This window comes from Phacochoerus africanus, chromosome 3, assembly GCF_016906955.1.
Source record: "Phacochoerus africanus isolate WHEZ1 chromosome 3, ROS_Pafr_v1, whole genome shotgun sequence".
Lineage (NCBI taxonomy): Eukaryota > Metazoa > Chordata > Mammalia > Artiodactyla > Suidae > Phacochoerus > Phacochoerus africanus.
In genome coordinates, this window is record NC_062546.1 from 5,145,346 (window position 1) to 5,214,070 (window position 68,725).

General features: G+C 55.8%; 2 protein-coding genes and 1 long non-coding RNA gene across 8 annotated transcripts; 1 reads left to right on the top strand and 2 right to left on the bottom strand.

The window, feature by feature from the left end:
• The first annotated feature begins 10,947 nt into the window (after positions 1 to 10,947).
• ZBP1 (Z-DNA binding protein 1) lies at positions 10,948 to 24,136 on the top strand. Of its 4 annotated transcripts, none has more exons than XM_047770797.1 (8): positions 10,948 to 11,219; positions 13,458 to 13,656; positions 14,577 to 14,657; positions 15,066 to 15,239; positions 16,446 to 16,607; positions 17,946 to 18,149; positions 19,139 to 19,375; positions 21,133 to 24,136. In XM_047770797.1, the coding sequence occupies exons 1-8, from the start codon at positions 11,214 to 11,216 to the stop codon at positions 21,279 to 21,281; spliced, it is 1,212 nt and encodes a 403-aa protein (XP_047626753.1). In that variant the 5' UTR covers positions 10,948 to 11,213; the 3' UTR covers positions 21,282 to 24,136. The 4 variants fall into 4 exon arrangements, with proteins under 4 accessions (XP_047626753.1, XP_047626749.1, XP_047626752.1 ...); XM_047770793.1 differs by having other exon boundaries at positions 10,949 to 11,219; positions 13,435 to 13,656; XM_047770796.1 differs by having other exon boundaries at positions 10,949 to 11,219; positions 13,435 to 13,656; positions 16,449 to 16,607.
• Positions 24,137 to 39,621: 15,485 nt separating this feature from the next.
• Positions 39,622 to 47,011, bottom strand: LOC125122451 (uncharacterized). Of its 2 annotated transcripts, XR_007133821.1 has the most exons (4): positions 46,930 to 47,011; positions 42,114 to 42,257; positions 41,197 to 41,339; positions 39,622 to 40,155 (listed from the first exon to the last, which is right to left on the bottom strand). It is a non-coding gene; the product is annotated as an uncharacterized LOC125122451 (long non-coding RNA). The 2 variants fall into 2 exon arrangements; XR_007133820.1 differs by lacking the exon at positions 42,114 to 42,257.
• A 9,482-nt stretch (positions 47,012 to 56,493) lies between these two features.
• PCK1 (phosphoenolpyruvate carboxykinase 1) lies at positions 56,494 to 62,412 on the bottom strand. Of its 2 annotated transcripts, none has more exons than XM_047770799.1 (10): positions 62,257 to 62,412; positions 61,812 to 62,075; positions 61,137 to 61,318; positions 60,502 to 60,705; positions 59,949 to 60,136; positions 59,554 to 59,716; positions 58,916 to 59,140; positions 58,697 to 58,828; positions 58,233 to 58,328; positions 56,494 to 57,475 (listed from the first exon to the last, which is right to left on the bottom strand). In XM_047770799.1, exons 2-10 carry the CDS (start codon positions 62,033 to 62,035, stop codon positions 57,021 to 57,023), a joined length of 1,869 nt encoding a protein of 622 aa, XP_047626755.1. In that variant the 5' UTR covers positions 62,036 to 62,075; positions 62,257 to 62,412; the 3' UTR covers positions 56,494 to 57,020. The 2 variants fall into 2 exon arrangements, with proteins under 2 accessions (XP_047626755.1, XP_047626754.1); XM_047770798.1 differs by having other exon boundaries at positions 62,253 to 62,412.
• Between the last annotated feature and the right edge of the window lie 6,313 nt (positions 62,413 to 68,725).

Genomic DNA, 68,725 nt, shown 5'->3' on the forward strand with positions numbered 1-68,725 from the left:
CAACGGGGATTCCCTGTTCTCCACGCTGGCCTCTGGCCACCTGGCAGAAGCCCCTTGTCATTCACCAGATTGCTCCCCTGGACCCCATTTCCCTCTGCCCCCTGCAGCCCCCCTGCCTGGGGGAGTGGAGGGTCCTTCCTAAACCCCCTAATTATCTTGTGTCCCCCCTGCACTGGCCTGGTGACACCCCGCCTCCTGACTCCCTCCTCCCCCGCGGGGGTCAGCCCCACATCCGGCGGGCCTTAGAGTCTTCCACAGCTCCTGTGCCTCAGGAAGAAGCCCAGACGCCTCACCCAGGTGCCCAGGAGACACACTGTCTATTCTCCTGCTGATACTTGACACTCCAGCAAAAACCATCCTGCCGGCCCTCCCTGTGCGTCTGGAGCTCTTCCCCAGGCCTGTGACTGTGTCGCCGCTGCTTAGAGGCCCCTCCTCCAACCCCTGCCCTGTCCTGACCAGGCAGTAAGACCCAACTCAGACAGCACCTCCTCCAGGAAGCCTTCCAGTGTGCCTCAGCCTGAGCTAGCTGCCCTCCCCTGTGCTTCTCTGTGTCCTTCTACTGACAGCATGTAGTGTTCATGGCTCGCCCCCAACCCCCACTTCCAGCCCCAGGGGACTAAGCTGCTTGAGGTCAGAGCCAAGGTCATACACACTGTCTATGCAGGATAAATACACACTCCCAGGAAGGAGGCACCTCCCGACAACCTTCATTCTCCCAGCACCCCCATTCTACAGACATGGAAACCGAGGCGCAGAGAGATCAGCTGCCCCCTGCCCGCCACCCCATGTCACCAGACTGCCAGAGCTAGGACGCTCTATCCCACCACCCCACACCGTCTCCTCATCCAGCGCCCCCAGACTCTCTCCATGCAGTCAGATGGCAGCATCAGAATGGAAACAGGCCTGGCTGACCAGGGCACACTCCCATGCCACACCTCAGGGTCCCGGGGCCACATGAGCGTGGGTTCTGACCCAGCTCTGCACCTGGCTGGCTGGGCGCCTTCTGCAGCCCACCAGAGTGCTGGTATCCTCCAGGGGGGAAACGGGCCTGGGAGGTGAGACCTGGTCCTTGCTGACAGCGCCTCTGGGATCAGCGCGCCGCCAACCCTTAGCGTCTCTAACAGGTGGGGGGTGCGTTTGTTTTCCATTGTGTATATTGGATGTTTTTATCAAAGTAAAAGAGCAGGTCTAAGGCAACAGCGCCCCCCCCCCTCATCTTCTCCAGGCCCGCAGCCTGGCCCTCGGGGGCAACAGCTGCTCTCATTCCTGTGCATTTGGGGAGGGACCGCTTCACCCCAACCCTGGAGTCCACCTCTAATCCGCGCTTTGAGACATTACTGCCCAACTTCCTGCTGGGACGGGAAAGCCTGTAGTACGTTGACACGCCTCTTTGCTGCCCACTAAAGACATGTTCTTACTTGGGGGTCCTCTCCGGTTGTCTTGGTGACATCAAGTCCTGTGAGTCTCCCCTCTATCTGCGTGCCCTCTGAGGCGACAGTGTCTCGGGCCCCCCTGGGCAAGTTGAGGTGGTGGCACGTTGCCCTGGGCCTGCCCTTCCACTTGCCCCGCCCCCTCCCTCCTTTCACACCCGTCCTAAGTTCTCTCCATTTCTACTTCCAACTTATCAAGACCAGGAACATTCCAGTAGCATAATTCGGTCCTCTGTGCTTTATCTGTAAGGAGATCTCGAAGTGAAATTCAGTCACAGCTCAGGGCAATGCCGGATCCTTAACCCACTGAGTGAGGCCAGGGGCCATCCTCATGGATGCTCGTGGGGTTCATTACCGCTGAGCCACGATGGAAACTCCCACATATATTTTAAAATGGAATCATACTCTAGCTTTATAAATATCTTTCCTTAATACACCGTGACCCCTTTCCTTACCCGTAAATATCATCCTATGGCCCATGTTTTTCCTCGCATCAGAGCGTTCCACTGTACAGGTTTCTAATTTGCTCAATGGATCCTCTTTGGTTGGACATCTGGGTTGTTTATAATTCCTTCACCTTTATAGGCCATCCTATGGTGACGAGCTCCTGCATACATCTTTGTACACGGACGATATTCTCTTGCTTGGATAAAAGAAAGGAATTGGTCATATTAATGCTGTTACAGGTACACAGAATGGCCCCGACAAGGGTGACAAGGCAGAGGTCACACGCCAAGCACGTGGCAGAAAGAGTCTCCCTCTCTCTCCCCTCTTTCCAAAATGCTTTTTTCTATCCTTATTTGTCCACCACGTGACCTTGAATCAGTCCACCCAATATTTTAGTTTCCTCTCTGATGAACGTGTACGTTTCCATTAATTCTTCATGTAATAAGTGACCCAAAGCAACAGACCGGCTTCAGCAGAAGCACGAATCATTGACTCTTGGACCTGAGGAGCACCTGGCTCGGAGCGGGGCTAGACCACACGCTCCCAGGTCCAGGTGTGCCCGCCCCCGTGCTAGGAAGGCGTTTGTCTCCATTCCAACTGCTCATCCCTACAGACTTGCTTTTCAGCCAGATTCTCCTCTCGGGGCCACCTGCTCTCCTGGTTCATTTCCTGACAGCTCTAAATCAAGTGGGAGAAAACGAGTCCGCCGTCTCCGATCGCAAGTCCCAGAGTGGAATCCCACTGGGCTGGCTTAGGGCACATACCCGTCCCGGAGCCAATCACGGCAGAGCCGCAAGAAGGGAGGGCTCCGATTGGCCTGGTTTGGGTCACGTGCCCTCCTCCGGACCTGGGGGTGGGGCCAGCTTCCTCCCATCCATGTGGATTGCGAAGGGGAAAGGTGGTTTTCTAAAAGAAAATCGGAGTGGTGGTGTCAGCAGGAGGTTGGACGGCCGACATCTGCCAGGTGCCGTTACAATGGACAAGTAAACGCATTAATAATCAAAAAAGGAAGCTTTTGATGAACACAGCAACGGCGTGGCCGTGTTCAGTCCACGTTGCCGCCTTTGCACCGAGCTGGGGAAGGCAGCAGTGTCTGAACCAGCCCTGCCATCTTGATTACTTCAAGTTGGTTTAGAGTTGATATTTATTGAAATTATTTCAGCATGTGTGTCTGGCTTCCTGTCTCAGTCGCAGGCGTAGACGGAACGTTCAGAGTGAGAAAGAATGTGTGAGCCAACGGGGGAGACAGAACACACAGGAAGGCTGTGCCAAATCAGCGTTGCATTTTCTTTAACACTTTGTACAGTTGTCCTGAAGTAAAAGAACTGTTTCTAAAAATAAAACAAAATATTATATAAAAGCTTCACAATCAAACGCTTTGGAACAAATGATGGGCTTAAATGTGCAAATAAAGTTTTAAAATGAATATCCATCCGTGTGTGTGTGTGTGTGTGTGTCCATGTGTGCACGTGAGCTGCCACGATTTGCCCCTCCCCCTCCCCCAGGTCCCCTCCACTCTCCCCTCCTCGCCATTTGTGCCCCCTCCTTGCCCTGACTGATGACCCTGAAAAGCAGAGGGTTGAAATCATGATGTTCAGCTTATTAAAAGGCTTTTATTGAGCTCAAAATAATTAAATTTGTCTTTAAAAGCATCTAACTCGATTGAGTGAGCAAATGTAAAAATGAATTTTTAAAATTCATGGAGCTAGACTCCTGCCTGCCTGCTCTTTACAGGCGTGGGCAAATCCGGGGGAAGCTGCAAAGGATGGGGTCAGGGCCCTGGATGTGATCCTTTGATCTGGATTCGAAATCCACCCCCTGGCTGTTTCCAGCTGGTCACCCCCTAGGGGCCTCAGTTCCCAAGAGGAGTAACTTGGGCAGAGAACTGGAAGCAATGCTACTGTGCCCCTGTCCCCAGACTCTTTCTGCTTCTGCCCACTCGGGTCCAACTTCCCGCCGCAGCACCTATGTCCAGCTGCCTGGGACTGTCTCTGGCTTCCAGAAGCTTCTCTGCCCACCATACAGCAGGCCAGTCATGCTGGGGGGATAGACACCATGAGGGAGAGCCTCCTCCAGCGATGGAGGGAAGCCAAGCACCTCAGCTCCCTCGCCCTCCGTGGGGAACCCCAAGAAGATGCTCTCCATGTTCCTCTCACTCCCAGCCACACTGATGCCCCGGGAGCACCAGGTCACGTGCTGGATGGCACGCCCTCCATCAGGGACCACCCTTCCCTGGCCCTCCCTGCCTGCCCTCTCAGGTGCCTTAGGTGTGCTTCTGGGGTGCCCAGCCTCAGACTGCAAACTGTAAAGTGGTGGTGAGTGACCTGAGGTCGGAGCACCTTAGAGAGCTCCCCATGAGGAAGACAGAGGGGCTCGTGCATGTGTGTGTGTGTGTGTGTGTGTGTGTGTGTGTGCAGGGCTGGGTGTGCCTGCCTGTGTGTGTGGACATACAGTCACCCAGTCTTTTCTTCACCCCCATATAGCCCAACTATTTCAACACAGAATCATTTTAAAAGTGGTTAACGAGAACAAAATCTCAAATATTGAACTCTTTTCTACTGCCTCGTCAGGTTGCTGAGCCTCTGAGGACTCAGGACCGCGCTGCTTGCGTGGGCACTGATAGGCAGCAAGGGTTCAGGGCAACCCACAAATTCATATGTTGAAACCCTACCCGGCGACCGACGTGATGGTGTTAGGAGGTGGGGCCCTTGGGAGGTGATTAGGATCAAACGACGTTATGAGGGTGGAGCTCCCGAGATGGGATTGGCGCCCTTATAAGAGTCATGAGAGACCTTTTGCTCCCCCGCATCCCCACCAGGTGAGGACACAGAGAGAACACAGCATCTATGGACAAGGAAGTGCCTCTCACCAGACACGGAATCTGCCAGCACCATGACCTTGAACTTCCAGTCCCAGAATGGAGAGTCAGATCTTTGTTGTTTAAACCACTTGGTTGGGAGTTCCCATTGTGGCTCCGCCGGTTAAGGACCCAGTTGTCTCCTTGAGGATGCAGGTTCCATCCCTGTCCTTGCTCCGTGGGTTAAGGATCCAGCATTGCCACGAGCTGTGGCATAGCTTGCAGCTCAGATGCAGCACCGCTGTGGCAGTGGTATAGCCTCAGCTACAGCTCTGATTTGACCCCTGGCCTGGAAATTTCTCTATACCACAGGTGGCCATAAAAAGAAAAAGATAATGACAAACCACTTGTTCTATGGTATTTTTGTTATAGCAGCTAAGCTAAGATGGGCATACTCAAAGAAACTTTAGAAACAATGGTCAACTTTTTTCCATGACAGATCTAATATGTCCTACGAGACAGTGCTGAGTTGTCCAGCTTAGAAAGCACCATTTCTTATCCCAGGACGTGTGACCCCATACCTGTTCGTAGCAGTAGAAGTAATTGCTAAGAGCTTGGATTCTCCAGTCTGATAGCCTGGCTTAACCCCCCTCGGTTCTACCCTCAATTCCACCCACTAGCCCATGACCTTGACCGGGTGACTTAGTCATCTTTCTGAACCTCAGTTTTCTTATCTGTAAAATGCAGATTTAACAGTTTTATTGCTAGAAAAATTGAATAAAATAAAACACCGGAAATAGGGTCCATACTAAGCTCATTAGGTCTGCTAAGAGATGTCTTTCGGAGGTCCCGTCATGGCTCAGCAGTTAACCATCCCAACTGGGGTCCATGAGGACGGAGGTTCAATCCCTGGCCTCGCTCAGAATCTGGCGTTGCCGTGAGCTGTGGTGTGGGTCAAAGATGCGGCTGGGATCCTGCGTTGCTATGGCTGTGGTGTAGGCCGGCGGCTATAGCTCCAATTAGACCCTTAGCCTGGGAACCTCCACATGCCTCGGGTGTGGCCCTACAGACCAAAAAACAAACAAACAAACAAACAAAAAGTCTTTGGGTCAAATTTTAGGGTATGATACCCATTTAGCATGAAAAGAAGCTCTGAATGAGCACATCGACCTGTTCTGCGGCTGCCCCATCCCACACTTGGCAACGCCCCGGCCACACCTCACCCTGGGCTCCGTTGCCTAAAGAGAAGGGCCCTCAGATGTGTCTCTCTGCATGTCATTGTTTTCTAAAAAATTCATGATGTACAATGTGTTAATTTTCCCTGTTTCCCCATTTTGAGCTTCTAGGTAGAGAAGCCTTTGCATCTCAGGCCTGAGGATGTTTTGAGAGCCTTTGAAAACGTTAGCACTCCAAAAATGGCGAGAAGAAAAACCTTGGAAAATCAGAAGCAATACTTTGTGTGTGTGTGTGTGTGTCTTTTTAGGGCTGCCCCTGTGACATGTAGAGGTTCCCAGGCTAGGGGTCTAATCGGAGCTGGAGCCGGCAGCCTACACCACAGCCACAGCCACACCAGATCTGAGCCCTGTCTGTGACCTACACCATAGCTCATGGCACCGCCGGCTCCTTCACCCACTGAGCAAGGCCAGGGATCAAACCCACAACCTCATGGTTCCTAGTCGGATTCGTCTCCACTGCGCCACGACGGGAACTCCAGAAGCAATAAATGTTTAATTAAACATCTAGAAAACCTAACACGATGTCAAGTGCATTCATTGTTCCCTTTCATCATCATAAAAATTTCATTATACTTCATTACATTTGAAACAAATTTATAGGTGAATTTGCTCCTTATTTTGCAAGAATTTCTAAGAAGACTGGACCCTCAGTGGAGGAATTGTGGCCAATTGTAACTAAATTAATTTCTTGTAAACAAAGAATTTTAGAAGCAGCATTATCCAAAACTCTTTTGATTGTAAAAATCACAGTTAGAGGTGAATTCATTTCATTCTCTTTTGGGGGGAGGTGGGAAGGGCTTTCCAAAAGAGTTAGGGGAATGAAGGGAGTGAAAAAGCCTGGTGCTGGCCCCACCGCTCTCCCCTCACCCACCTCCGGCACCCCAGGCAGCCTCTCTGAATCCCCAACTCCCCCTGGGTGAAAAGCTTCCAGTGGTTCTTCCTTAGCCCCCAGGGCAAAAGCTCAGGTTTCAGTCACAGCCTTCAGTGCCCGGAGCCCTGCCCATCCCGCTGACATATGTGCCCCCTTGCCCAGCTCCTCATTTGCAGGCCAGCACTGCTGGGAGTGGGGGGCACCCAGGACTCAGCCCAAGCCACCTGCCAATCCCTCAGTTGGGTGGCGTGACCTTTTCTGTAGCTGGAAAGCGACAGTGGAGCCAGAAATCAGCAAGGGAGGCCTCCCCCAGCCCTACCCCAGGCTCCAGCACCTAGCCTGGGATGATGAAGGCACAGGAATTATTCAGTGCAAGACCAGATGAATAAACGCTGTGTCACCTCAGAGAGAGACCAGGCAGGGGGGGGCGGGCATACAATGAAGATACAACAGGTCCCTTTTACTGAGCACAAGCTACGCACTCCATGCTCTCCTAAGGACCTTACATGATCTTGTGGAAGCTTTGCAACAACCCCAGGGTGGAGCTGCTGTGATGCCCTTTTTCAAAAGGAGAAACCAAGGCTCAGAAAGAGCAATGACAGGCTTGAGGCACAGAGCTACAAGGTTCGGGCACCAGAATCGGAGCCCCAGGTCTGTCTGACTCCATGGGACCCAGGTGACCCGAGAAGGCCCACGGAGCTCTGTCCTGCGGGGCAGTGAACAGAGGAGCCAGGGCAGACAACTTGGGGGCAGACGCATGTGCAGGCTGCCTTCCCGCAGCCCCTGGCCGGGCCTTCTTTCCTGGCCCTCCTCTGATAGTCCTGTGATCTTGTACCATCCCTCTCTCTCTGCCGCCTCTGGTTCTCTGACCTTTGCCCCTGGCCAGAGACACATTATTATCCCCATTTGCTGCCTTCAGACCTTTCCCCTCCCTCCCTCTGGGGTGAATTCACAGAGAAAGCGCGGTAATAACAACCAGGCTGCCGGGGTAGAAAGGAGACCGGGCTTTGCCAACACAATGAGCAGTAAAAATATCTCTCTTTTTAAAGAGAGAGAGAGAAATTTAAAGACTCGAGATTGGTAACATGTAATTATCATCTGGTTTGGGCGGAGAGTTCTAATAGTTTCCAGAAAAACACAGGCCATGAAAAGGGAGTGAGCTTTCCAAGGCAAAAAAGGGCTTTGGGCTCCAGTGGCGCCATCTTGGAGCTCCTTATGGCCCTGGAGGTCCTTCCCAGGCAGAGTGGTGTCCCTGACTCCCTTCCTCTCCCCTTGTGTCGTCCGCCCTGGACCAGAGGCTCTGAGAGTACAGAAACTGCCTTTGACTGCAACCTCAGACCTGCCCAGTACATAGGCTCTAATGCATGGTCATCCCTAAAGGCATAGTGGAAGTTTCCTTGTCCCTTTCCTGGGGAGAAAGATAGAGCCTTGCAATGGTAGGGACAGCTAGGTACTCTCTGACGTCTGTTGTCCCCAGTTGGCAAGTAATAGAACCCCGGATTTTAGCCAGGTATGTGGTGACCCAGAATAAAGATCTTCATTCCCAGCCTCCCTTGCTGGACCATGAGAATGATGAAATGTCAGTGGAATGTTTCCACGACTTGTGAGTGTTCTTAAAGGAGAGATATCTCCCTTGCCTCCTTTCTGCTATAAGGAATGCAGTCATGATGGCTGGAGCTTGAGCAGCCATCTTAGAACATAAGGCCCACCTGGGAATGAAGGCCACAGATGGCAGAGCAACAAGATAGAAAGGGCCTGGCTCTCAATACTGTGGTGCCGTGCATCAAACCTGGACTGCCTACCAGGCTGTTATAGGAGAAAGAAAGAAGTGTCTGTATCCTTTAAGCCACTGTATTTCAGTTAAAAATAATCCTTATAGTCAAAATCATATTAGAAGTCTCTTAAATTCAGAAGAGGAAATACAAGATAATTCAAACTTTAAAAGTGAGAATCCCACTCAGTGTAGTGGGGTGCCCACTGTAGGTTTACGGCTCCCGTGAATTCCTGACATGCCACGGAATGCTATGGAAGGCAAAACCCACCTGCATTAAATTGCTTCTCTGCTCTCTCTCTCTTCCCCAGCGTCTATATTTTGGAGTTATGGAGACCCATCAGACACAGGTTCAATCCCTGGCATTTTCTAAATGATGCACATTTTGTGAATACCTAAGTGTCAGATAGATGGGCTTTTTCTTATTTATTATCTCTGCATTATAATTAAAGAAGCTGCAGCTCAGAGATGCGGTGGCACACAGCTTGGAAGGAGCAGGGCTGCAGCTCAGACCTGCCCTGGAGAAGAAAGCTTCGTCCAGGAGGCACCTGCCAGTGACACTTGGCTTCCCCTGTGCAGCGGATGCTGTGGCAGACTCATCGTGAGCCTCAGAGAGCCAGTGTGGAGGCCCCATGTAGCTTGGGCGGCACAGGGGTCGTGGAGATACAGAGGGACGGGGCACAGGGGAAGGGGAAAGGGCCATCCAAACATGTCCAGGTGGACACAGGCCAAAGGAAAGCTGACGCTCGGATCAAGCTGGAGTCCCTCAGCCTGACTTGCAAGCCACCAGGCCCCTGGGTTAAGGCCTAGGTTGGGGCGTCACACTAAGGGGTCAGCAGCACACAAGGAAGCTTGAGGAGGAGAGGCCAGGAGGAATGAGGAGAGGTGGGGGCAGGACCAGATGGAGTCAGGGTTTTCCTACCATTTGGGACAGGTGAGAGGCCCCCTAACTCAGAGGGACCAGGCAAAGGGGACGCAGGCCCAGATTGGTGAGCGGGCGCCACCTGGTGGCCAGTCTTGGCATGGCGGCTCCCAGTAGCCTGCAGGGGCCCAGCCGGAGCCCCCAGCGGAGGGTGCCTCGACATTTCAACTGCACTCTCCCAATTATTCCGCATTTAAAACTAATATTGTCAATTCACATAGAGACATATGTTTCTCCTGTTTGCTTATTTTAAAAGAGTAAGGGAATTCCTGTCATGGCGCAGAGGAAACGAATCCGACTATTATCCATGAAGACGCAGGTTCGATCCCTGGCCTTGCTCAGTGGGTCAAGGATCTGCTGTTGCCGTGAGCTGTGGTGTAGGTTGCAGACATGGCTTGGATCCCTTGTTGCTGTGGCTGTGGCTGTGGCTGGCAGCTGTAGCTCCAATTTGACCCCTTCCATATGCTGTGGCTGCGGCCCAAAAAGAGCAAAAAAAAAAAAAAGGAACAAAAGCCTCACTGTGGTTTTTATTGACTTGTCCAACACTCCGCCTTGGGTTCGAATAAAGTCACCTGGGACCTTCAGCCCCACCTCCTGAGACTGGGATTTTTTTGTTCTGAGGAGGGCCAGGCATTGGGTTTTTTCCCTGCTTGCTTTACAAAGACAGCTTTGAGACAAGCCTCTGGGACCCCTTCCATGGATATACTTGTCCTGAATGCCTCCCTTTGTGGAAATGCTGGGGATAGTGTCCCCCTGGGTGCCCCACCCTGGCGCCCCCTCCTTCCCTCTACAGCTGGGACCCCGATTCCAGGGGCTTCTGGGGACGAGTCCCTGATCCGGTGGGCTGCCTCACCTTGAGCAAGTGGCTCAGTTTCCTCTCTGAGAAAAGAGACCAGTATCAGCCCCTACCCCCCGCCGATGAGTCAGGGGCACACGGGATCGCAGAGCATGTAGAAGGGACTCAGGAAAGAGGGCTGGAGTTGTGCTTCCCCCCCCTTTTTTTGGTGAAACTGTTAACTTCTTTTCTCTTATTTTTTATTAAAAAAATTTTTTTAAATAGTGATTTTTATTTTCTCTATTATAGTTGGTTTACAGGGTTCTGTCAATTTTCTACTGAACAGCAAACTGACCTAGTCTCTCGCGCACGCGCGCACACACACACACACACACACACACACATTCTTTTTCTCACATTATCCCCCATCAAGCTCCATCACAAGTGACTAGATATAGTTCCCAGTGCCACACAGCAGGATCTCATTGCTTAGGGCTGCCGTTATGACATATACAAAGGTGATCAGGGCACCCCCCCCAGGTGTCTTGGTGGGCTGTGGGGGTCACGGTGGGAGCCCTCGGCCCCAGAGGAAGGTCTGGCCTTGCCCAGCTCAGCAACTCCCCACGGGCATCTAGTTGCAGCCCTAACTCTGTCTTGCTCCGTTCTACTTTCAGTTTTGTTTCTTTTGAATACCACACAGACAAGTTTCATTTTCTTCATGCCCTGAATCTGCTCATTCAGTGACGAGGCCTGTTTCCGGGCACGTGAACAGCTCACATCTGGCGAGTGAAGCTGGAACATCCTCACAGCTGCCAGCAGCCCCAGGCTGGGTCACAAAACGACACTCAACCTCGGCCAGACCCACCTTCTCAAGGCCATGGAGTCGGAGCAGGCCACTGTCCCCAAGGCTCCCAGGCTCCCAGCGGCTGCTGCCGACGTGGCCGAGACCCCTGCCGACCCAGAGGATGCAGGTACCTTCTAAGGAACAGGGGACATTCCTGGGTGGAACTTGCACTTTGTCCTGGTTCCTTTTCTCGGCCGATCACAGCCCTGATAGCAAAGCAGGAGCGAGAAAGAGGGAGAGAGGGCATTGGGTCTGACTCAGAGCCTCCATCTGCCCCAGGCAGCTTGCAACACGCTTGGTGTGCATGTTGCAAGGACCCCCGGGGCAAGCCTGATGGCCGTTCCGTCTTCCACCTGTGATCCCTGAGGCTCTGCTGGTGAAACAACCCCACTGAGCCTGGGACCCGGGCCGCTGTCCTCACCCTCGGTTTGGAGGAAGAACAGAAGTTGTTTGGACGGGTGGCCCCGGGCTTGTGCGTGGCTGCATCCTGCTCCTTCTCTCCTGGGATAACTTTGCTTCAGGCAGCGCTCAGTGACAGCCAGCTGTTATTGAGCCATTGCTGTGCTCTAGGCCACCCCCCCCACACACACACACAACAAAAGCTCGTGGGCTGTGACCTGAGGGGCTTTTTGTTTGTTCGTTTGTGTTTTGTGATCATGAGCTCATTTAATCCTCACCAGGAGTTCCCGTCGTGGCTCAGTGGTTAGCGAATCCGACTAGGAACCAGGAGGTTGAGGGTTCGATCCCTGGCCTTGTTCAGTGGGTTAAGGATCCGGCGTTGCTGTGAGCTGTGGTGTAGGTTGCAGACACAGCTAGGATCCAGCGTTGCTGTGGCTCTGGTGTAGGCCGGTGGCTCCAGCTCCGATTCGACCCCTACCTAGCCTGGGAACCTCTCTATGCCGTGGGTGTGGCCCTAGAAAAGGCAAAAAAACAAAACAAACAAACAAACAAAAAAATCCTTACTGCAATCTTTCATGGAGCTGCACGTTTCACTGTTTCCCAGATGGGGAAACGGGACCCAGAGAGGTCACACGGCTAGCAGGTGACAGAACTGGGGCTCAAACCCAGGAAAAGAGAGCAAGCCAGGGAGGGCGGCTGACCGGGTGTGGCCCAGGGGCCCCGGCTGTTCCCCAAGGTCCTGTCATACTTTCCGAGGGGACCTGCCGGTACCTGTCAGGGGCACTTCGTGACCAAATTTAACTTCCTCCGCTGGGGGCTTTCCACGGGTTCCTTGCTTCGTCCATTTCACAGCTTCCGGTTCCCCAGCTGGGAGAGCGAGCCAAGGAGGCCAGCCCAGCCTTCTTGGCATGGTTTCCCCTTTAGGGTCAGGTGACTGGAGGAGGAGCCAGGGGGAGACGCCCACCAGGGGCAGCTTTTCAAGAATCAAGCTCTTTCCAAGGCTGGGCAAAACCGCAGTGGTTTGGATTGGATCCCAGCTGCGGGGTAGGGCTTGGCATGTGAAGGGGCGGGGAACCCAGGTGTTCTGCTTGCCCGTCACCTGTGCCCAGCAAGGATGCAAACATTCCACCCACAAGGGCAGGCCACAGCGCCCAGCCCAGTATCTGCAAGTGAATTGCCCCTTTCCCCACAATACTGCCCACTAGGAACCCAGGAAAAGCCCAGAAGGTGTGGGATCAGGTTGCCGAGGCTGGGTCTTTCCTAGGGCTTGCCTTGCCTTTGTCTCAGTTCTGTCTTTGTAAGAAGTATTTTGGGGGGGCGGGAGGGGCGTGTCCCCATGGCATATGGAGGTTCCCGGGCCAGGGGTTGAATCTGACCCACAGCCACAGCCACAGCCACCTCCACAGCAGATCCTTAACCCACTGATTGAGGCCAGGGATCGAACCCGCGTCCCCATGGATACTAGTCGGGTTTGTTACTGCTGGGCCATCAGGGGACCTCCAGAAAGAGCTGTTTCCAAATGTTCATTGGGTTTCGGGTGCGGAGGAATTGTGACGCCTCTCACGTGGAGGGTGAGCCTGAGCGGAGGAGGATGGGCCATCGGAGGACGCCAGGGCGGGCCTCCCCCCCCCCCCCCCGCCACCCCCTCCTCCCATGGTCCAGCCCCCACCTCTTGCATCCCAGCACCTCCACTCCCCTCTGCTCCAAGGACGTCCAGGGCTGGGGTGCCCACCTGCCCTCAGTGCTCCCCTGGCCGCTAGGCTGTCTGGCCCCAGTGCCAAGGTCATGTCTGACCAGCACGTGGGCCCCTCCCTGAACAGAGGTGTCTGCTCAGACCCCTGCCCTGGACGCCCCCTTCCCGGGCCTCCCACTCAGGCTGGGAGCTCAGTTCTCTAAACTTGGGTGGGGGCTCGCCTCTCTCCCTGCCCCTGTCTCCCTCCCAGACCTTGAGCAGAGGATCCTGCAGGTGCTGAGGGATGCCGGCTCCCCCGTGAGGACTGCCCAGCTGGTCATCAAATGCCAGGTGCCCAAGAAGAAACTCAACCAAGTCCTCCACCAGATGAAGAAGGAGTCCAGGGGAGGGCTCACCCTCGTGGGCCCTGCGACGTGGTGCCTGGGCGATGCTGGGACCGACGGGACCAGAGAAGTGGTGCTGGCAGAGCAGGGTAACCTGCCGTCCCGGAGTGGGGGAGGGGAGGGATGGGCCCCTGCACAAGCCGTCCTGGCAGTAGCCCAGCACGGCTGGGGGCGGGTTTCCAACACAGGGTTCCAACATAGGCTCTGCCCTCGGAGGCACTCCATGTCCCCTCCCTGTGTCTTGGTTTCTTTTTCTGGCCAACGGAGATAACAGCAGGGCTGCCATTTAGGACTTTGAGAGGATTTGATACGAAGTGCTGAGCCTTGGAGTTCCCACTGTGGCTCAGCGGTAATGAATGTGACTGGTATCCATAAGGACGAGGGTTCGATCCTTGGTCTTGCTTAGTGGGTTAAGGATCCAGTATGGCCACAAGCTGCAATGTAGGTCACAGACGAGACTCAGATCCAGTGTTGCTGTGACTGTGGCTGGCAGCCGCAGCTCCAATTTGTACCCTGGCCTGGGATCCTCTGTATGCCGCAGGTGCAGCCCTAAAAAGCAAAAAAAAAAAAAAAAAAAAAAAAAGCTCTGACCCTAGTGCCAGCACATAGTAGGCAATCAGCAAACATTAATAATAGTAAGAAAGACAATAACAATGGTGTGAAAATAATAGAACAGATCTGCTTCTCTAGTTCTGCAGCCCATGGGCCAAAAGTGCTGACACAGGTCAAGTACTTGCAAAGGGCCAGCGTGCTGCCTGGGTGCCACCAGCCTGCAACAGCCCCGGGGGAGCAGACACTGTCTGCTCCCAGCTTCCCAGAGAAGATGCTGAGCAGGGAAGCCACACAGCTGCCAGGGCCAGGGCCGGGGGGAAGCTGGTTTAACTCTAGAATCTGAGTTTCAGGTGTTGTGCACTGGGGCCGCCTCCGGAGCAGCCCCCTTTGCCTGGCAGTGCCCCCACCCCCACTCCCGTTCCTCCAGGCGCCCCCTGACTCGTCTTTCTTTCTTCAGCAGAGAGGCCCCGGCAAGACGCAGTTGCGATTCCAAGGACGCCTGGCCCAAGGACGCCTGGCCCTGAGCTCAGCGAGCGGCGTGAGCACCCTTACTGCCACTCCGGTTCCCCCGACCCCCACCTGTCCTTGGCCTCTTGAGATGCTGAGTGTTCAGGGCTCGAGCCTCCCCTACTGGTTTCCCACAAAGCGCTCGGAGGCAAGATGCAGTCTTTTCCGAAGAAGCAGCCGCATGGCTACGCGGTCATTGGCCTGATGGGCAGTGGGCATTTATCCTGCACCTCCTGTGTCCCAGGCACCGTGTGGGGCCCCTGAGGAGCCTCCGCCACCCCCAGCACCACCTCTGGGGACATCACTACTGTAGCCTTTGTCCAGATGAGGAAAATGGGCACAGAGGGGCTGGGTCTGTCCGAGGTCACACATCTGGGGAGCGGGGGAATGGATTCAAACTCCGGGGTCCCCCTTGACCGTGTGCCCTCCTGCCTCCCAGAGACGGAGATCTACGGGCTTCTGAAAGCCCAGGGGCCCCACAAGGCCCTGCACATCGCCCAGGCCCTGGGGATGAAGACGGCGAAGGAAGTCAACCGCGACCTGTATGCCATGAGGAATATGCACCTCCTGACCCTGGACCAGAAGTCAAACGCCTGGGGGGTTTATCAGCCAGGTAGGCCCTTACCTGCCGCCCACACCTGGACGGGCCAGAGGGGCAGAGCTGCGAAGAGAAACCGTAAGACCCAGCACTTGGCCCTTGCTGGGCTCCTGCCCACCAGCCCTTTGCCGGCTCCACCTCATCATCCACCCCCCCGGGCAGCTTGCTGTGGTCTTGGTGACCGGTCACTCCGAAGGGGGTTCCAGGAGGGAAGGGCATGCTGGCGGAGGAATCAGGGTCGGGGGCTTCCTGGAGGCGTGGCCCCCTCCTAAGTATCAGCCCCAGGGTGCAGGCCTCCACCTGAGGGTGCTGACCGTTTCCTGAAAGCGCTTTGCCCAACTCGGAGTTGAAAGTTGCTGGAAGAGAAGGCCCAGCTGGGCTCAGAGTCCCAGGACCAACTTCCCACTAGACGCAGCAGTGTCAGGGCCCAGAGCCCGCAGTGCTTTTAGGGGAATCACAAAAGTGTTCTAATTTCTCTTAAAATCCGCAGACCAATGAATGGCTAATAATGACTCTGGCCGATGATATTTCTTTTTATCCCATTGCAGTCGTAGAATGTAATGCGAAATTTTGTTGTGTTTTGTCGTTTTTGTTTTTTTTTTTAATGGAGGAAAGGGCTCACAAAGGCCCAGGAGCTGAGGCCCTGCGAAGGTGGGCATGTGGCCCCATCTGTGGAGCCCGCGTGGGGCTGACACACCTGCACGTTGTGGCCCTGGGGGGGGGGGGCGGGTCTCAGCGTCCTGGGCCTGATGGTAAATGGTCGTGACAAAGCCATATTCTTAAAAATATCAAGCAGAGCTTATCACGTGGCCAGAAACAGCCTGTGGACAGCCACCTTGCAGCTCTCCCTGAAGGGAGAGGGGCCCAGACCGCAGAGGCCTGGGCTGTGGCTGCTTCTCAGTGGGAGGGGCCGAGGGTGGGCGTGCGGTGAGGTTTCCGCCTCCTCCAGGGGTGGCAGAGGACACATGGGTAGGTGGTCTGCAGGACGACGGCCAAGCAAGGCTCTTCTGCTGTACCTGCGGCGGCTGGTGAAATGCCAGCACCTGCGTGCCCCCCCCACCCCCCTGCCCCGGCACGTGTGGGCTCAGAACCCCCAGGTGGGCCCCTGGGAATCTGCTTTTTTAACAAGCTGCCCAGGAGATTTTGGTGCTGCCAACTAGAATTGGGAACTCCTGACCCCTAGAGAAGTATAAATGGATTGAGTGGAATATTATTTTGCAGAAGATTCTAGAAATCAGTCCACCCCGGTTATTTACCAGCAAAATCCAATCAACATGATCTATCAGAAGGGACTGAACAACCGCATTTCCATTGAGAACTCTGAAAACATCCAGATTGGACATGGCAATGTCATCATGAGACACGAGTCCTCTGGGGAAAGCGGTAAGTCCTCCGAGATGCCCAGGAGAAGGGCCCTGCCAGGCACCTGCTCCATCTGGGTGAGGACAGGGAGGAGAGGTCATTCAGCCCTCTAGGGGGCAAGGAGAGCTTTGAGATGTCCAAGGTCCCTGTAGCTTTCCCGCGAATGAGGACAGCTCTCTTTGTGGCTGGATCAAGCCTCTCCTGCTTTCCTTTCATCCCAACATCTTTTGCCTCATTTTCGATGGGACTCGGTATTTCCCCACCGGACACAATTCAATTCACTCTCCATCACTAGGATGTCCCAAGGGGTCATTGCAGCACTTTGCTTGTTCTGAGACACTTTTTTTCCCCACATGTTAACATCTCAGGCCCTATGATGCATCTTCCCAGGTTCGTCCTAGCTTTAATGACCACAGGAAGCCAGTGGAGCCTGCTCCATGCTGGGCACTATGGGGAGAAGGTCACCCATCAGTCCAGCCGTGGGACATGAGTGAGCGCATAGGCCTAAATATTGGAACAATCCCATGACCTCGAGAAAGCCCTTCCCCGCTGCGGGCCTCAGTTTCCCCAGCTGTGAAATGAGGGACTCTGCCCTCCAACCTATGTCAACGTTTCCCCAGCATCAGTCCTCTGAGCATCACCTTCCCAAATCTGGCCATGCCCATGGCTGATTATTTACTTAATGTTGTTCAATGGTTTACCTTTTCATTCCACTCAATTTTTTTTTTGTCTTTTTAGGGCCACACCTTTGGCATATGGAGGTTCCCAGGCTAGGGGTCCAATCGGAGCTGTAGCCGCCAGCCTACACTACAGCCACAGCAACCCCGTATTCGAGCTACCCCACAGCTCACAGCAATGCCGGATCCTTAACCCACTGAGAGAGGCCAGGGAGCGAAGCTGCGTCCTCATGGTTACCAGTCAGATTCGTTAACCACTGAGCCACGACGGGAACTCCTCAAATACATTTTAAAGTAAACTTTTACAGCATTACCTTAGGTTGAAAACCATAAAAATTAATGCTGAGAAAATAAAGCAATATCAGAGGCTCTGAGCACTCGGTGTTCACAGAGTAAGCCCAAAGGATACCTCCCCTGCCAGGCTCAGAGGTGTGAGAACAGCCGGGGGGTAGAGGACTATTTTTAGTACCCCAGGGACACCCCAGGCACCTGCTCTAAAAACCAGGGAGCCCGTGCTAAGCTGTCCCACCTGCTCTCCAATCCAGAGCCTGAAAGAACCACTTCCTGTCGGATGGTGTCCACAAAGAATTCAGAGTCCTGTTGCCTCTGTCCGGCCAGGGCTTACGTGTGGGGGGGGGCAGAGGGTGGGGGTCAGGGGTCATGTTTCTGTGTCCCCTGCCAGGCTCCATGGCTGCCTTCCACCTCCCTCCGACGGTGCCTGCCGACTCCTCAGCCCAGGGACCCCTGGCTGGATCCTGGGGGCCCCAGGACATCTGCATGGAGAAGTCTGTGCTCAGACGGGTACAGATGGGCCATGGCAACGAGATGAGACTTCACAGCTTCCCGGCTGAGGGCCCTGCCCATAGCGCTTGTGGCAGCCCCCCAGGTACCCAGAGAATAGCCCACCAGGCTGCCCCACCCCCACCCCCATCCATGCTAGATGGCACTTGAGCCAGGCCTTGTGGGGAGAGAGGCATGATGGGAAATTCCCCCCCTTCCACCCAGAGGCTGTACTGCAGAGTAGAGCCCATGGCTCTTTCAGAGCTAGCGCTTGGGTTCTCATTCCTCACCTGCCTGGGGAAACCTGACTTTCCTGATCTGTACGATGGGTAGGGTCTGTTTCGTGAGCCAGCTGAAGCGGGGACAAAAGAGACAGCGGATGGGAAAGCAGCTAAGGAGGTGGGGACAGGAACCATCTAGGCGCTGTCCACAGTGACCAGAGGGCCCAGGCTGTGTCCTCCCTGGCACTGGTCATCTGAGACAAGCTGGGGGACACAGACAGCAGAGGCCTCAGAGAGAGAAGGGAGCCAGGGTTTCGAGGGGCCAAGTTTCCAGAAGAGGGGAGGCTGGCGAGGTCAAGGGAGGCCCAGGGGTCCAGCAACCAGGGGCCGGAGGTGACCTGAGCATGGACGACTCTGTTGTGAAGTTTGCCTGGGAAAAGCAGGCACCAGATGGCAGGGGCTGGGGACCGGGCTGGGGCCACATGAAGATTCTAGCCCAGGATGGAGACGGTGTTCCAGAGCTGCCGGGAAGCAGGGATGGGGAGCAGGAGGTGGCGGGAGGGAGTGGTCGAGTCCCAGGGGACAGCCCCAGGGGACCAGGCCTTCTGGGCTGGACTGCAGGAGGCGGGGGGACCCGAACGGGCAGACAGGGGGCCAAGAGCTGGTGGCCCAGGCAGAGGAAGGGCACGTGCAGAGGGACCTCGTGCGGCCACGTCTTGCTGTTGACTGAGCTCAGCGTGGGCCCCTGTGCGGAGGTGCCGGGAGGAGAACCAGCCAGAGGACTTGAGAGCCAGCCTGGGGTCAGGACCCCAGGGCCACCACGAGGCTGCTCACACCCCCCCGCCCGGCATCTCTCCCTTCGGCTGATCCACAGGCTCTGTCTCAGCTACGAGTCCAGAGGCTTCCATTGATATTCAAATCCCCGAGCCAGGACCTCACGCCGCCGAAGGGGTCATGGCCCAGAAGGTCCGAATTCGCTCGTGCTTCCTGGAGGACACGACCGTGGGCAACAGCAACAGGATGAGCGTCAGCCCGGGGACGGCTGGTCCCGGGGGAGTCTCGGGGCCTGAGGAGGGCAGGGCGGACCCCGGGGAGCCAGGAGAGGACCCAGGTGAGCCTGCGGCCGTGGCCCTGCGCCATCTCTCGCCCTTCCTTTCACGCCCTCCTTCAGCAGTCGTGCCCTGGGCTCCCATTTCCCAGCGGAGTCTGGGAGGCAGAGACGTCATAGCAGAAGCAGGGGCTCTAAGCTAGGATGTGCCAGGCCCACCTAGACCCACACTCAGCTCAGAGCCTCTGCTTCCTGTGTGTAAAGGCAGGGTGCTTAGGGAGTCCCTGTTGTGGCTCGGCGGGTTACGAAACTGACTAGTATCCATGAGGACGCGGGTTCGATCCCTGGCCTTGCTCAGTGGGTTAAGGACCCTGTGTGGCTGTGAGCTGTGGTGTAGGTTGCAGACGCAGCTCAGGTCTGGTGTTGCTGTGGCTGTGGTGTAGGCCGGCAGCTGCAGCTCCAAATAGGCCCCTAGCCTGGGAAACTCCATATGCTGCAGGTGCGGCCCTAAAGACACAACAACAACAACAACAACAAAAGAGGGCCCTTAGAACAGCCTGTGGCTGGCAGGTTGTGGTGAGGCTTGGATGAGCTTCCCACATGGCGGGGGCCCCTGGGCTGGTGATGTGGCTCGTGGGACCTAGTGTGACAAGAAAAAGCAAGGCTCCTTGTTCAAAACATGATAAGAATTTCGAGACAGAGACAGCAGAGCAGAAAACCAAGCACAGGCTCCTCTGAATGGGCCTGCGTGTCTACCAGTCCCATGCCCATGAAGCTGGCCCTCCTTGGAAACTTCTGGAACATGATCCCACTTCTCTTCTTAGTCACCCTGTTCCCTGATTCTCCCCCCAAGATAATGCTCTAGCCACCTTATGTTTCTTCCATCTTTCAAGTGTTAGAAGGAAGCAGTCCTTGGAGTTCCCTGGCGGCTCAGTGGGTTAAGGATTTGGGCCTGTCACTGCTGTGGCTCGGGTCACTGCTGTGGTGCCTGTTTGATCCCTGGCCTGGGAATTTTAACATGCTGTGGGGGCAGGAAAGAAAGAAAGAGAGAGAGAGAAAGCAAGAAAGAGAGAGAGAGGTGGAAAGAAAGTAAGACAGAAAGAAGACAGACAAAGAAAGAAGAGAGAGAAAGAAAGATGGAAAGAAGAAGTTCACTCATTCATTCATTGACCCACTCTGGCCCCACTCTGGTCCCCAAATGTTCCCTTTCCTGGAGACACAGCCGTGAGCAAAACAGACAAATACTCCCCACTCAGGGAGATCAGAGTCCAGGCGGCACCCGACAATCGCAGAGCGGTCAAGCCTTTCAAGGTTTTCAAGGCCAAGACTGTAAAAACCAGTACTACCTGGGGCGGTGCACTGGCCGTGACCGGGCAGTCAGAGCAGCTCGGGGGGACGAGGCATTGGAGCTGAGGCCCGTGGGGAAGAAGAGATGGCCAAGTTCAGAGCTGGGAAGAGCATTGCAGGTGGAGGGAACAGCAAATTCAAAGGCCCCGAGTAGGAACAAGGGTGACCTTCAGAATCCCACGCAGGGGCCCTGGGGCTGGAGGCCGTGGATCCCACGGGCAAGACTAGGTGTCTCGGTGCCGGGAAGCCCAGAAGAAAGGCCTGGAACTTATCAGAAGTGAGCTGGGCCGGCCTGGGGGTTTCGAGCAGGGGCCACGAGATTAGTGAGCGATTTAAAGGTCTGCCAGGTCATCTGCCTGGAAGCCCGTGGCCCCAAGCAGTGGCCTCAGTGCCCGTGAGCCACATCGCCTTGGTCACACAGCTGTTCGAGGCGAGGTGGCTCACGCGTTCCTGGGTCCCCATCTCTTCCCCAGACTCTCTCTCTGGAGCTGCCAGATGCAGCAGCCAGGTCCTTCCCGACGGCGGTCAGGCTGCCCCCAGCGACGCTGAGATGCTCACCTCCCAGCTGGAAGCTCTGACTCTCAGAAGCAGGGGTCCCAGAACCACAGAAGACGGCCACTGAGGGGACAGAACAGCCGACAGGGGCCTGGCGGGGTGGCTCAGAGCAGGCAGCCCGCAGGCCGGACTCGCACAGCAAGAGCCGGGTGCTGGTGAGCCCAAGCCCGCTCTCTGCTGCCATAAGTGTCCCTTTTGACCTTGCCTCCTGATACGTGGCCAGTGTGCGTCAGCATTTGGGCTGGGCCTGGCGTGGGGCAGAGGCGGGGCTGCTGGTGGCCAGGAGCAGCCTGGTGGGCAGTCCCCTTGGGCCTCTCGGGGTGTGGAGAGGAAGCACTGACAGCCAGCATGGCCAGGCCACTCTCCCCGACCCTCCATCCAGCAAGGCCACCCACTCTCTGCCTCTCACACACGACCTGACCTCCTCGAGGCCCATCATGGCCGCCTGGCCCCTTTACCACCTGACATTTCTAGAACCTTCCCACCCTGGCCTTGATCTCTTGGGAGTTCTTAGCTGAACTTGCAGGGGGCAAACCCCTTCCCTCCAGGCCCCAGAGAGGTCATGGGTTCAGGTGACCCCAGCTGACCAACCATCAGCTTGAGGGGGCAGAGCCCCCCTCAAAGGGGTGGGTGCAGTGGCATTTCCAGAACCAAGAAGTGTGGTAGGGGTGGAGGTGGTACCTGGGGAGGGATAATGGGAGGAAAGTGGAAAAGGATGCATGAAGGCGACCAATTAGCCAGGCGGGGCCACCTCGGAACGAGACTTCCGGCCCCGCACGCACACTCAGGCTCCTGAAACTCAGTGTCCACACCTCCCAAAGCCTCATGTGGACCTCTCTCGCTGCACTGAGCCTCCTCCGCTGGACCGCGTCGTGCAATGCCCAGGAGCCGTGTCCCCCGGGGCTAGTGTCTACCTTGGAGGACGAGGGCCTGGCTCATGACAGGGCCTCAGGAAAGAACGTCATTGCACAAATTCTTAACTGGCGGGGTCTTGAGGCGCATGCTATGATGTGTTGAGAAGTGCCTGGACCAGCAGGCAGCACTTAGAGGGTGTCCCTTAAAGGGGAGTCCCGAGTCATTGCTTGAGCTCCTGGATCCAGTTGTTCCTGAACCTATCTCTGCTTCTGTCCACTAGATGAGTCTTGGGTCCCCTTAGCGTGGAAGTCAGGTCTGATCTTGGTTTCCTGGTGCAGCATGTCCTCCTTGCTTCTGCCACTCCCTTTCCTTAGCTGGATGCTACTCAGCCTGCAGGACACAGCTGAGACATGACCTTGTCTAGGAAGGCTTCCCCTGCACCTAGCACAGCCTGCGTCTCTTCTCCGCTCCTGAGGGCTCCTGTGCTTCCCATCACACCCATGCCTCACTGCCCTGTTATTCATCTGTCTCTGTATTCATCAACAAATATTTGGTTGCAGATGACAGAAAGCTGGGGCCTGATTCAGCACAAAAGGGGATGTATTGGCTTGTATAATATGGACAAGTTCAAGCATAAATCCTGCTTCAGGAATGTCTGCATCCAGGAGCTCAGACAATGTCTTAGGACTTAGCGTCCCTCTCTCCATCTCTCCGTCTGCCTTCCTTTGTGTGGGCAAAGATGATCACTGGAAGCTTCAGGCCCCCGTGTAACCGCTGCCCAGTGAGAGGAGGGTACCTCTTCCCAAGAGCAAAAGCCATGATGGATGGTGTTGGTCACATGCCCATCCCCCAAATGGTCATTGGTCAGAGGAACGGAATGTCGTGGTTGGCCAAATGGTGTCCTGTGATCTGCCCCTGGAACCAGGAGGAAGATCAGTCACTCCCAGTCACGTGGCTTGGAGGCAAGAGATGGGCTGTTTTCCAAAGTTACCAGGAGCTCAGACAATGGATGCTGGCAGATAAGCAGGAACCTCAGAGATGAACTGCATCTCCCCAGCATCAGCCGGTGAATCCACTGGGCACGGGGGCCCTGTCTTTTCGCTCTTGACCCTCCAGCCTGTGCTGGACAGGTCCCTTCACAGACCACCTCCCAGGTACCAGGCCCACAGAGAGGGGAAGCCAAAGCCCTGCCCTCAGCGAGCAGTTCACAGTCAGCGGGAGAGGCGGGCCCAGGACGTGGCGAGGTGTCCTGAGCAGGAATAACCCCGGGGAATTAAGGGAGGGTGGGACAGGGGCCCAGCCACTGCCAGGAGGCTCCCCAGGGGGAGGAGAAAGCCCTACAGCTTCTTCAACACCTGGCAGAGGGAGAAGGATGGGGGCACAGAGACGGTGTTCCAGGCCAAGCGTGATGGTCAGAACAAGATGATTTCTCAGAGCTGCGTGGCAGCTTGCGGATTGCTAGAAAACGGTGCAAAGAATATAGAAGCAAGAGGTTGGCTGGAGAGGATTTTGGACTTGACACTGAGCTCCAGACCCGCACGGCTCCACCTGCGTGAATATTCCAGGTCCCTGCAGCAGGGGAGCTGGATCCATGACGAGAAGGGAGGGTTTTGTCCCATGGGCTGGAGTTGCCTGGCCCACAGGGGACCACCATGGTGACCTGGGGGCCCCCAAGTCATTCCTCCATGGAATATCCAGTTTTCAAAAGTGCCGCCAGCTCTAAGGGGCTTGAAATCTGCTTTGGCTCTTTCCTTCTGGCATTGTCTTCCCTCTGCGGTGAGCTGAAACCTAACCGCCTGCCTCAAAGCTTGTCCAAGGTCTGTGGTTAACCAGGCCTGTATCAGTGGGCGATCGAAATGCGTCTTGGAACTCAGCCTCAGCTCCACCTGCAGCCCAAGCCAGAACATTCATTTTTCCTGCGAGATTTCCCCTCTCTGTATAATTAATATGTCATAAACCTGCTGACAGAGCATTGTCGGTAGTTAATGGGGGCTGGAGGTGAAAGTCAAAGCTGGTCTCTTCAGGAAGGAAATTAACTAGCTACCATTAAAAGCAGAGAATGATTAAGCTTGTCCATCCGCCGGTCCTTTGCTCATTAGCTCACCCCACCCTCCTCCTCCTGTGCAGTGATACAGGTGCCCACAGAACTTGCAGCTCCTGGAGCTGGATGGGGGTGGGGGCTTGGGAGGGGAGAGGAGGAATTTGCTCCATGAGTTAGAAGTGACTTTCCAAACTCACCATAACCTGCTCACTAAATGCAATTCTATTTTCTCACCCCAGCTTCTCTGCTCCTCTCAGGGTGAGCCCAGACCCGATTCCTCGCCTGCAGGGCTTTAGCAGACAGCCAAGATTAGAGGCTTAGAGCAAAAAAAGGAGTTTAGGGAGTAATCCAGGAGCATTTGGGCTGTAAGTGACAGAAACCTAAAAAGGGAATCTATTTGCTTCTGCAACTGGGCAATCAAGAGACAGCTACAGGAATAGCCGGATCCAGGAGCTCAAACTTTTTTTTTTTTTTTGCTTTTTATGGCCACACCTGTGGCATATGGAAGTTCCCAGGCTAGGGGTCAAATCGGAGTCACAGCTGCAGGCCTATACCACAGCCACAACAATGCCAGATCCTAGCTGCATCTGTGACTTACACCACAGCTCAGGGCAAAGCCGGATCCCCAATCCACTGAGCAAGGCCAGGGATCGAACCAGCATCCTGATGGGCCCTAGTCAGACTCATTTTCACTGAGCCACGATGGGAACTGCAAGCATTATTTTCAGTTTTCTTTTTCACCCTCTCTCTGAGAGACTCTGGCTGCCAGCCACCCAAGGCTTTTGGCCTGTCAGCTTAGCATCCTCAACAGAAAGAGACATTTTCAGGCCAAATGCTATTGGTAGAATGTCCCAGGGAGGGTTCTGATTGGTTGGGCATGGATCACATGCTGATCCTTGAACCAATCAGGGAGAATGGGGTCCTCTGATTGGTTAATGTGGGGTCAAACATGCTCCCCCCAGGATGCAGGAAGTGGGGTTGGTCACCTGCTGGGGACCAGTTCCCCAGGAAGGAAACGGAAGGGTGTTGCACTGGCAAAAGTCAGGGGTCCACTTCAAGAAAGGCACATGGGTGTTTCTTCCCAGGATCCCCCAAACACAGAAGGGGGATCCTGGGAAGCTACAGAGAGAGAGCTCATCAGAGGCAGGGTTGAGCCACTCCAGGGGTTTGGGTAGACCTCCCTGTGCCTTTGTTCCTACTTTAGATGATACCAGGAGCTCCTCCTCTGCCTCCTGCATGGCATGTCGGGGGGACGAGGTGTCGTGAGAGGGCAGAGGTGCTTGGAATTGGGGAGTGTCCCTGCTGGACAGATATGGTGTCACTAGCAGCCCAGGTTACAGAAAACTACACATATTGGCCTTTTTATTTAAAAAGACATTTTCACAAGACATCTGAGAGAAGCTGCCAATAAGAAGGTCAGAAAAAAAAGCCGTCTAACATAAAGGCGACTTAGGAGGAACTTGAGAAAATCCAGCAAACAGAAGAAAACATCAGCGCCCCATCGCCAGCACCCTCCAAGGGAGAAGATATTACAACCCGGAAACAAGAAAGGTTTGCTCAAAAAGAGGAAGTTTAGAAGAATGAGGACAAGCTCTTGACACTTTAAGTATGAAAACCAATTATTGAAGGAAAAAAGGAATAGTTGAGAGACAACGTTGAGAAAAAAATTTCCAGGTAGCAGATAAAAATTTGTTTATAAAACAGACAATGACAGAGCTGAGAAATTTACAGGATTAATAAGCCTTAAATCTTCTGAGTGGAGAAACTGAATAAAATAGGGGTGTGAATTGTATTTTTTAAAAGGGCCAGAGCAAGACCGTGACTGCGTGGTTCAGTGACTAACAAAGCCTCAACCAAGAGACCTGTGATGATGAAACTGGGGGATATTGGGGATAGAGAGAAGGTTCTAGAAGCCGTCGGATGCCAAACCACATGGCAGGTCAACTAACAGAGCAGGATGGCCCAACGGCAACCTGGGAGATGAGGAAAAGCCTTCAGAATCCTCAGGGAAGGGCTTCCGCCCCCTGGCCTTGCTGCCCTGCAGAGCGCGCGCGCACCGGGAGAGGGAACCTAAGGGCCTTTTCCAGGGAAATGGCTAAAATTGCTTTCCACGCCCCTTTCTCAGGACGAGGCAGGTGGACGCTCTCTCCTAAAACCAGGGGAGCAGAGAGAAAGGACCACGGGGGGAAGGAGACCCGGGAGTGAGGGGAGGTCGGAAGCCTGAGGCTGTGCGGGAAAGTGATGAAGCATCTGGCCGTGGCCCGGAATGCAAGGCTGGGCAAACGCAGGAATGAAGTTTCCGGAGGGAAAAATAAAATGGACAAGATTTCTAAATGTATATTTTTGCATTTGTTAAGAACTCTAGATGGATGTATTGCAGATCTGTTGGAACGTTTGAATTAAAAAAAGTGTGTATGTGGCTCTCCCTCTGCGGCACAGTGGGTTAAGGACCTGGTGTTATCTCTGAGGCAGTGTGGGTTCAGTCCCTGGCTCGGCAAACTTCTGGATGAGGCCAAGAGAAGATTTAAAAAAGTGCGCTCATGTTTGTGTGTGTGTGTGTGTGTGTTCTTTTTTTGACTTTTGTAAACAAACACAAAATTCAGAGAAGCCAGAGGGCAGGGGTGCCAGGCAGTGGGGGTGGGGCTACTGCCCCTCACCTGGGCTGCGGAGCCCCCCACCTCCCTGCAAAGGCCTGGCATTACCTGGGGGCTGCAGACCCAGCTCCACCTGCTGGTGGGGGCCACGAGGGTACAGGGGTGCAGAGTCTGGGACAGAGGCTGTGAGCTTCTGGAGGGGAGTCCTGGTGCCGCCGTCACTCTCTGGGACCCCACCCCCAGCTGCCCACCAAGCAGCTCCGAGCCTCAGCCTTCTCATCTGCGGAATGGGCCAGGCAGAGTTTACTGCACGCAGCTCAGGCTTGCGAGAGGGAAGCCTCTGTTGGGAAGAGTTCCGGGAAGGATAAGAAGTTTGTTCGTTCCCACCCCATCCTGGGACCTGTGGCGAGTCCGGCGACTTGGTTGTCATGGGTGGGGAGGTCTAGCCTCCTGTTGCTGCTGTGACCAGCTACCGTGAAGGAGTGGTTGGAAACAACACAAACTCTTCATCCTGGGATTCTGAAGGCGGGAATGCCACGGCCTCATGGCAATAAAGCCAAGGTGGGCAAAGCTGTTACCCTGGAGGTTCAGCGGAGACTCCAGCCTGCCTTTTCCAGCTTCCGGAGGCACCTGCCCTCCCGGCTGGCGGCCCCTCCCTCTCCCCCCACATCTCCCGAGCTCTCTCTGTTTTTTTCCTCCCCTCCCCTCTCCTCCCTCTTGTAAGAACCTTGGATCTCTTTCAGCCACCTGCCAGCCCAGGATCCCTCGAATCTCAAGATCCTTAATCGCATCCGCAAAGCCCGTCCCACCAGGTACCGGATTCACAGCTTCGGGGGATGAGGGCAGGGGGGGTCGTGGTGGGTTGGGGTGGGCTGTGTTCCTCCCCCTCTGCTGAGTGGGACGGCCCCCCGCAATAAAGAACCATCAAGCCCCAGCGTCAGCAGTGCGGAGGGCGAGAAAGCCTGCACCGGGGAGGTTGTCACTATTAATGCCACGAAAGGCTTGGCATGGCAGCCCTTTGGTGTAACCTGAGTGTAACCTCACGGGAAGGCCCGTCACCTCTGAGCCTCAGTTTTTCCCTCTGTCAGATGGGAAGAAATTCAGACCGCCCCTTCCCCACGGAGTTCCTGGAGAGAATTTAAGTGTGTCTTGCACAGTGATCCTTAGCCCTCGGAGCCTCTAACTAATGCTGATTCCCAGGCCACCCTAGACCGGTCCATGGCAGGCTCTGGGAGCGGGGCCTGAGTAGGTTTTTTTTTTTGGTCTTTTTTGCTATTTCTTGGGCCGCTCCCGTGGCATATGGATGTTCCCAGGCTAGGGGTCGAATCGGACCTGTAGCCACCGGCCTACGCCAGAGCCACAGCCACGCGGGGTCCGAGCCGCGCCTGCAACCTACACCACAGCTCACGGCAATGCCAGATCGTTAACCCACTGAGCAAGGGCAGGGATCGAACCCGCAACCTCATGGTTCCCAGTTGGATTCGTTAACCACTGCGCCACGACGGGAACTCCGGTTTTTTTTTTTTTAATAATTTTTTATTTTTATAGAATTTTGAAGGTTACTTTCCATTTACAGATCTTTCAAAACGTTGGCTCTATTCTCCCTGCTGTACGCTGCATCCTTGAGCCTGTCTACACCCGACAAGTTTGTGCGGCCCACTCTCCACCCCCATCGGGCCCCCCCTCCCCCACCAGTGACCGTAGTTTGTTCTCCGTCTGAGTTGGTTTCTCCTATGGTACACTCGTTAGTTTGTCGTATCCCATTATATTCCACATATAAGCAGTATCACGCAGTATTTAGCTCTGTCTGCCTTATTCGCTTAGCGTAATAGAGCAGGGACATTCTTTGAAGCACCCTTGGGGTCCCCAGGGGCTGTTCTGAGGCTGAGACCATCCCAGCCTGGTTCCAGCTGGGCACACCCAGGACACCAAGGGACCACAGTTGTAGCTGGGATCCCAGAGGCCCCCTGGGAAGGAGCCGCCCCCTACCCCAAACCAATTCTGGCTGGTCTCTGTGGCAGGACGGCAACTGGGGGGAGAGCAGCCTCAAGCCAGGTCCCAGGTCCCTTACTGGTCTCAGCTAGGTCCAGGTCCCAGGTCCCAGCCGGTCCCAACCTGCAGGCAGGCCTTGGAGGAATCTGCGCTCAGCCTTTCACAGCTTTGGGCCGAGCGCCACCTGCTGGCCACAGATGGCCTGGCCACTGGCGGCTGCAGCTCTCAGCCAGCTGAGTTTAAGAACTTCCAGGGTCCCAGCCAGGGGCCAGGCGGAGGTGGGGATGCTTTCTCATTCCCTCCCCCAAAGCGGCCAGACCCACGACATTCCCCCTAGGGTCCTGGGGCTCTGCACGGCACCCTAAGCCCGTCCACAGACTCCAGGTTAATTCCTACACTGCCCTCCCTTCCCACAATGCCAGCACGGAATGCACACACAGCTCAGCTCCCAAGGCAGGGGGGTGTCTCCACACTGGCTAGCCCCCTCCCCCAATCTCACACACACACACACACACACACACACACACACACACACACACACGTGTCACACCTCGGTGACACTGGCAGCATTGCTTCTTCCCACCAAACCAGGGGAACTGGGCCTGGGCTCCATCAGGGCTCCAACTCTTACCACAGGCCCTTGGAAACATTGCTGAGTCTCCCTGAGCCTCAGTTTTCCCTTCTACGAAATGGGGCTTTCGCTGGGATCATCTGCGGCGGGGCCTGGCAGGCCGTGAGCACCCTGGGGACGTCAGGGGACATCTGTGCTCATGATGCCACAGTGACAGCAAAGGTGGGCTAACCTGTCGTGGCTGGATGACAGCCTGCCCCCTCTGCTGATGGTGGCAACACGCCGGGCAGTTTGAGTTTGTCCTGGTGCCACAATCCCTGAATCCGCATTTGCACACAGGCTTAGGAACTGGCTCTGCACACAGAGATGGCCTGTTTAACCCTCACAAAAGCCCAGTGAAATGGACAGACTGGGCTCTGGCCCACTTCACAGATAAGGAAACCGAGGCCCCTGAAAGCAAGATCAAACCCAGGTCCGACTGCCCGGCTGTGTTCCAGTCTCGGTGCATCTATCCAGGGCAGTCAGGCTCCTCCAACTCTGAGAGGAGCCAGGCAGGTGGCCAGGCCATTCGGTGGAGCAGACACTGGAGGCCAGGGCTGGGGGGCAGCGGGGGCGCTTGGTCCCCAGCGCTGTGATCTTTGTGTCTGAATGTGGACTTGGCAAAACCCCCTTCTCGTCATGGAGTCACGGAGCTGAGGGCTCTGAAGTTTCCACCTGCCTCGAGGGCAGCAACAACAGAAACCAAAAACCCTGGAAAACTCGCTTTGCTTCTGTACGTCCAACCTACGTGCTCAGCCAGCCTGAGTCACCCCCAGGCCCACCCAGAGGGCGTGTGCAGCGGCTCGGGTTGTCAAAGAACCCTCAGTGACAGAGACAGAGGGACCTCCGCCACGTAGGGATGATCCCAGCAGGTCCCAGGGCTCTGCGCGGGCGTGATGCACATTTTGGATTAAACAATACCTGGATGCGCAGAAAAAACATGGAAGTCCGTGTACATGAGAAGAAAGGCTTTCCCAGACTGAAATCCCAGGCGGCGGTTTCTTTCGGTTCACCTGGGTCTTCGGCTTTAATGTGCAGGGCACACGCATTCAATGGGTAACTTTTTTTTTTTTTTGTCTTTTGTTGTTGTTGTTGTTGCTATTTCTTGGGCCGCTCCCGCGGCATATGGAGGTTCCCAGGCTAGGGGTCTAATCGGAGCTGTAGCCACCGGCCTACGCCAGAGCCACAGCAACGCGGGATCCGAGCCGCGTCTGCAAACTACACCACAGCTCACGGCAACGCCGGATCGTTAACCCACTGAGCAAGGGCAGGGACCGAACCCGCAACCTCATGGTTCCTAGTCGGATTCGTTAACCACTGCGCCACGACGGGAACTCCTCAATGGGTAACTTTAAACAGACCACCCCCCCCCCCAACCCGACACTGTGGGCCCCGAAGCCCTCCGTGGCCAAGTCTCTTGCCACCAGGTGGCGCCCTTGACCTATTTTGCACACGGAACCCAAGTTTGGAAATTACTGGGCGGTGGGATGGGGTCACAGGATCCAATTCACTGCCTCAACTCGGCCCAGGATGCTAGGCTGGGGGCTGGTTCCTGAGGTCCCTTCTGGGGCCGGAGCTTCAGATTCGAATACGCCCCCCCACTCCTACCTCATCTCTGTGGACCCCCAAACCCCAAGTTCTCAGGTCTGTAGTGCAACGGTGACCACCTGCACAAGGTATGTGTCCTTAAAGCGACCTTGGGGTGCCTTTGTATTCGGTCCCTGCAGAGGCCACTGGGGTGCCTCTGTCCTGGCCGCTTCCCAGGTCTCCCTGACACCCTCATTCTGGTGGGGCTGCTGCTCTGTCACACCCGTGAGCGCCTGCAGCCCTACCAGCCCGTGTTCCCTGCTGCCTACCTCTCGCTGAAGCTTTCTGTGGGATGTCCTCTCTCTCCCTCTCACTGTCCCCTCCTGCAAAGCAACATCTTATTGTCCAGCAAAGTCCCCAACCCCCATGTGTGCACACAGACAGATTCCCAGGCCCCCACTTGCAAATTCTGTCCAGCACGTCTACGTGGGTCCCGGGACTCCACACTTCATGTAAATCTCATCAGACTCTCCCCTGCAGAAAACCCTCCATGTGAGCTCAGTGCTCCAAATCCCTCCCAGCTCGGGGAGGACGGCTGACCTGGACCTGGCAGCCCCTCGGCTTCATCCCCCCGACATCCCTCTGGGTCCCTCTCTGGCCCCACCTCAGCAGACTGGAATGTACTCAGATCTTCCTGCCCCAGGACCTTTGCACCCACACTCCCTCTGGCTGCCTTCCTCTGTCTCTTCTGGCTGTTGGCTCCTCTTCCAGGTCTCAGTTCAAGGGCCTGCTCCTTAGAGAGGCCCCCTCTGTCACCAGGCCCTCCCTGTCTCATGGCTGAGCCTTTCCTTCTGAGCACCCAGAGTGATCAGCCATCATTTTACTTCCTTGTTCTTCGAGTTGGAGTCTCATCCCTGGACACTGTCAGCGCCACCAGGGCAGAGACCTCTTCCATCCATTGGTCCACTGTCCCCTCAATTTCAAGAGCTATGTCTGGCTTCTGAGTAGGGACACAACATGCATGCATTTCACGAATGAATGAATGAACTCTCACAGGTGACTGACGCCCAGTGGGGCTGAGACTGGATGATTTGCCTGTCATTCAGGGCCTTTGAGGACCCGGCCCCTCCCACGTGTCCTCACCCCCTGTACTGTCTCCCTCATTTGCTTCCCAGACCTGACTCTCCAGTCCAGGGCTCTGCCAGCCCCCCAGCCTTTGCCTGGGCAGTGCCCTCCCCTGGACGCCCACTCTCACCTCTGCCCACTGAACTCTCATGTTGGGCCCTACCCAACCTCCGGCTCCAGCTTGAAGCCCTTCTGGGCTCTTTCCTGAGTCAATATTTACCTCTCTGTCCTATAAACCTCACCCAACTCTTTATGAGTTTCTCGGGGTTCAGCCCAAGGCATTTACTGCCCCCAGGGGCAGCCCCGCCCAGGCTGTAGTGGCCATCTTCAGACCCCGGGACCATCTTCAGAGAAAAGCTGACTCCAGGGCCCCCACCCAAGAGGAGGAGGGTGAGCGTGGCCCCAGGAATCAGCATTTGGCATCTTTCTGCCCGGGAGCTGATGCAGGCTGTGGTGAGCTGGACTTGGCCACTCACATCTAACTAAGCCAGGGGCCCAGAACCCAGAAGGAACAGTTTCTGCCCCCTGCCCTCTGCCCTCTGCCCTCCACAGGACCCAGGCCGGCAGGGTAAATTGAGGCCTCCTTGTCTACCTGGCCCCAAGGGCAGGGGCTTGGCCCAGAGCTTCCCCTGCCAGGCTGTGCAGCTGTGGACAAGTGGGCAGCCTCTCTGTGCCTAGTTTCCCATCCCTACCAACCTCGCAGGCTGCTGTGGGCGTTTGGGAGCCCAGACCTCGAAGGCATTTAAACAGGCCTGACACAGAGAAGCAGGAGCTGTTTGTTGGAGACGAGAGAACATCCGTCCAGGAGCAGCGAATGGCTCCTGCGGGAGGCCCATGAGAGGGACAAGGCCGGGGAGGCAGGTGTGCAGGTGACTTCTGGCCTGTCCCAGGGACCCTCGTCCATCCCACCCCCCACCTGGACGGAGGGAGGGACTTGCTCAGGCCGTTCCCTCTGCAGGACAGCAAGTTCCTAAAGACGGTGGCTGAGCCATCCTTCCTGGCCACCCCATCCCCTGGTCCCTGTGGGGGTCCAGGTGGTCCTGTCCCCTTCCCCCTATGGGGGCTGTGATCCCTGATGAGGCCGTGGCAGCCTGGCTGCCTGGGATTCCCTGGGGGCCACGGTCAAGCTCCTGGAAGCCTGGGCGCCCAGAACCCCACAGTCTGCAGCCCCTCCCTTCGGGCCTCAGCTGACAAGCCCCCCTCCCCTCAGTCAGGTCTGTGGATTGAATCCCACTGGCAGGCCAGGGACTTTGGGCTGGGACTTCGCTCGCTCTCTCTGGGCTGGGTATTTACAGAGACTCGCTCTGTCCAAGTGCTGACACGTTGCGGCCCAGGTCCCCGGTGGAGTCACCAGGTTAAGCATTGATGTTTCTGGTTGATTCTGGCTTTGGACAGGGGACATGTAAGGGAATGGGGGCTGGGCAGGGCAGAACCGGCTCAGAGATTCTCCAGCTGAGGTGGGGGCCGCGCTCCCCGCTTAGACCAGGCCTCTCCTCTGCTGCGTGTGCAAGACCGGCCCTCCTTCTGCCCCCAACCCCCCTCCCAGCCCCACCACCTGCGCACTTCCTCTGCTCACCTGTCTCCCTCCCCAGCCGCCCTCCCCACCCCCACTCCAGGCTGCCCTCCCCACCCCTATTCCAGCCCGCCCTACCATGAGGATGGGGAAAGGAGGGGCTGGGCCAGTCCCCCCCACACCCCCTGCCCTTCCCCCTGCTCTGCAGTGGTCCCACCTCCTCCTGGGTGAGACCAAGTCCTTAGAGGATGAGAACCTGCATCCTGGGTCTGGCCATCCGGGAGAGGGCAGGGCCTGGCCAGGGGGGTTCTGGGTGTCCCTAACCCCTGCTCACCAGGTCCTCCCCAGGACCCTACAGCTCGCTCTCTCTCTCTCTCTCTCTCTCTCTCTCTCTCTCTCTCTCTCTCTCGCTCTCTCGCTCTCTCTCTCGCTCTCGCTCCCTCTCTCTCAGACCGCGGGGGGGGCGGGGGGGGAGGGTGCTGACAACACTCACCCATTAGACCCTCAAACCCACTTCCAAAGCTGCCCCTGGACCTCCTACAAAGCCGCCCACCACCTCTCTACAGACAGGGCAGGCGCCTCCCCTCTCACCCCTCTGCCTGTTCTCCACCCAGAATTCGGGAGACAGAAAGGCACCTCCCCATACAACCCTCAGTGGCTCCCCTTTGCCCCTGAACATGGCCCTCGGGGCCAGCCAGACCCAACCCTCCAACCCCTCCACTTCTCCCTGCTCCTCCCATCCCCAGCTCGGCTGCTGCATCCAGTTTCCCACCTGCCCTGGCCTCGCCCCAGCCTCTGAGCCTCTGCCTAAGGCTGTTCCCGTTCACGGGACGCCCTTCCGAGGGCTTCACGTGGCCCCAGGCCTCGACTCAGGCGTCCCTCTTCCAGCAGAGGGCGCTGGTCTCTCCTCTGAGAGGTCCTGGGGCCCCGTGGAGGTGACATTTTGTACTGTGGGTGGCCCAGAATTGGCACCAAGCTGCCGGGCCAATGTGGACCTGGGGCGACAGAGGCTGTGAGTGTCCCCGGGACAGAGCAGAATGGGCGGGTCCATCCCTACCAGGCTTTCATGGGGACACATTCCATCTGCTGCTCGCTTCCCTCCCAGTAAAGCCCCCTCCTCCTCACTGCGGCTGATCTAAGAGGGTCTCCGTCGGGTCTGTGCACCCGTGAGAGTCCCCAGCTGCCCCCCACACCACCTGATGGGGAACAGGCCCTTAGCCTCTGGTCCCCAAGGGGGTCGTGTCCCTCTCCATCACCCCCCCAAGCCTGCCCCACACCTGGCTCAGGTGTGGCCGAGGGGCTCAGAGTTCACCTGCTCTGCCGTGTCTTGCGTGGGGCTATGGGCAGAGGGCTGAAGTCACAGAGGCTCAGCATCCCCACCCCAGAATGGAGCTGGTGGTTGCCCCCCATCCCCAGGCCCCCAGGAGAGAAGCAGCATGAAGTGGGCAGGTGCCGCGCGCATAGAACCGCACCTGAAGCTCAGTAAAAGCTCAATAAACGTGGGCATATTCCCTTCGTAATCTCACCGCCCTTTAGCCATGCTTCTAGCTCAAGTTCACGTTTGCATCTGGCGTGTCTCACAGCCCCCGGTGCTCAGTAGGTGCTTAGTGAAGAAACGGCCCTCCCCAGGGCTCCAAGGAGACCCCGGCCCTCTTTATAGGCTGTGGCAGGGTATCCGGGGCTGCCCAGCACCTGGGCACCAGCCCTGTTTCTCATCTAACCTCATTCCACTGCATCTTGGCTCTAGAAGGAGCGTGAGGCCCTGTGACCCCGGCCCTTGGAGCTCAGGCCTCCCTCCCCGACCCTGAACCCCCTTGGCGGGTCACAAAACACCCCACCGGAACATTCACGGCCAGGGGACGTGACTGGGGCTCTGGCCCTCCTGTGGCCTGGAAAATCCATCTGGGCGGGCTCCCCAGTGGACAGAGAATGATTAACGGAGCTGGCTCGGGCTGGATCTCTGGCTGGAAGCTCCTGAGCTCTTGGAGACACTGGTTTGGTCCGCTGTGGCAGCCCTACCCCATCCAACTTTACCCCACCCCACCCCTGCCCCTCTGCTGGGGACTTTGGTAAAGAAAGGCCAGGCCCCACAAAGCCTTGTTCTAGCAGGGGGCAGGGCGGGGGTCACGGGTGGACCTCCCCGCACCTGCCGGGAGAGCAAAACTCCCCAGAGTGGTGGCACCAGGTAGTTCGGCCTGGCTTTGCTCCTTGACTGCTTTTAAACCTGGAAGCCGTCCTGGGCAGGGGGCTGCTTGCTGGCAAGCCGGGTGTCCCGTGGGCAGGGGACTCATGCAGGGCAGCTCCTTCAGCTCGGCGCTCTGCCCTGGGCAGACCCCCTCTGAGCAGCAGCTCCTGTCCTGGGGCCAGGCCCCCATCAGAACAAGCCCCGTTCTAGAGAGTGGCCACGCCAGGTTGGGATGGACAAGGGCTCCTTTGTGCCAGGCTGGATCAGGAGCTGGGTGGGATTTGCCCCAGGGGAAGGGCAGGTGGTGGGGAGGAGTCAGGATGCGGGGGGGTTGGGGAGGGGGCGGCTAGAGCCTCACTGGCTGTGTTCACCCCCCGCTGTGCCTTGGTGTTCCCTGCACAGCGGGCCCAACGATCCAACTCCGGAAGCCAAGCTCAGAGTGGGTCACGTAGCTGGAGAGCAGCTCTGCAGGATTCAAGACCACCTGCCTTGACATGGCTCTCCCGGCCCCCAAGGGCAGCCTGACCCTCCCACTTATGCTGGTGGTCTACAGCCACCTCCAGGCATGTCATGGGGTGTCCCTATAAAGGGTGCTGGCTTAGGCTGGAGCCTGCCTTTTCTGCCCGTGAGGAGGAAGCTGCACAGATAGTACTGTGTGGTCGTTAAGCACTGGTGCTATTTGAGAGACCTGTCTCCCTGTGTGGCCTCAGGCAGAGTCTAGTCTCCTTGGTCATGGTGTCCCCATCTGTAAATAGGACGATGACAGCCCCTCTTACTGGGGCGGGGGTTGCTTGGGTATCACCTCTTGGGCCAGCCCCGAGAAGCATCCTTCTTTTCATCATTTGTGTCATTGACCTGATTCCTTGGAAGTTCTGAGTTAGTGTCAAGGTGATAACATCCAGGGTTCAGCCGGGGGCTCCTAAATCACTTATCCTCTCTGGCCTCAGTTTCCTCGTCTGTTAAATGGCGCTAATAACAGTCTGCCTTTCTCGTGTGCTCCCAAGATACCAGGCCCCTCTCAGCCTTTCACACGTATCACCTCATGTAATTCTCACCGCAACCCCCCGAGTGCAGTGTGGGGAGTGCGGTCCACACCTGGGCAGGCTGCTGAGAAGAGCATGTGGGTTGGTCCTTCTAAGAGACTGGGACACGCTGGGTGCACAGGGGAACCTGTGCATGGGTGGCTCTGTCACCATCCCAAAGGCAGGACCAAATGCTTGGCTTAAGTGCTCCCCAACCGGGGCCTCCCCAGGACCTAGCAGCGTCCGCAGAGCCAGCCCAAGGGCCTGAGCGCACGGGGGTAGGTACCCTCTTCTGCTGTTCTTGCTGCTTCTTCTCCCTGATTAATGTGGGGCGACAGCAGGTTAGCCCCACCCAACCCCCTTGGAAAGCCGGGTCTGTTTCAGGCACTGGGTTAGGTCAGCAAAGGCAGAGCCTCCCTTGACCAGGACAGCAGGGTCTAAGGAGGAGCCCTTGGGCCCAGTAACGGTTGTTTCCATCACAGGGAGGGTGCCTGTGCGTGTTTTCTGGGATGTGGCCTCGAAGCCCTTGAGGACCCAGAGGGGGTGGGGGGCCGCTGGCCCCATTGGGTAAAGCTATTCTGCAGCTGCGTGGGAGAGAGGAAGGGAGCACCCCGTCCCTGGAAGAAATCAAGCAGAGATGTGCACCCCATCGTCTGCGGCCCTGGGGCGGCTGCTTGACTGCAGGGGGTGGGTGCGTCATCGCCTTGGTCCAGGTCAGGCGTTTTGTCCAGGGTCCGGCTCGCAGCCCCCAACGCGTGCTGGTTAATCTTTAAAGGTCCCTTCTGGTCCTGACGTGCACGCGTGTGGCTTTGAACACGTGCCTGTGCGCGTACCATGAAGAAGGGACGCCAGGTGAGAGACTGCGGAAGGATTGAGCTAGAAAAGCCATTAAGGAGTGAGTCCAGATGCATCTCAGCCGCAGCTGCCCGAACAGCCGTGGAAATGTGACAGATCGGAGAAATTGATATTTATTAGGGCTTCTCTCAGGGACAGCGTGTTTGGTTTTTTATTTTTTATTTTTATTTTGTTTTTTTTTTTGTCTTTTTAGGGCCACAGCAATGGCATAGGGAAGTTCCCAGGCTAGGGGTCAACTCAGAACTACAGCTGCTGGCCACAGCCACAGCCACAGCCACAGCAATGCGGGATCCGAGCTGTGTCTGCGACCGACACCACAGCTCACGGCAACGCCGGATCCTTAACCCACCAAGCGAGGCCAGGGATCGAACCCAAATCCTCATGGATCCTAGTTGGGATCGTTAACCTCTGAGCCATGAGGGGAACTCCAAGAGAGCTTGTTTGGGATGCAAGGGCTCCCGGGCCAGACCACCTGGGTGTGCTTGTGTAGTAGAGGGCGCCCCCTACAGGTCCTTCTAAGGAGGTGCAGCCGTGCTCCTGAGGACTCTGGCTCAGCTGAGCCACGTTGGGGCCCAACAAGGAGGCTAAGTCCTGACCTTTGCCTTCTGCACCCTTCACACAGGACACAGGCACAGGGACACCCCAGGGGACAGGTGGCCTTGGGCCTCCCTGTCTTGGTCCAAGAGTCCATCCCAGACTAAGAAGCCTCTTGAGAGACAAGCAGTTTCCTTAAGCCAGCAAGAATGGGTCTCTCCTCCTTCCAGAAGAGTCCACAGGGTGGACCATTCAGTCCCCTTTGAGATGCTCCCCAGCAGCCTCGAGGGACCCTGGGGGCCTCTGGTGCACCCTCAGCCTACTCCCGGGAGTCATTTCTCAAGGACACTCCCCAAGTTGCCCTGGCAAACTGTGTGCCCCCCCCCGGCATCAGGCCCGCGTCTCTCTGGCACCCGGTTTCATGGGTGCAACGTCCCCACATGTCATGGGTACTTAATATGTGCCGGATCAGGTTGAATAAACTCAAAGCCTCTTCCGGAGATAAGCGTCTCTTTTCCTTCTGCCTGCGGTTCCCCGGCTCTGCCTCCAATGAACCCACGTCTCCCTTCCCAGCCAGACAGGCTGCTCCCCGAGCAGCTTCTCCAAAGCCCCACCTGGCCGGCTGGTACCCACACCTGGCCGTTCCCACCTCCGTCCCTTCCTCTACCATCTCCCTGGCTCTCTCTTCGAATCCCTCTGTCCACACCCTCTCCACTTAATTCCACCGCGAGGCCTCAACCCCTCTCCTCCCCAGGTCTCCATCCCGCGTGAGCATCCTTGGCTGTAGGGAATGTTGTTTTCCTGAGCATCTGAACACGGCGCGCCAGCAATGGACGTATTGTTCAGTGCTTTTGAAGAACAATCATCTGGTTTGGAAGTCGGTCACTGCGTAGACTGGAGATCCCACTGGTGCCCTGGCCACAGCCCCCTGGGTACTGCCGGGACGGGGGCGACCCTGGAGGATGCCACCAAGGAGTGGACAGCCAGTGTTTGTTTCGAAGGCTTGGATGCAGTTTGGGACACTGCTTTTGATTCACAGCCAGCACCCCCACTGTTCTCCACTCTGGAACCTGTACCCAGCCCTGGGTGAGGCCAAAAACCTGGGGGTTGTCTCTGGTTTTTCTTGGTTTCACCACCACCAGCCTATCCAGCTCCAGGTCTGCAGCTTGACCTTCAAAGGCAACCCGAATCTGACACATTTTTTCTGCTGCATCTCCCCTGAAGCCCCCCTTCTCTAGGATGGAGACCCTTTCTGCTGCCTTCCACCCCTCTCCCACATGCAGCCAGAAGGAACCTGCAATTTTTTAAAATTTTTTAAATTTTTATTTATTTATTTATTTATTTATTTATTTATTTATTTGTCATTTTAGGGCTATACCTATGGCATATGGAGATTCCCAGGCAAGAGGTTGAATCGGAGCTACAGCTGCCGGCCTACACCACAGCTACAGCCATGCAGGATCAAAGCTGCATCTGCAACCTACACCACAGCTCACGGCAGCGCTGGATCTCTGACCCACTGAGCGAGGACGGGGATTGAACCCACAACCTCATGGATACTAGTTGGATTTGTTTCCACTGTGCCATGATGGGAACTCCCCAGACAGAAACTTTTAAACTTTAGGTCAGGTCATGTCTACACCACCTGTCTACACCAGTGGTCCTCAAACTTGAGTGTGCGCCTGAATCTGTAGGGCAGAGCCTGGGCCCCGCCTGAGTTCCTGATTCGGCAGGTGAGGACGGCTGCTGACAAGTTAAGGAGCGCTGCTGCCCCCGTGCTAGACTGTTGCCAAGAGACCACGGTGGGAGAAGGCTGGCCTCCCCCTGTGCCCTGGGTCAGCCTTCAAACCCAAATCAGAACCACTCAGCAATGATGCAACAGGGCAGGGCATTAACCCACTGACTTGGGAACCAGACTGTCTGGACTTAGTCCCAGCTTTGCCACTTCCTGTGTGTCCTTGAGCAAATGGCTTAACTTCTCTGTGCTTCAGTTGGCTTTTCTTCAGGAAACAGAAGCAATGATAGCATCTCCTTTCCAGGGTGGTTGTGAGGCTTGAACGAGCTCACACTGTGTCTGGGTTGGGTTCTCTAGAGGGCAGAATGGAGACAAGGACGGGTAAGCCCTGGGGGTTGGGGAGGCAGAAGGAAGGGAGTTCCAGAGGCAGAGGGGGTAGGATAGGGGCCTGGACAGGGGGGCAGGGGGGTTCCCCGCCTTGGACAGGAGGCTCTGGGAGCCAGTGCAGGACACACCACCGGTAACCTTTGGGTCGAGATTATTCCAGACGGACGGTGTCAGAGAGAGGTCTTTATCCAACCAGCTGGGCAGCTGTGGGTTGAGGCCCCCCCAGCCCCCGCCCCATGGGGGTGTAGGGAGTGTGAGCAGCCTGCCTGCCAAAGAGCATCTCCAGCCTGCGGGGTCATGGTTGCCCCTGGGAAAGTGTCCAGGGAATAGGAATTGATACTGAAAATATCAGCCAGGCAGGCAAAGCCCTGGGGAGAAGCTCGTGTAGATCTTAACCCCCCCTGGACCTGAGACCCTCCCCAAATCGCCTTCAAGGCAGGTCCTCCCAAGCCGGCACCCCCCCCCACCCTGGGTATCTTCCTGCTCCCCTGACATGCACGCCCAGTCCAAGAGCCTCTGCACTGGCCATGCCCTCCGGGCGGAGCACCGGTCCAGCTTCCAGGGGCCTCTCTCCCCACCGCCCCACATCTCACCATGATCTTCCACTTGGGGAGCGCGTTCCTGCCTCCCATGTAAAGCCACCCCCTCGGTCCCTCTCAATTCCTTCTCCCTTCCTCTCCCAGCCTAGTGCGTCTACTTCGGAATCTCCATTTCCCTGTTTACTGGTTAACAACTGGTCTATTTCACCCCAGGATTCCAGGAGCCGTCGTTGGCCATCCTGTCCCCAGACTCCAGCAGGCACAGAGGGGCCGTCACCGAATGAGTGAGTGAATGAACAAGTGGAAGTACTTGACTGAGAGTCAGAGAACCAGCAATGTCATCTAAGGAGCACGGGTTCCTGCGCAGACATGGCCAAGGCTTGACTCCCAGCCCATTCCCCACTCCTGAGTCCTTCCTCTAACCTCAGTGCTTCTTTTCTTTCATGGGGCCACTCACACCCCTCTCACCTTGGGGGCTGGGGCATTGACCTTGACGGTGTGGGTAGGAGCTCCTCCTAATGCAAGGGCCCCATGAAATCCAAAGATCTGAGAGCATCCTGGACAGAATGAACAATATCTGCTTCCTCCTCCATCCTGGGCACTCCTAAAAGCTGAGAACATGAGGTAAGGTTCAGTGTGGGCCATAGAACAGAGAAACCAAGGTAAGAGGTTAAATACAGCAGATTATTTCATATTCATGTGGGAGAAGCTCAGAGAAAGGAATCTGGGATGGGTAAAGCACCTTGCAGAAGTCAGCAAAGCCCAGATCCTTTCTGCCTTGTTGACCCTTCATCCTCTACACAGAGCTTCTACGTCATAGCCCAAAATGGCTGCTTGTGCTCCAGCCATCATTTCCCTCTTCCAGGGATTGGTTAAAAGAAAGAACTTGCTTTCTCCCAATTAGGACACTTCCCAGAATGCAACACCAAAGACTTCCGCTTATAACTCATTAGCCGGCACTTGGTCACACAGCCGTGTGCCCAGAAGTTCTGCCACTCCGTTACTCTTGGATTCATCTAGCATGTGCCAGGCACTGATGAAATGGCAGCGAACAAGATGAAAAGAGCCCTGCTTACTGACTGATGGGGCCCACATTCCAGAGGAGGGGACAGACGAGAACCAGGTCAACACACACACACGAACTGGGGGCTACTGGGCGAAGCCCTATAAAGAGAACCATGGTGATGAGAAAGAGAAGCGGGGTGAGAGGGGGTGAAAACCTACCCTAGCTAAGGGACACAGAGCAGGTCTTTCTGAGGAGTCATTTGGATGGAGCCTGTGACCATTCCAATAAGCAGGAGATGGCTTGCATGTCCCTGCTCAGCCATGTGTCTGCTGTGCACCCCTGGGCAGGCCCCAGCACCTCTCTGAGCCTATTTTCTCACCTCTGCAACATGAGCAGTAGCCACTCTCTCTCTGGGTTGTCGGGTGAAGTCTTGCTCACAGAACGAGGGTCTCCAGGAAGAAATGGAGGCTTACAGAGACTGGGAGCCTGGCTCTAGACCAGTTGTCCTTAACTGGGGAAGAGTCTGCAACCCAGGAACATGAGTCAATGTCTGGAGAAGTTTCTGGTTATCACAACTGGGGAGGGGGCTGCTGCCGATGGCATCTCGTGGGTAGAGGCCAGGGACGCTGCTAGAAACATCCGGCAATGCCCAGGATGGCCCCCATCCAGCCCCCAAAGTCAGCAGTGCCTGGGCTGAGAAAGCCCGCCTTCTGCCGTCACACAGCCGGAAGGAGCTGAGCTGGAGTCTAAATGCAGCGTCACTTTAGCCAAAGCCCACCCCATCCCAGACCCCTTCCGTGAACCAGACAATGGGGTTCAGATGTCTGCTTTCTTAACAAACACCCACGATGACTCAGACATTCGCTGAAGTTTAAGGAGAACTAAACTTTGTGCTTATAAAGTGCCAGGCACGTAATCACCACCCCCAACACCAAAATCCATTACAAGTTTAAAGTACAGCTATTATTTTTACAGCATTGCTTAGAAATGGCTTGCAATCTCTAATTTGCTAAATTGATGTGTATATTGACTAAATAAATATTCGGCACGAAGCCCGAGTCCCTCTCCACACTTATTAATCCTCAGGAAATGGAAACACAAGACACGAAATGAGCTTTTGCTCAGAGCTGCAGACAGGAATACATTAGGTTGTTTTTCAAGCGTTTGGGGACTCGTCGCGCTGCAGCAGAGGCGGCCCAATCGCCAGCCTCTAAGTTTTCCATGACGCACATGTCTGCCAGCCGACGTGACTGTGTTGCTTGAGGCTCTTTCTCGGACTTTGAAAGTCTAGGACAAGAAAGTTTATCTCCATGGGGGACATCTGGGGTCACTGCCTTTGGGGGAGTTGATTTGAGGGGTGGGTGGGCAGCCCCGATATTCGTAAATAGAAATGCGGGGCCCCTGCAGGACCCCCACGTGGGGCTAACTGGTGACAGTTCCTCTTCTTCAAGGACCAGGGCTTTCTGTGCTCTCAGGTCCAGGGGGACCAGCCAGAGCCGCCTGGGGAGGGGGAGCAGGAGCGGGGAGCGGGGAGAGGGGTCCGCCGTCAGCACCCCCCACACCCCGCAGGATGGAAAGGGGGGCAGGAGGTGCAGTTCCCGAGGACAAAGCTTGCTTTGCGTTCCCCCTGCCCCGGGAGGCTGTGACCTGGGGTGGTGGTGAGTCCTGGGGGCTGGCTTTATACCGATGGCCAGGGGGGCCCCCAGACAGGGGACCAGGGGGTGGAGGAGGGCTTTCAGATACTAACTTCTAAAGGTTCCCTATCCCACGGAGCACCCCCTGTGGCACTGGCCAAGAGCAGTGAAGCAGCAGAGCCCAGCGTTGGGAGAGAAGTTCATCTCATGAGAACCAGGAGATGGCAGCTGTTCTCCCGAGAGAAAAGGTGCGAGCTTTCCTTCCGCCCTCCTGGAAGGCAGTGAACTCCGGGAGGGCAGCTTTTCATTGAGTCCAGCCTCGGCCCAAAGCCAGCCCAGAGCGCTCGGGGTCCCCTGCCCGAGGAAAGCCAGGTTCCACAGGCTGGAGATGGAGGGCGCTGGGCGTTACGGAGACCTCAGTTTCCTGCTCTGACAGATGAGGTTGTTCCTGAGGGGACCCCCTGAGGGACCTCGCCGCACACCTAGCCCACCGTGAGCAAGGTGCCTGCTCCAGATGGCAGAGGCTACTCCTCCCTGGACACCAGTCTGTGGACAGGTGGGAGGCCAGCAGGGGCCCTTCTGGAGCTTCTGTACCCTCAGCCCCCTGCCACAAGTGAGCCTATGGGACCCCAGGATGGGGCAGCCACAGGGGGTGCAAAACCCAGGCAACTCCAGGGGCCGCCCCTCTTCTCTGCCATGCTCCAGGCAGAAGGAGCAGCCTGTGCAAAGGCCCTGGGGTAGGACCTGACCTGGTCAACAGGTGGAACCGTGGCCTGAAATGCAGGCAGAGAGGTGGATCCCCTCTTGCGGCCACGTGGGGGAGGAATTTGAGTGGCATCCTGAGAGCAATGGGCTGCCACGGGAGGGTTTGCTCCAGGGCTTTTCTGAGTCAGGGCTTGAGCAGCCTCAGGAACAAGGCTCAGTCCCCTTTTGGAAGTTGTATCCTCAAGATTCAGCTTCTGAACTCAGCCCAGACGAGCTTCCTGCCCCATCACCCCCTGAGAAGGGGAAAGGCTGTCCTCCTGCAGGACCTCGGAGACTTTGCGGATTAAATAAAGGGCCACTGCACAGCCACTAGGGGAGGTGACATGGAACAGAGGCAGCACCTGGACCTCTAGCCCACTTAGAGGTCTTCTTGGTGGGATATCTTCCCCACCCAAGAGAAAACTCCCAGGGAGGCATTCGAAGCAGCCCTTCCTAAAGAGGCAGAACCAGGCGGCCATGGAGAAGGAACGGCTCAGCCAGCCGCGGTGGTGGCTCCCAGCGGAGATCCAGCAGCCATGAGGCGGGATGGGCAGCTGGCCATGAGACCCCTGAGGGTGCTGGAGAAAACAGGCAGAACAGGAAATGGTACCATGTCCATCCCAGACTGTCTGCCACGGATGAGGCCACCTGTCTCTAGGGATAGAAAGATCGGGGCCCCCTGGGGCTTGGGGAGGTGGGGATTAGCAGGGACGCACATGAGGGAACTTTCTGGGCTGATGATGGAATGTTCTGGATCTTGCTCTAGGTGGTGGATATACACAGCCCACTCCCCACCTAAGACCTGTGTGTTTTGCTGCATGTCAATTATGCTTGAATGAAAAAATATCTTTGAAACGGGATCTGCAGGTGGGTTTGGGGTCCACAACCCCCTCCTCGCTCTTTCAAGCTGCCCAAGTTTCCCAGACAGAAGCAGAAGCTCTGGGCAGGTGGAAAGTGCCTCCTTCCGGGGGCCGAGGGCTCCCGAGGCCACCGCGCCGCCTTCCTGCGGCGCATCCATCCTGTTATTGCCAGAGTCAGAGAACGGCTCCCGAGGCAGAATCTTGAATATTCATCTGATTTACGGCCGGCTGCCGACAGCTTTATGAATCCGCCCACCAATACCTGCAGCCGGTCATCAATCTTCCCCCGAGATTGTGCTTCTGCCAGTAACTCATGAATTAAAGAGGCCCCCGGCGGCCCCCACGCCTCCCTCCCCTCGCACGGCGCGTCGTGATGGGAGAAGGACCTGACCAGAAGTCAAAACACTGCCGCCGAGGCTCTGGCGACCTTGGATGACTCTCTCAGCTGGTCTGCAGCCAGGAAGAGAAACTCGGGGGCCCTTCAGATCTGTCCCTTTCCAGCTCCCGGCCTCAGTTTCCCTGCCTGGAGGGACAGGGTGGAGGCTCGGCCTCACCCCCATCTGCTCACCTGGGAGGGGGGCTGTGGCAGGTGGGCGTGTCAGCCGTGGGAAAGCTTGCTATCCTTTGACTCCAAGATGCTCACGGATCCAGAGAGGTGGTGGTACCCACAAACCAACACCCCCCAAGTTTCTTATAAACAAAGTGGGAATCAAGGCAGCGTTTCCCAGCAGGGCTGGGGGGCAGGGGGGTCTAGCTGGCATGCTGGCATGTTCCTAGGGGGCAGGTGTTAGGATTTTTATCCAGGAAGGGGCTGATGTCCCAGGCTTAGCTCCAGGTTTAGGAAGCAGAACTCCCTCCCTGCCCATCCCCCCCCGCCCCCGCCCCACCAGTGTTTGCGGAGCTAATTCCTGGGCGGGGACCTCTGGCTGAGAAGCTGCTACCCCAGTGCCCTAGCTGGCCTGGCTCGCTGGGACCTCCCAGCACCTGCCACAGGGATCACACCCAGCAAATAGCCCCCGGTGGTAACAGGCAAAAGCCCTGGGAGAGAAGCCCAGGCCTGGCTCCACCCTTCAGCAAATGGCTAGGAGGTTGAGGGTGGTGGATGCAGCCCCTCGGGACACAGACACACCAGGGGTCAAATCCCATTCTGCCCTCCGATCCCGTGACCTTGGCAAGTTGCACCCCCAACCCCGTCCTCCCCGAGTCCTGAAAGCCAGACTTGGGGGTCATGGCTACCTCAGAGGTTTGGCGGGGGCTCAGAGAGGCTGCCTGCTTTGAGTGCCTTGGCTGGCACACATGGGTCCTGGGGAGCGTCAGCTGAGCATCCCCCGATACTGGGCACCGTGCTGGGCACTGAAGTAGTCGTGCCTTGTACCAGTCAGCCCTGTCCTCAGTGGTTCACTCAGCAGGTGCTCACGAGTCCCTTCAGTTCACAAACGCTCCTGTGCCTTTCCCCACGGACAGGCCGAGGGGTGCCCCTCCCCAGGCCCCAGCTCCCTGCCGTCTTCGCAGTGACACCACCTCTCCCGGGACTGGGATCTGCCACACGGCTGAGGACTGCCAGCCTTTCTGGTGCCCTGCCCAGGGCTACGGACAGCAGGTCAGTCCTGGCCTCTCCAAGGCGCGTCACACGCCTTGGTCCAGTCCAGTGGGCCAGTCTGACATCGGGACGCTGTCGGGTTGACGCAGAGGCCCCTGGAGCCCCCGGCACAGTGCTGGGCCCTGGGTGGCTGGACAAGCCCACCCTCCCCTCCCCCTCCTCTGCTCTGGACCCAGCCCTCCCCCCCCAAGTGTCAAGAGTCGGGGTCAAGGGGTTCACCACCCACCAACTTGGTTCTTGGGACAGGGTACCTTGGAAGGAGGTAAAGGGCGAGGCAGAGGCCAGAGATGGGGACAGCGGTTTGCCAACTGGGCCTTCCCTGGAAGGGGGCAGAGATCACTGGGCGAAAGGTCTTACCTTCTGGGAACAACACTTCCCAGGGGGCCTGGCCTCAGCCGCTGCAGTTTCTGATCCGCGGACTTTTCACCTTGGCACCAGCTCCCTGACCACGCTGGCATATTTACCATGCGGGAAGGGGGAGGGGCCAAAACAGAGGATGCGAGAGTGTTTGCACTCCTGCTGGGGCAGGAGGTCAGAGCCAGGGCTGCTGGACCCGGGCCCCTGACAGCCTCTGGGCCCTGGGGTTTGGGATGTAGGTTCCTCTCTGTCCCCATCCTCCTTCAACTCTTCTCTTAGGGCTGAAACCCGGGGGATAGGGGATGCTAAACCCCAGCCCCCTCCCTGGGAGAGAAAGGTTTAAATCCAAGTCCCACCCTTGCTAGCGAGAATTGTAAGAATTCTTCTATGGCCTCATCTATAGAATGAGGATAATAAAACTCTCGCAAGTCTCAGCCTTGAGCAGAGGAACTAAAGAGATAGTGCCTGGCAAGCGCTGGGCCTATGTCAACACTCAATAAGTCAAAGCTACTGTCGGTGGACACGTGGAAGCTCAGGCTTAATGTTTACTAACTAGATGGGTGGATGGATGAGAGGATGAATGGGTGGATGTGTGGAGGATGGATGGATGGATGGGTGGGTGGATGGGTGGATGGGTGGATGGGGTGGATGGGTGGGTGGATGGATGGATAGATGGGTGGATGGATGAGAGGATGAATGGGTGGATGTGTGGAGGATGGATGGATGGATGGGTGGGTGGATGGATGGATGGGTGGATGGATGGGAGGATGGATGGATGGATGGAGGATGGATGGATGGATGGATGGATGGGTGGATGGGTGTGTGGAGGATGGATAGATGGATGGATGGGTGGATGGATAGATGGGTGGGTGGGTGGAGGATAGATGGATGAGCAAGTGAATCCCTAGATAGGGAAATGGAAGTAGATGGATAGGAGAGGGGACATGCCCTCACTCTTGGTCCATCCAGGCATCCATCCATCCTGAGTGTGTGTGGGGTCGGGGGGCTAGGTGAATGGAAAGTGGATGGACAGGTGGACAGGTAGGCAGATGGGTAGATGAAGAGTAACGGGGTGGATGTGGATGGATGCTCGGACGGACAATTCGATGAATGAACAGATGGAGAGAGAGATGAATATGGGCAGATGTATTGCTGGATGGCTGGGACCGCAAAAGAAAACCTAAATTGCCTCCCTCTGGAGGGTGGAGATAACAATTGCTTCAGCTCCGGCACCACAGACATTAACACGGCCGCGGGGGCCGGAACACTGCAGCCTTCACAGTCTGCTCATTAACTGACTCACGAAGCTTTCCACCTATTTGAAGCCAACAGGGTAGCAGCGTGACATTTAAGGCTTCCTTTCAGCAGTCACCTGCTTGGCCTTTCACAGAACACAGCACGCAGCTGTTCGCTGGCTGCTGTTCTCCTCCAAAGGTGCCTTCCAGCCCCCAGGGTGGTCATGGATCCAGCTTCCCCAGGGCCTGGGGGGGTGGGTGCGCCCTAAAATGTCATGCGCCCCTTCCCCCAGCTGCCTCACCACATTCTCTGTCTGCAGCAGCATCGCCAATTACCTTAATTACCTACCCTTCAGTTAAGGGGTTTAATTTATAATGTGGTGGCGAGGAAGCATTGGAGGAGTTTCCCTGGCAACCAGGTTTTAAACCCAAGATCCTCTGGGTTTTAAAAGCCACTTTGTGTCTAATTTCCCCCCCTGAAAATTAGCTTGGAACTTTTCAGATGCTGAAATTTTTAGCATAACAGCAGGTTAGCACTTATGTCTGAAACCATAAAAGACCTAGATTTCTGCCCTGCCAGAGCCAAGACCCTGGGAAGTTGTTCGGTTTCCTCCATTGCTTTGTTCTTGCGTGTACGCAGGGGCTGCACAGGCCATTAGGAAGTGACCACAGGGCTGTCATTTTCTAAGCGGTGGGCAGCCAAGCTCCAGGCACGAGCCTGCTTTCTGGCTCAGGTTGTTCAAAGTCCCTGCTGGGTTGGTGAGGGCTGGAGGGAGAGACCCCCGACCCTGGGCCCTGGGCGTAGCCAGGTGGCGTGGGGCTGTCCTTTCTGACAACCCCGGGCCCTTCTCCCCAGGCTGAATAGGTGTGCAGGTGGGGGGTACACAGAGGCGTAGATGGAGGAGAGAGAAATGGATGATTAAATGGACGGGAAGGGCTGGATTGATGGAAGGAAGGGTAAAAAGACGAGGGAGGGATCCTCAGCTATCCAGGCAGAATTACAGAGGCTGGGGGGCTGGACCGGGAGGCCGACACCCAGAAATTCTGCACGAGGCAGAAAGCAAACCTATGGATGCTCAGCCACCAGAACCATGCTCCTGAGAACTTGAAGCTTGAGGTTTTTCAGCGACCCTGGGAAAAGGACGGGGCCTCCCGTAGGACCAGTTCATTAGGAAGGAATCATGATCAGTTCAGCTAAGCACTCGGGCTGGCTCTAAGGGCCAGACAGTCAGAGGTGTTCAGTGACTATTCACTGCAAAGGGACAGGCTGCTCCCGGAGACCTGCCATCCGAGGAGGCACGGCCGGCGGGCAACGGCGAGGGCATTCCACCCCTCAGAGCACGTTCCCTCACTCCCAGCAGTGGGAAAAGGCAGGTCCTGCTGCTTGAGTCAGGCCCCATTCTTCCGTCGCTGCCCCCTACATTTGTGGGGTGACTGCAACCCACACCAGAGGGGCGCCGGGCACCTGCGGCAACCTGTGGTTCCAGGAGGTTTAACCATCTGACCATCTGAGTTCGGACGTGAAAGAGTTGAAGTTGGATCGAGTCGAGTCAAGGCAGCTTGGATTATAACCTGTTCTCAGGGGTTGATCGGTCCGTGAAGCCAGGAAGACCGGGTCGATAAAGGGCCACCCCATGGAGCTGTGGGGGGGAGGGGGGGCTTGAGTGACAGCAGGCCTCTTCCGGACAAAGTCAGGCCATCCTTTCCAGGGAGGGAAGTCTCACTGGCTGTTGAGCACAGACACCCTCAGAGGCCCCGGGAAGGGGCAGACACCTCGTCTCGCCCGCTGAGGCCCAGGCTGTGAGCCCTGCTCTGGCTCAGACAGCCGTGCAGACCCTCGCTGGCCTGGACGCCTAGGAGGAGGTCGTGCTGCACAACCACAGGGGGCGCCCTTCACAGCGAGCCTAGGGGAGGGCGGTGGGTTTCACGGTGCTTTAGTGTCAGGGGGTGGGTTTCAGGCCCCTGGTTCCCGAGCGGGGCCTCTGACAAACAAACCAAACCTCTGACCGGGAGCCGCGGAGCGCTGCGCTGTTCATAAAACTCTCTCTTCACTTCTGCCCTCAGACTCCCTCCCCGCTAGGAAATAAAGAGAGGGGTGGAAGGGGGGACAGATTCACTTCTGCTTTATCTCTGAAGTCTTTAGCCAAGTGCCAGGCACATAATAAGAGCTCAATAAATAACCATTATTAGGGAGGAAGAGGTGGAGGAAATCGGACAGATCAGAATTTCAGATTTATTGTGCTTCGGTCCAAGGGAAAAAAAAGAGCAAGACTATGTCCATTTGCATCGCCTCCCCCCTCCCAGGCTGACTCTGCAGCAGGCAGTGTCCTCTGGTCCCCTTTCGCCTGCAGCCTGTTGAAAAAAATATAAAGGAACAGCCAATCTGGCACGCTTGGCCGAGCCCCTGCCTCCCAGCCCACAGCTCCCTCCCATGTTATGTTTAATTTCCCTGGGTCGAGAGGAAGCATCTGATGATCCGAGTTAATTCAAAATGTAAATTTCACCTCCTCCCGGCTAATGGCTCTGAGCTCCGTTTTACATAACGGGGAGCAGCTGCCGCCTGAGTCACCGTGGCCCCTGGCTCCCCGGCCTCTGCTCTCAGTGGTGATGAAACTCTCGCCCAGATTTCAGACAAACAGCCTCCGTGCCCACCGAGGCCAGACCAGAGTTCACCTCGGAGGGCATTGGTTTATTAATGGGGGGCTGCGGGATGGGGGGTTAGGGCCGATCCCGGGGCTGTGCCTGTCTCCCAGGGTGCCCACCCACCCGGGTTCAGGAGCCTCAGCCACAGCAGAGGATTTCACGGTGAGCTGGGGGTCCCCGGAGCTGTCTTCACCCAGACCTGGAAAGTAGCCTTGACCCCCTCGCCCTCCAGGGTCTGGCTCTTGATTGACAGTCAAGATCTTCCAGATGCCCGTACCCCTCTGGTGGATAAGGTCCCAGAGCTGCCCATGGGCCACAGAGTGGGGTCCCTCCCTCCCCAGGAGATGCTAAGGGCCAAATACCCCATCGTCTGAACCCCCGTCCCTGAAGGCAAAACCAGCTCATGAGTGTCCATCTCTCCTCTATGGCCTACAGGGGGCGAGGCTTTGGGCCAGGATGGAGGGTCCAGGGGCCTCAGGGTGTGCCCATGATTTGGGTCCTGGCTTTGGGAGAATTTAGCAGTAGGTGAGAGGCAGCCGGACCAACAGGAACCGGGCGCCCCGAGGGTGGGATTGCAGGCGTGCTGATGAGCCGTGGGTGGACAATGCGTCAGGAGCACGTGCCCTTCCCATCCCTGAAGTCAGCCCATGCTCTCCACCTTGTCACTGTCCCCACACCTGGACCTGGGCTCACTCAATCCCAGTTCTTAGGGTCCCTACCAAAAATCCACATGGCTCTGACTTTATGGCAGGCTGGAGAGGGGACACGTCCTGGGGGCCAGGCAGGGCACTCTTGTGCAGTTGGGGAAACCGAGGCTCAGGGCAGAAGCGTCTGTCCCCAGGCTGCAGCAGGGGTCGAGTGGCTGCAGTGACATGCATTCCCTAGCCCGGAGTCCATTCTGCAGGCTTCTGATGCCAGGGAGGGGAGTGAGCCCTCGTGCCTGTCTGGAGCCTCTGTGTTCAGAGCACCTGTGTCTCAACCGTCTCCTGGGTGGTGACATGAGCCCTCTCTTTCACTGTGCGAGTTTTCTGATCCACCGTCAGAGCTGGAATGGGAGTCTTCCCTCTGCTGAGGACCCATTTGGGATCCGGGCACCGATGGACAGCTGGGATTTGGAGACTCAGCTCTGCCACCTGCTGGCTGCGACGACTTTTGCAGGCTGCTGTTCTCCAGCCTGTTTCTCCTCTGGCAATTGCCGAGATGATTTCTGCCGTGATCCTGCTGATGCGAAGAGGTTCACGGGCCTGGCATTAAGTGGCACTGAATTCCACAATAAGAAAGTCTGTCCCTTTCCCCTTTTCTCTGAATCCCCCTGACTCTTTGCGGGAGAGACACCCGCTGGGCTGCCTCGCCCTCATCCTTTCCCATCTCCCTTTTTGACAAGGCGAATGCCCCCCTCGACTCAGAGCCTTTGGCAGACACCTGCTTGCTTTCTGATGCAAGTTAAGCGAGATTTTCATTTTACAGAATCTCTTCTTTTTTCAATCATTTTGGGGGGCTTTAATTCACAGACCATTAAATTTACCTCCTTGAAATGTACAAGTCAGGGGGTTTTAAATGTATTCACAGGATTGGGCAAACTTCGCCACAATCTGATTGTATTTCATTTTTTATTTTTATTTTTATTTTTGCTTTTTAGGGCCACCCCTGCGGCATATGGAGGCTCCCAGGCTTGGGGTCGAATCAGAGCGGTAGCTGCCAGCCTACATGCCAGCCACAGCAATGCAGGATATGAGGCACACCACAGCTCATGGCAACACCAGATCCCTAACCCACTGAGGCCAAGGATCGAACCTGCAACCTCATGGTTCCTCGTCGGATTCCTGTCCGCTATTCCACAAGGGGAACTACCACAATCTGATTTTAGAACGTTCTCATCACCCCCACAAGAAACCCTACACTCGCTCCTATGCCTCCTTCCTGTGACTCCTAGAAGCCACAAGTCTCTCTATCTCTGTGGATTTGCCTGTTCTGGACGTGTCCTATAAATGGTACCACATGGAGTGTGTCTTTCGTGGCCATGCCAGCTTCTGCCACTTAGGATGGTATTCGTGTGGTTACCTTTGCGAGGAATGCCGGGTTTTAATTAGTGGTCGGCTGGCAATGTTTGCTTCTGAAGCAAATTTCGTTCCGTCTGGTAATTTTTTCCCACTTCAGTGTGTTGATCCTGTGCTCGAGTTACCGGTTGCCATGGAAGATGACGTGTACATTCGAAGGCTTGCAATACACAGTGCAAATCCCGCCTGAGGGCTGGGGGGGTCCCCTTGCTGTTGGCTCTCTGAGTTGGGGGACGTCTCCCCTCCTTCCTTTCTCCAACAGCCACCAGGCCTCTTCCTCCGCCTCCCCTGACGTTTCTCAGAGCCCTCATGACTCAAAGGAAAGGCAGAGGCCAGGGCAAAGTCTCTACAAATATGCAGTTCGTCGCCTGTAGTCAACAAACTCAGAGGGACAGCTGTGGTCTCAGCTTTTCCCCAGTCGTACTGTCCGGAAATAGCCATCTACATCAAGTTTAATTATGCAATTAAAGTCATTTTCCTGGGCTGAACAAATATTTACAGCGTATTTTGCTTCAAATTGCTTCGCCCGGAGAAAGGTTCCGTCGCTGGGGCTGGCATGCCTGGTGTACGGTCACACATCGACATGCCCTGTTCCCCGGGAGCCACATGGCACCGAGCAGGTGGCAGACAAGCGAGCCCCCAGGAATGAGAATTGGTGCAAAGCTGTGGCAGCCCCGCGTATTGAATATCTGCCCCGACTAGAGTGGAGCCCATTTTACAGTTGAGGACACTGAGGTTCGGAGTGTTGTGCTGGCACCTGTGGCTCACCGCAGGCAGAGGGAGGGTGGTGACATGCATCCAGACCCTGCAGACCCGGAATCTACACGGAGCTGGGCTATTACATTTTGTCCCCATTGGATGCCAGCAGGGGTATTATTACCCCAAGGCACAGATGAGGATGTCACTTTAGCTGACACCCCTGGCCAGAGGCAGAGCTGGGCTGAGTCCAAGGTCATCTGTATCGACTGCCCCCAGGGAAGGAAGGAGGGCAGGAGGTGGGAGCAGGCAGCCAGCCCTTTCCCATAGATGCTGGAACTTAGTTGCCTGCTGTTGCAACTGCTGACGATGGCAGCGAGGACACAGCCAAGGTCACGGTCTGGCCCGGTGCCGTCTGGCAGGGGAGCAGCCCCAGGAGCCACCAGAGCCCGTGCCTGTGGCCAAAAGGCTCTGGAAGGATCGTGGAAGGTGCGGTGTGGTGGCCAGAGGGCCGGGAGCTTGAGCAGACCAGGGCTCTGGGGTCGGGTGGGCCTGAGGAGAGGGAGGGAGGCAGCTGGCCCTGCCAGTCCCAGAGCCCAGAGCCCCCAGCCCCTCCCTCCCACCAACCCCAGTCCCCCGATGACATCGGGTGCTCGAGTGAACGTAGCGATAGGTTAGTCGCCCTGGTTCAATATTTGCTGTGTACCTACTGTGTTCTGGTCTTTAACCCAGACCCCAGCAGGGCTCCGGGAACCGGTGGAGGTCAGAGGGCAGCTCGGTGCTGGATTCCAACACAGGACATCAGCTCCCGTGTTGATTTGGATGCATATGGACCACGGAGGGGGCGGACCAGGAGCCCGGAGACTCAGCTGTTATTCTCATCCCCATTTCACCCAGAACAACGGGCCACTCACCCTCTCAGGGCCTCAGCCTGGCCACCTGCAAACAGCCTTGGCCTTGTCTGTCTTCCTGCCGCATGTGGGCTCAGGTGCAGCAAAAATAACACTCGCCATCACAGACCGGAGTATCCTGATTATTGTAACGACAGGGCCCCGCACAGAAACCAGGACATGGAGCACAGCTGGCACAGGGGAAACTGACTTAGGCATGTGTTGAATCCTTTGGCCCCCGAAAACTCTTATTCTATTTGAGGCACCTCCTCAGGCTGTCCCCCAGGCTTCCTGGGCCGGGTGGCAACACGGTTATATGCAAGTGTGCTGGCTGGGGGGGAGGGTGACACAGGGCACACAGAATTCTGGGATGACCGGCTTTGCTCGGAAACGGATGAAGCCCTCCAAGGGCCTAGAACAGGACCCCGGGGCCCAGGCATGCATTTTAAAAATGGTGCCCAAGCTATATCCTGGGAGGGGAGCGCCTCTCAGGGGTCCAGAGAACTGCCTCAGAGCCCCCAGGGAGTGGAAAAAAGGAGGCCAGGGGCCTGGGTCCCGACACCCGCCCAGCCTTAGGTGGGCGGTCTCCGGTTTTGTCTCCTGTAGGCGCTGGGTTTCTGAGTCAGAGTATGTGTCATGCAGATGTTCTGCAGTGAAAGGAAAAACAATTTTGAAAGCCGCTGATTTAAATTAATACAGCAGATAGCATTTAATTCCATTAAATGATTTTTCCCCATCAGTGGTTTTGCCATCAGAACATGACAGTTTGTCGGCAGAACCCAGGCGGCGCTCAGCTCCTTCAAGGGAAAGAAAACTGGTTGCTCTTTCCCAGCCCCCACCAACCCTCTTGGCCTCGGGTCCCCCACCTGCAAAATCGGGGGGATCTTGGCTTGATCTTCCAGGTGGAGGCTGCGGGGCACAGAGGAGTTTAGAGCAGCAAGCAAGGCGCAGCTGTGAGAGGTGGCATGGAGCAAAGCCGAGGCATCCGGACCACCCGGGAACACGCCACTGGGGGGTGTGACGGGGGCGCCCGGAAGGGAGCACGGCCACCAGAGAAAGTCACGCTGATCTGCAGGACGCGTGTGGCCCCCCCAGCGCGCGCTGTGTTTGGATTTCCCGGAGAACACCCAGTAGACGCCAGGACCCGGGGAGGACTCGCGGCCAAACCACGCCACCTGCTGGCCGCAGGGCAGCACCCCATGGACACCGACACGATGCTCTGTATGCAGAAGGTGCTCCATGAATGCCCGGAGAGCCCTTCTGCTGTTTCTTCTGAAGGACGTTTTTCTCTCCTCTCCTCCCCTGTGGGTGACAGTGGAGGAAAGCATTGCTCAAAAAAGAGTTTATGGCCAAAAGGCTGTGAAATTGGCCAGGATATAATTCTCGTGGAAGCTGAGCCCCCAGGCTTTGTCAAAAAGCGCATTTTAAACTCTCCCCCTCCAGTCACACAAGACCCACCATTTAAAGGTTTGTGGGCTTACTAAAGGGTACTCTCTAGTGGCATCCAGGAGCTAACCAGTGGTTAATTCAGAAAACCCAAAGCGTGGTGCCATGTCACCGATGCGTGACCTTCTTGCTGTTCATCGCCCCCCCCCCGCCCCCGTCTCATTCCATCCTGCTCCCCCCCTCGCCCACGAGTTGCTCCCTCCATCGGAATGAACCTGATGCCCTGAGGTCTTTGGAGTGGGTTTGCTCTCTAAGGACTGCATCTGGGTCCCCTCTTCTCGGTGCTTCAAAATAAGAAAAACCAGAGGGTTCCCATCATGGCGCAGTGGTTAACGAATCCGACTAGGAACCATGAGGTTGCGGGTTCGGTCCCTGGCCTCGTTCCGTGGGTTAAGGATCCAGCATTGCCGTGAGCTGTGGTATAGGTGGCAGATGCGGCTCGCATCCCACGTTGCTGTGGCTCTGGTGTAGGCCGGTGGCTACAGCTCCGACTCGACCCCTAGTCTGGGAACCTCCATATGCTGTGGGAGCAGCCCAAGAAATGGCAAAAAGACAAAAAAACAAAAAGGTAAGAAACACCAAGTCAACAAAGCCAACTTTTCTATAAAACTTTATTTTGTGATTTTTTTTCCCAAGAAGTGAGAGGGGGAACCGTGGAAATTATGTGAAGGCAGGGAACCACAGTATATAAAAATAATTTAAACACACGTGTTAATGACAAAGCCACATGACTTTCTAGCAACAACTAGCAGTAATCTCGCCCAAGATTTTTTCAAAGGTGTTAAATACGTCGCAGACGACCGTCTGCGGACACACACACTGACACATACGCGTATATACAGCTCAAGCAGTCTGGGCATTCCAGCTCCCTGCTACAGCAGAAGGGCAAAACCAGAGACCCTGTGCCCGCGTGTCCCTAGGCTGAACCATCGCGCCGGATCATGAAGGCTGGAGTCGTGCTGAGATCCCCCTTCTCGACCTCATTGTTACTAGCCCTACTCTGGGGTCTTATCAGAAAACGTGGGCTGTGCTCATCGCGGTGCTGCAGGCGGTGGGAGGTCGGGAAGCACCCTCTCTGGGCTCCGCCGTCCGGGGGGCGGGGGGCGGGGCGGCCTGGGCCCCCGTCACATCCGGCTGATTCTCTGCTTCAGGGCCAGGACCTCGCTCTGGATTTCGTAGGGCAGGTCTGCGTTCACCTGCTCCTCCAGGTACTTGCGGATCTCGTCCGCCTCCTCCTCCCAGAACTCCTTGGAGACCTGGAAGAGCTCGCTCACGCGGACGGCCTCCAGGCCCCGCAGGTCCAGGGCGGCCTCCTCGGGGACGTAGCCGATGGGCGTGAGCCTGGCGCCGCCCTTCCCCTGGACACGGTCGAACATCCACGCCAGCACCCGGCAGTTCTCGCCGAAGCCCGGCCAGAGGAATCTGCCGTCCTTGTCCTTCCGGAACCAGTTGACGTGGAAGATCTTGGGCAGCTTGGCCGCCGGGTGCTGGGCCATGCTGAGCCAGTGGGCCAGGTATTTGCCGAAGTTGTAGCCGAAGAACGGCCGCATGGCGAAGGGGTCGTGCATAATGACTTTGCCTGCAGACAGGAGGCTCGGCTGGTGAGGGATGCCCCACGGGACGCCGGGCACGCCGCTTACCGCTGACGTGCCCCGTGACTTTCTCTGCCTCCCTACACGTACAGAGGGATGCGGGGAGGGACAGAGACAGAGGGACACAGGGCCAGAGAGACAGAGAGATGAGGGGAAGGACAGGGACAGAGACACAGGGACAGAGAGATGCAGAGACATAGGGAGACCCAGAGACAGAGAGAGAACAGAGAGACAGACACAGAGAGACACAGAGACAAAAGCAGCAAGAGAGAGATAGAGAAACAGAGATAGACACAGAGACAGAGACTCGGGGAAGAGAGATAGAGACAGACAGAGAGACATGGGGATACACAGAGACAGAGAGAGGACAGAGACACAGACACAGAGAGACAGAGACAGAGACAGCAAGGCAGAGATAGACAGACATGGAGAGACACAGAGAGACAGAGAGAGATAAAGAGACATGGGAAGACAGAGAGACATCAGAGACAGAGATGGAGAGACACGGAGAGACATGTAGACACACAGAGACAGAGAGAAGACAGAGAAACAGAGAGAGGCAGAGATAGAAAGACACAGAGAGAGACACACAGAGATGGAAAGAGACAGGCAGACAGAGATAAAGACAGAGAGACATATATCGAGAGAAAGAGCGACACACAGAGACAGAAACAGAGAGAGACATACAGAAACAGAGAGACACACAGAGAAGAGAGGGCAGCGCCGCCCTCCTTGGAGACTCACCCTTGTGCTCCGCAGCCGCGGTGGCCTCGGACCTCATGGCTGCCCCCACGAACACACCGTGCTGCCAGCTGAGGGCCTCGTACACCAGAGGGACGCCTTTAGTAGGAAGGAAGTGTTCCTTAACGGCCTCGATGCCCAGAGCCCTCGGGGCGGCATCTCAGACGTGGAGAGACGGCAGAGCAGAGTCTGTCTAAGGGGCTGACTCTGCCTCCCCAGAGGGAAAGGCACACGTGGCCACGTCGAAGTTACAGTGCGAGGCTGAAGTCAGGCCGGGTCCCAGGAGCCAGGGGTGCTGGGCGGCCAGAGGGGGTTCTGCGCTGGGGCCTGCTTCTTCCCCTGCGGCTTGGGGAGGGAAGCTCTGGATCCCTAACGCCCTCCGACAAGTCACAGGAGAGAGGACCACGCCCCCCCCCCCTTGGCTAGCGATACCCCAAGCACTCAGCCCGAGGGCAGGGGAGCCTCACCAGCAGGGCGGCGCCCTCCGAAGATGATGCCCTCAATGGGCACGCCTTCCGGGGCCTCCCAGGCAGGGTCGATGATGGGGCACTGGCTGGCAGGGGTGCAGAACCGCGAGTTGGGGTGAGCGCAAGGTTCCCCTACAACAGCCAGAGAGAAGACGCCCTGAGCAGCCACCGACACACAGGCCTGCAGGTGGGGGCACCGGGCCTCCCGGGGGGCCTTACCATCCTTGGGGTCCCACTCTGTGCCCTTCCAGGAAGTGAGCTTGATGCCCGGGGCCAGCGGCTGGTCGATGCCTTCCCAGTAAACGCCCCCGTCGCTGGTCTCGGCCACGTTGGTAAAGATGGTGTTGCTTTGGATGGTTTTGATGGCATTGGGGTTTGTCTTCACAGAGGTTCCGGGAGCGACGCCAAAAAACCCGTTCTCTGGGTTGATGGCCCGTAAATTACCTGGAGAGTTTCAAACCGGCCAGTGGAGGTAAGTCCCAGGCAAGGCATGACAAATAATCTCCGTTCCGGCCACGCTAGTTTCTGTCCCAGATCCTCAAATCTTTCATTTTTTTCCTCCTCCCTCGAGTCTATGTCTCCTTTCTCGTCCGAGCATTATTAGTCACGTAGACTCTTTCTTCCTCACCACTGTCCCACCACACGGTTTTAATCCATTTACTATGTAAACGAACACCCATACAGGGCCCCATTTCCACCCAGATTGGCCAGGAGGTTAAAGAAGGCTGGCAGGATGCGGATGTCCACGCTTTGGCAAGAACTGGAAGAAGCCCAACCCCGACACCCTGGACGCGTGAAAGCCAAAACCTCACTGCGAGCCAATTCGCATCATCAACACAGGAGCCTCAAAGGTTCACCTTGTTGGTCGAATTTCATCCAGGCGATGTCGTCCCCCACGCACTCCACTTTCCAGCCCGGGAGCGTGGGGTTCATCATAGCCAGGTTGGTCTTCCCACAGGCGCTGGGGAAAGCTGCGGCAAAGTATTTCTTCTGGCCCTCGGGGTTGGTTACGCCCAGAATCTGTTGGAGACAAGACTTCTCCTTAAGCTCTTGGCTCCTTTCTGTCCCGGAGGTCAATGCTATGGCCTAGGAGGGCGCCCGGGAGCCACTCAGAAGTACGGATGGAGTTTCTACATCTGTCCTGGGAGCCCACAGGCTCTTGCCTGGTAGGAACTGTAATGAGGTGGGTACACGCCTCCTCCCTGCCTCCCCCGCCCCCTGCCTCGCACATTTAGGATTTCCTGCATCTTACCAGCATGTGCTCTGCCAGCCACCCCTCTTCCTTGGCCAGCCGGCTAGCTATCCTCAGGGCAAAGCACTTCTTCCCAAGGAGTGAGTTCCCGCCGTACCCGCTCCCGAAGGAGATGATTTCTCGGCGGTCGGGCAGGTGGGCAATGAGCGTCAGCTCTGGGTTACAGGCCCAGTTGTTAACCAAGGGCTCTGCACAGGAGGACACGCCCCACATTAGCATCCACCTGGGTTCAAAGCTTAAGCTATCTTTTTTTTTTTTTTTTTTTTTTTTGCTTTTTAGGGCCACAACTGCAGCAGATGGAGGTTCCCAGGCTAGGGGTCAAATTGGAGTTGCAGCTGCCGGCCTACACCACAGCCACGGCAACACAGGATCCGAGCTGCATTTGCAACCTGCACCACAGCTCACGGCAACGCCGGATCCTTAACCCACTGAGCGAGGCCAGGGATCGAACCCACAACCTCATGGTTCCTAGTCAGATACGTTTCCACTGGGCAACAACGGAAACGCCTTTTTTCCCAACTCCAGCTGTCGATTTGGAAATGCATCTGCTTACTTTTCAAAGGCAGGGGGCACCCCACGGAGTGGAGGCCCTTGATGAACTCGCCCGCCCCCAGCGCGTCCAGGACGGCCGAGCCCATCCGCGTCATGATGCGCATGCTGGCCACCACGTAGGGCGAGTCCGTCAGCTCGATGCCAATCTTGGACAGGGGCGAGCCCAGGGGCCCCATGCTGAACGGGATAACATACAGCGTGCGACCTGCAGGGGCAGCAGGGGGCAGCAGGTGAGGGGTCACCCCGGACTCCCCAGCCGCCACCCCCAGTGTCCCCGGTGACCCTCCTCCTGATCCCCCTTGGACAACACGCCCCTTTGCCGCTGGCACCCCTCCCCGATTTGGAGGAACCCACTGGAGAGTGAACAGAGCCCCCAAATGAAAGACTTTCACCAATGCGCAGCTGGGTCCCTCCAAGCTGTCTTCGCTCTACGTGTGTGGAAACTGTTTCCATGGTCACGCAAGTCAGTCTATCCAGCCACACTGCGCTGGACAGTGTCAATACACGACCCATTTCACACACGGAATTTAAAGCTCGCTGAGGCCACGGGAGGTTCTATGACAACTACCATTGAGGCCAGATCGATGAGAAAAGTTTTGCTGATATTTCACCCAATCAGATAAAGATTTCACTCACCCTTCATGCACCCCGGAAACCGGGCATTGAACGCTTTCTCGAAGTCCTCCGGGGACATCCAGCGACCCAGCTGGCTGAGGCCGCTTTTGGGGATGGGCACCACATCCCTTTGCTCCTGAGTAATGATGACCGTCTTGCTTTCAATTCTGGCCACATCCCTGGGGTCTGTGAGAGCCAACCAGCTGCAAAAACCAAAAGCACACTGGTTGGGACGGGAGAGGGCTGTGCTGCTACCCCACAGGGCACCTGTGCCCTGGACCCCCAGAGGTGCACCCGATCCTTCAGGATGGGACCCGTTTACTCATTAGCACGTTCTTCCCATACCTGGCAGGTGCCGGGCTCACAGATGATGGTCCATCCGTGTGGACACAACCACGCCGACTGGCACTCAGTCGGGGGGACCTTTCATAGACTAGGGGCGAGTCGTCGAGGACAGGGATGGTCTGACCTTGGTTTTGACCAAGGATCTAAATGCAAAGAGGGCCTGCACGCGCCCTCTCCCTGAGACCTTGGGCTGCTCTGCCAATATCATAAAATTAAGACGATGCGTTTCTGACTCTTTGGTTAAGTTTTTCAAGAGCCTGCGAACCACACAGCCCCTCTTCCACCTCTTCCCACCTGCAGCTCGCTCACTGGGGACAGGGAAGCCACCACGGGGGCCGGGGCGGGACTCACCAGTTGTCATACTTCTTCAGCCTCTTGATGACACCCTCTTCCTCCATGTGGCTCAGCAGCTGCTGGTTCTCCTCCTCGGAGCCATCGCAGATGTGGATTTGGTCAGGCTGGCACAGCTTGGCGCTGCTCTCCACGAAATCCCGCACGGCCTGGGGCAGGCTGTCCAGCGTGCCCCGGACGACTTTGGCCGAGTGGTTGAGGCCGTTTGAGAGCTGAGGAGGCATCCTGCAGGGCCGAGCTAAGGGGCGCGGACGCCCAGGTCGCCTGCAACAAGAAAGCACAGGCTTCCTGAACCAGAACCGGCGCCTCGGGCACCCTCGGGTGGACGCCACGCACTCTGTGTGGGCTCCACGTCGCCACACAGTCATAGCTGGAAGGAAGACAAAAACCAGTTCCTGTTAGCTCTGCCCTTTGTTAGAAATGGAAATGAAGCAGCTTTACCTAGGTTTTCTCTCCTTGGATGGTCAAGGAAGGTCGGATCCGAGACCCAAGGGTCGCTTTGCAGGCTCGTCCCGCTGGTCAGCGCGCGTTCCCAGTGGGGAGGCCCTGCTGGGTGTTTGGGGGCAGAACCTCCCAGCTTTAAATTCCGTGGAGGAGAAAGGCCCGGGCCCTCAGCCACACCCAGGAGGCTCGTCTCTGACGTCAGGGCCGGTCTTTGGATCACGGCCACGGTCCCTTACGCTTTGGACCGGCTCACCGCAATAAACCCCCGGGGGGTAATCATTGATGGTCGTTAATGAGTGCTGGGCGGCCTCCGGCCCTGGGATCGGCCACAGCCAACCGTTACGCAACCTCTGATTGACTAAACTTTGAACCAGTCCACTGCTGATGCAAAGCTCATGGCCCTCCCATCGACAGGCAGGTAGGATGGCGCTCCAGCGGGGGGGGGCGGAGATCAGGGGTTTTGGCAGCACGTCTTGTGTACAGATGGCCGCTGGCTGGCCACAACCACGATGGCGAGCTGTCACCCCACAGTCAAAGGCCCATGGGAAGAACGACCCTGAGTTCAAGAAAGTATGTGGCTTCTTGGCAAAGGGCTGACCTAATTAGAGGTGATTAACCTTATTGAGTGTCCACTGCCTGCCCCCTGCCCCCACCCCAAACATCAGCTCCCTGAGGGTAAGGATTTCTCTCTCTTTTGTTCATGTTGTGTGCATGGTTCCCGGCACACAGTGGGAGAGGAATGAACAAATGCCGAGCATTGTTCTGAGTGCTTTGCAACTAACTTCTTGTCACCCTCTGCAGTGGAGTCCACGAATGGCTCCCCACTCCCCCACCTCCCTGAATAGACAGGGACACTGAAGCCCAGGAGGCCCAGTGGCTACTCCCAGCTCCCAGGCTGGTGGGTGGTAGGGGGGGGGTTGGAACTCGAGCGACTGGGCTCTGGAGCAGCGCAGCAGACTGCGCCTTATGAGGCACCTTTGCCCCTTCTGGGAACGAACTTCCATGTATTCTCCAAGGAGTTCTGGGCTGGGTGCAGTTATTTCTGAAGTTGACTCTATACTTTCTGTTGCCCTTGCAAATCTGAGCAGCGGGGAGTGGAGGGGGCTTGGCGGTTTTGCTAGATTACCCTTGAGCAATGAGACCTTTATAACAGCAGTAAAGAATTTGCTTTGCAAAGCATCAGAACTTCAGCCCAATTTAATGAGCTATGGAACTGCTGGCTAATGTTTCTGGAACACTGGGTGAGAAGTCAGGAGAATGGGGCCAGCCCCTGACTCCCCACAGCCAGCGGGACTCAGAGGGGGTCGGTGGGGACTTGCCTGCCTCTCCCGTGGGGCGTGAGCTGAGCTGATTCCCAGACTGTGTCTGTGAGGAGCTGTGGCCATCACAAGGCCTTGGGGACAAACCACCCCCGACCAAGGGGCACTTAGAGGACCATCCAGCAGGGCTTCCTTCCCGCTGCCACCTCGTCATGTACACACATACAGCTCCCAGCAAAACTCTCAGCCCATTGCTGTGTTTCTTTCATGCAGATCTTTTATTCAGCCAATTGAATCTTTCAGTATAAATACAATCAATGTTTTTGTTTAGTTTAAAATCAATTGCCATTTAATTCAATGGAATTCATTCTTTTCTTTCTCTCTCTCTTTTTTTTTTGTTTTTTTTTTGGCCGTGCCGAAGGGATGTGGAAGTTCCCCAGTCAGGGATAGAACACACACTACAGCAGTAACAACAGTGGGCCCTTAACCCGCTGCACCACCAGGGAGCTCCTGGAACTCATCCTTAATGGTGCTGTCGGCCATGTCTAAGTTTATGGGGTGTCCAGTTTTAACCACAACGTAGCTCCACCTCTGGGGACACTTTCTTAGGATCTGGTGTTAATGAAATCAGCCATTCAAATGCATAACCACGAAAACACAGCACACACCTTGACACCAGCGTGGCTGATCTCCCCAAGGGGCTGGAGATTCCCATGGTGCCGATAAAACAGTAACAGTGACACCAAGATCCTTCCCGAGTTTAAGATTTATCTCTCTATCAAAACTGCCTCCTCTGACCTCAAGCCCTTTCTCGTCACCTCTGAACTCCAACCTGTGCTAACCGAACACGAATCAAACAGACAACTGAGACAGTTGCTGTCACAACATCATCCGTGCACTGTAGCTGCGGCTGTATCCTCAGGAACTACAGACTCGGGGTGTTTCCCAGGGCAGCATGAGCACCCAGATCCCCGAGCCGTGGACCACCTGGCCAGAGAGTCGCCAACTGGAGAATCCTGACACCTAAAACTAAGAAAAGTCGTAGACATGTCATAAGACTATGGTTAACCCCAGTTTTTTTTCATTCTTCCCCCTTTAAAACACCCCCAACTCGAAGACCAAGACGGAGGGCATCCGAGGCTTGTCTCCTTCTCCTTTGCTTGATGCCCTGCAAATAAACCCTCACTTTGCCGCACACGCCCGCTGTCAGAGTTGGGCTTCTGGCACTACGGGCCCACCAAGTCTTCCTTGAGAGCGCTCAGGGCCTGGGGTCTGCAGGCCCTCTGCTGGTGTGGGGCTTCTCCTTCGCAGATCCAGCAGCTCCCGGGCCCCTTTGGCCTGGGGATCTGGCTGGAGAATTCCCCTCCAGAGTTTCAGTATCCCTAGGCAATATTTTAGGCTAGCTGCAAAGGCACGATTTTTGGGTTGGAAGATGTCTATTGGTTTAATAAAAGTAAGAGCCTAAGATGGCCTTTGGAATTGGTGTGGCTTTAAACCTCTTGCACTGAGGTTGGCTTTTGTCATTTGTGTGTGTGTGCGTGTGTGTGTGTGTGTGTGTTCAAGAAGGTACATTATTTTAATTGGTGAACATGGCACACAGAAGTTCAGGTCCTAAGTGTAGACATTTGAGGTGAATCCTACAAAATTAGATCACCTTCAGTTCTGGTTTCAGAACCAAAGCCAATATTGTAATGGCCATACTATTCTTTAGACTCTGGAGAAAAATTCCCAAGATGAGGCTCCTTCAGAACGGGTTTTGCTGGCTTGATAAAACATCTTGTCAAAATTCGAACCCCAGGGGAACAAGTCCTTCTAGGAGAACATGCTTTTTGCTCATTATACCTTGAGGTATCAACGTTCTACCAGGGCTCTAAGGAACTGGTACCTTATCTGGAGCATCTCCATTCGGAGGCTGAGGAGGAAAAAAAAAAAAAGCGGGAAAGAAGCTTTTAGGAGTTCCCGTCATGGCTCAGTGGTTAATGAAACCGACTCGCATCTATGAGGACGCGGGTTTGATCCCTGACCTCGCTCAGTGGGTTAAGGATCTGGCATTGCCGTGAGCTGTGTCGTAGGTCGCAGACGTGGCTTGGATCCCCAGTGACTGTGGTGTAGGCCGGCAGCTACAGCTCCAATTCGACCCCTAGCTTGGGAGCCTCCATATGCCCTGGGTGCGGGCCCTAAAAAGACAAAAGATAAAAAAAAAAAAAAAAAAGAAGAAGACGCTTTTAAATTTAACTTACACCAACTGTTAGTTATAAACTAGTGAATGTTATATTGTAATACCTGATTCATGACTAAGTTTTAAAATGAAGCTATGAGATCTCTGAATGGATGCATGTCCATGTGTTGGTTATGAACACACGTCTTTCCCTTTGGATGGTCTTACCACAATTCCTTCGTAAATGAGCACGAGTTAATTGGCTTAAAGGACATCGGCTCAGAAACAGAACAGAAACTAACCCGAGTGAATTTTAGGCTCACGTGATCCGGAAAATATTCCGTGTTTACAGACGTGTCTTCAGAAGCATCAAGATTAAGTATAATATCTTTGTTGCCCCTGGGGTTACTGAAAGTCTAATAAGTTCATGTGATTTCTGTTAGAAAATTTGCCAGCCCATTTTGATATGACGGAGTCTTTAAATAAGTCGGAGGTACATGAGAGAAGAGGTTTTTTTAAGGTGAACTTTTTAGGAACTTCCTATGTTTTAAGAACGCTGAAAAATAGTCTCTCCAGATGTTGGCAACTTGAAACTTTAGAGTGTCCCTAATTAACTGAAGGAAGTTTAGTGACGGGGTCGTTCCAGAGGTTCGCTCCCTATCAAAGCTGAAAGTTATTGTTTTACTTCGCACCCTCCGTAGTCCCCAGTGTTCAGGATAGAAAGAAAATTCCGTAGCGAAGGTCTCAGAACGTAACTGTTCACGACACTTATCACCCCCTGCTGTAAGACTGTTGCTAAAAACACATGCGTAATGTCTGTGTGACAGTTTGGTATAATTAATAAAACACACAGCCTATAAAGAGTTTCCCTGTCCGCATACCTTTGTGCTGGCTCAGTCCATCTGATTAGTTTTCCCCCAATGTAGATAACTAGGCAACTTCATAAATATAAATTGCATATATAAAAATGTATATATAATTGAAATATAAGATAAAATATCTAACATTTAAATGTATTTAGTATAAATATATAAGTATATAATACAAATATATATAACAAATGTATACAAATGACATAATATTTATATTTTTATATTTTATATACTTATAAAATTCCATCTTAGATACAGTTATCTGTTGTAAAACTATATAAAATTATATATGATAAATATAGCAGTTTAAACAAAGGAGGCCTGGCACCAAGGGACAAGGATGGACCCAGGGCAGGCGGCAAAGGACAAAGAGTTGTCGTGTCTAAAGATTTGTGGACAAAAAGGGGAAATGTCAGCTGGTGAGGTATGGGGAAGTGACTCTGGCTGGACGTGATTTAGACGAGAACTGCCTTCTTGGTGGCTTGTGGAATGTGTGCGGTGCCCCTGCTTTAACCGTTAAGAAGAACAAGAGCATTTGGACATCAACATAAAGGTAACGGTGAGTCACGCATCCCAGACAGAGCCGCGTGGCCGTGGCCGCTGTGGACGTGGTTTCCAACGTGGTCCTGCATTGCTGAGACCTTGAATTTCCTGAAGTGCATCAGACACCTGGGTACCACCGGAGTGGGTCTTTCTGCACGGTGGGCACACAAAGAGCCTGCGCCCCACAAGGGCAGCTGAGAGTCGCTCGAAGAGCACCTAGATGGAAGACAAACATGAGAAACCAGAACTTCGGCGCGGTTCCAAAGCCTACACGGCGTTCAAGGAGCGAAAGGGCTGGTCCGGTGAAAACGAGGGAGCAGAGAGCCACCCAACCGTCCCCTCTCCCACGTGTACAGGATGGAAGGATGGCGTTAGTTCTCTGCAAGTTTTCCCGATCAAACGTTAAAAAGCAGACATAGGGCCACAGGTTTACCCAAAAGTACCAAGTTCTCTAAAAGAAAAAAGCAATTCGGAGGGAAACGAAGGTTTTGAGGACTCGCAGAACAGGTTCTCTTGTCCCTCTGTTGATGGACCCCTAGGGCCCCAATCTGCCTCTGTTCTCAGAGACCCCCTGCCCCCAAGGGGGGGCTCACTGAGCAACACCTCAAGGTACCCGTGACCTTCGTTGCGAGGAAGCCCCAGAACTGAGTACCAGCCACTGGTTTCCTGCAGGGGCAGCTAACCTGGAATCCCCCAGCCGTTCCCTGGAGCTGGGACCCCTGGCGATCTCCCGTCAAAACCCCGCTATGGATTTTTCAACTCGTGCCAAGGTGGCTGGGGAGGGTGGGTGGCTACACTTACCATTGTCTGTTGGAGGCATGAATATGCGACGTGACAAAGAATGGGAAGGAAAGACTGGCACCGTAGAGTGGCTGTAGAGGTCAGTCTATACAAAGTCTTGTGACTCTCACGACCCTTGAGGCAACACGAATGAGAACATCAAAAAACGGCATCCTGAAAACAAGATTGCTGAAGCCCTGATGTTGCTGATGGAAAACCCTCAGCTCTGACATTCTCAGAGCTGGAGCCTTGGGGGATTTGTGGGAGAGGCCATAGGTGGCTGGAAGCACACAACAAATTATGGCCTGGGAGGGCTAAACCAGTTATGATTGCTGTATGTGCTTCGGAAGGACTCTCCTAGCATATCTTTTTTTTTTTTTTTTTTCCTTGGGCCGCTCCCGAGGCATATGGAGGTTCCCAGGCTAGAGATCCAATTGGAGCTGTAGCCACCAGCCTACACCACAGCCACAGCAATGCGGGATCCGAGCCACGTCTGTGACCTACACCACAGCTCACGGCAACCCCGGATCCTTCACCCACTGAGCAAGGCCAAGGATCGAACCCGCAACCTCATGGTTCCTAGTCGGATTCGTTAACCACTGCGCCACAGTGGGAACTCCCCTGTCCTAGCATATCTTGCTTCCTATAAGTTTGAAGTAAAATACCAATGTATCCCCCGCACGTACAAGGAACTAGAAAATAGTAAATAAAAACCATGAGTGGGCTCAGAGGGTGGCTCTTGCCTCTTGAAAGCTGTAGCCCCCTGATCCCCACTCTATTTCTGTGTCTCTTTCTTCTTATTTCTGCAGCACTGCTGACGTCGGGACCTGGGTTGCCGAGCAGGCCTCATCAATCGTC

Bases quoted from the DNA above. Each gene is read 5' to 3' on its own strand.
- PCK1 (XM_047770799.1), bottom strand. From the start codon at position 62,035: ATGCCTCCTCAGCTCTCAAACGGCCTCAACCACTCGGCCAAAGTCGTC. The intron at 61,319-61,811 runs GTGAGTCCCGCC...TGGTTTTTGCAG, and splicing joins CTGAAGAAGTATGACAACTG to CTGGTTGGCTCTCACAGACC. The intron at 58,829-58,915 runs GTAAGGCCCCCC...TGGCTGTTGTAG, and splicing joins AGAGTGGGACCCCAAGGATG to GGGAACCTTGCGCTCACCCC.
- ZBP1 (XM_047770793.1), top strand. From the start codon at position 11,126: ATGGAGTCGGAGCAGGCCACTGTCCCCAAGGCTCCCAGGCTCCCAGCG. The intron at 14,658-15,065 runs GTGAGCACCCTT...CCTGCCTCCCAG, and splicing joins CCCTGAGCTCAGCGAGCGGC to AGACGGAGATCTACGGGCTT. The intron at 16,608-17,945 runs GTAAGTCCTCCG...GTCCCCTGCCAG, and splicing joins CGAGTCCTCTGGGGAAAGCG to GCTCCATGGCTGCCTTCCAC.